This window comes from Thalassophryne amazonica, chromosome 17 (genome assembly GCF_902500255.1).
Source record: "Thalassophryne amazonica chromosome 17, fThaAma1.1, whole genome shotgun sequence".
NCBI classification, from domain to species: domain Eukaryota; kingdom Metazoa; phylum Chordata; class Actinopteri; order Batrachoidiformes; family Batrachoididae; genus Thalassophryne; species Thalassophryne amazonica.
The window spans coordinates 10,209,414-10,270,361 of NC_047119.1; the positions used below are offsets into that span (position 1 = coordinate 10,209,414).

General features: G+C 40.1%; 1 protein-coding gene and 1 long non-coding RNA gene across 2 annotated transcripts; one reads left to right on the forward strand and one right to left on the reverse strand.

Moving 5' to 3' along the window:
• Positions 1–8,403: 8,403 nt before the first annotated feature.
• On the forward strand, positions 8,404–26,938 carry LOC117529320. Its single transcript, XR_004565992.1, has 3 exons — positions 8,404–8,487; positions 11,052–11,057; positions 26,929–26,938. It is a non-coding gene; the product is annotated as an uncharacterized LOC117529320 (long non-coding RNA).
• Positions 26,724–55,865, reverse strand: enc1 (ectodermal-neural cortex 1). The gene is made up of 3 exons (XM_034192068.1): positions 55,646–55,865; positions 42,029–43,844; positions 26,724–29,775 (listed from the first exon to the last, which is right to left on the reverse strand). The coding sequence occupies exon 2, from the start codon at positions 43,836–43,838 to the stop codon at positions 42,063–42,065; it is 1,776 nt and encodes a 591-aa protein (XP_034047959.1). The 5' UTR covers positions 43,839–43,844; positions 55,646–55,865; the 3' UTR covers positions 26,724–29,775; positions 42,029–42,062.
• Positions 55,866–60,948: the final 5,083 nt, after the last annotated feature.

The window sequence follows — 60,948 nt, forward strand, 5'->3', positions numbered from 1 at the left end:
AGCGCCCTTTTGTGTGATTAACGCTAACATTTTTGGGGCTTCCCTGCTGCGAGTGTGTGAGATGTGGTTTCTCATCCCCCCAACGGGAGGTCACTGGATCTTAATGAAATCTCTCTTACACTAAGGTCCATAAGTATTTGGATAGTGGCACAATTTTTGATCTTTTTTTTTTTCACTGTACACCACCCCAATAGAGTAGAAATACAACAAGTTACATAGACTTGTCGTGTAGACTTTTGGGTTTAATCCAAGGGGTTTAACAGAAACATCAAATTAACCATTTCGGAATTACAGCCACTTCTATACAAGCGCTTCCGTTTTCAGAGCAAATAAGTAATTGGAAAAATTAAGTATGAGGATTATTTTTAATGCAAATCATCACTTTTAGCCAGCTCAGGGGATGGATACATGTACATTTCCAAGTCACTCACTATTTCTTACACTTCATTTACATCAATCATTAAGAAATACAGTATGGCAGACTTGTCTGCAATAGATAGCTGTCAAAAACTGAGTGACCCTACAAAAAGGACACTTGTGAGGGAAGCCACCAAGATATCCAAACACTCTGAAGGAGTTGTTGGGATCTGTGGCTATGGGTGGAGAAACTGTACATAGTCATAGCATTACAGTGGAGCACAGAGAAAGATTTTCATCCACCAACATCAAATCTAGGCTCATGTCTCACATGTGCATCCAGGCAACCTATAGGTGAAATTTAATGTCCTCTTATTAGGAAAATCCTTCTTTGTGCCACTCCAGTGAGAGGCTAATACAACTGGTGATGCAACAGACCAAAGTTGCACATGCATGGTTTCTCCAGTCACAACCAGAGGGAGCCTATAAATACACCAGAGTTGTCATGATTTTCTTGGCTTCCCTCACCAGTCTCCTTCTCGCATGGTCATTGGGTTTTTCATACTATGTGGTAAATCTGTCTAGAGTAGGCAGTTCTCAAACTGTTTGTATTTCTTAATGAGTGATGTGAATGTAACCCAAGACGTATTCATCAATAGACATGTTAAATAGATGTGATAAAGAAAACTGGCTGTAAATGTGATGATTTATATTAAAAAATAACCCTTATATTTAGTCTGTCCAATTACTTGCGGAGGGTTGCAAAAACAAATGACCACAATTCCTAAATGATTAATGCAATATTTTTGTGAAGCCTCTTGAATTCAAGCTAACAGTTTACACTACAAGCACATCAAAATAAATAAAATTGTCTCTCTCCAAAATGTTTACGGATGCGACTGTGGGCACAGATAAACAACCTGCAATGGGGGAAGGCAGACGAAGGATAAAACGGTTCTAACAGCTGACATTACTTTGCTAATTACAAAGTCGCGGCGCGCCCTTCCTTTTCCCAACTTACTGCTGTCCCAGCATCACCTCTGCTCCATTGGCTAGCCCGGTGTTTAATTACCGAGGTCTTCTTAATTGATGAAAGAGAACAAAAATGCAATTTCAAACCGCAGTCTGACTTCAAAATACCCATAAAAATGCCTGAGAAATTGGAGTTGGGCACACCTCGTACCACACTCGCTCATTAGCTGCAGCTAGGCTACCTTGCATCAGCACACATTTGTTTATTAGCTTCATTGTTAACATGCTTCAGTGAACACAAGTTTTAGCTGTATTGTTTTGTGTGTGCTTTTTTTCTCCTCCTCAGCAGGTTTGGTTTGCAGATTATGATCTTTGCCGAGAGCTGTTTTTGTAAATATGGCTGCCTGAGTGAAAGGAGAGCCCACCTTTATCTAACAAACAGGTCAGTCTGCTGGCCCTGATGGGGAACAGAGTTTACATTATATGTTTAAATGACATAAAACATTCAAGGCAACTATTGCTGATCCTGACTACACAGTAAAATCAACAGTGTTAAATTAACACTGACAGTGAACATATGGCCCCACTCTGGCCAGAGTATGACCATATGTACACTGGCAGTATTAATTTAACACCGTCAGTGTTAGTTTTACATTGGTCATTTTACTGTGTAAGTCCCTTCAGCTGCTCCCTTGTTTTTTCACTTGGGGTCGCCACAGTAGATCCAAGGTGGATCTGCATGCTGATTTGGCACATGTTTTACGCTGGATGCCCTTCCTGACGCAACTCCACAGTACATGGCGAATGTGTCTGATTCACTTGTAATTCTGAAGGCGTCGAGAAGCTTCTTCACCCACATGAAGCTGGGGGGGAGGGGGGCGCTCTGAGTGAATAAAATGAAGCACTCATCTACAGTAGTGTTCAGAATAATAGTAGTGCTATGTGACTAAAATGATTAATCCAGGTTTTGAGTATATTTCTTATTGTTACATGGGAAACAAGGTACCAGTAGATTCAGTAGATTCTCACAAATCCAACAAGACCAAGCATTCATGATATGCACACTCTTAAGGCTATGAAATTGGGCTGTTAATAAAAAAAAGTAGAAAAGGGGGTGTTCACAATAATAGCAGTGTGGCATTCGATCAGTGAGTTCTTCAATTTTGTGGAACAAACAGGTGTGAATCAGGTGTCCCCTATTTAAGGATGAAGCCAGCACCTGTTGAACATGCTTTTCTCTTTGAAAGCCTGAGGAAAATGGGACGTTCAAGACATTGTTCAGAAGAACAGCGTAGTTTGATTAAAAAGTTGATTGGAGAGGGGAAAACCTATATGCAGGTGCAAAAAATTATAGGCTGTTCATCTAAAATGATCTCCAATGCTTTAAAATGGACAAAAAAACAGAGATGCGTGGAAGAAAACGGAAAACAATCATCAAAATGGATAGAAGAATAACCAGAATGGCAAAGGCTCACCCATTGATCAGCTCCAGGATGATCAAAGACAGTCTGGAGTTACCTGTAAGTGCTGTGACAGTTAGAAGATGCCTGTGTGAAGCTAATTTATTTGCAAGAATCCCCCACAAAGTCCCTCTGTTAAATAAAAGACATCAATCAATCAATCAATTTTTTTATATAGCGCCAAATCACAACAAACAGTTGCCCCAAGGCGCTTTATATTGTAAGGCAAGGCCATACAATAATTATGTAAAACCCCAACGGTCAAAACGACCCCCTGTGAGCAAGCACTTGGCTACAGTGGGAAGGAAAAACTCCTTTTTAACAGGAAGAAACCTCCAGCAGAACCAGGCTCAGGGAGGGGCAGTCTTCTGCTGGGACTGGTTGGAGCTGAGGGAGAGAACCAGGAAAAAGACATGCTGTGGAGGGGAGCAGAGATCGATCACTAATGATTAAATGCAGAGTGGTGCATACAGAGCAAAAAGAGAAAGAAACAGTGCATCATGGGAACCCCCCAGCAGTCTACGTCTATAGCAGCATAACTAAGGGATGGTTCAGGGTCACCTGATCCAGCCCTAACTATAAGCTTTAGCAAAAAGGAAAGTTTTAAGCCTAATCTTAAAAGTAGAGAGGGTGTCCTGTCTCCCTGATCTGAATTGGGAGCTGGTTCCACAGGAGAGGAGCCTGAAAGCTGAAGGCTCTGCCTCCCATTCTACTCTTACAAACCCTAGGAACTACAAGTAAGCCTGCAGTCTGAGAGCGAAGCGCTCTATTGGGGTGATATGGTACTACGAGGTCCCTAAGATAAGATGGGACCTGATTATTCAAAACCTTATAAGTAAGAAGAAGAATTTTAAATTCTATTCTAGAATTAACAGGAAGCCAATGAAGAGAGGCCAATATGGGTGAGATATGCTCTCTCCTTCTAGTCCTAGTCAGTACTCTAGCTGCAGCATTTTGAATTAACTGAAGGCTTTTTAGGGAACTTTTAGGACAACCTGATAATAATGAATTACAATAGTCCAGCCTAGAGGAAATAATGCATGAATTAGTTTTTCAGCATCACTCTGAGACAAGACCTTTCTGATTTTAGAGATATTGCGTAAATGCAAAAAAGCAGTCCTACATATTTGTTTAATATGCGCTTTGAATGACATATCCTGATCAAAAATGACTCCAAGATTTCTCACAGTATTACTAGAGGTCAGGGTAATGCCATCCAGAGTAAGGATCTGGTTAGACACCATGTTTCTAAGATTTGTGGGGCCAAGTACAATAACTTCAGTTTTATCTGAGTTTAAAAGGAGGAAATTAGTGGTCATCCATGTCTTTATGTCTGTAAGACAATCCTGCAGTTTAGCTAATTGGTGTGTGTCCTCTGGCTTCATGGATAGATAAAGCTGGGTATCATCTGCGAAACAATGAAAATTTAAGCAATACCGTCTAATAATACTGCCTAAGGGAAGCATGTATAAAGTGAATAAAATTGGTCCTAGCACAGAACCTTGTGGAACTCCATAATTAACTTTAGTCTGTGAAGAAGATTCCCCATTTACATGAACAAATTGTAATCTATTAGACAAATATGATTCAAACCACCGCAGCGCAGTGCCTTTAATACCTATGGCATGCTCTAATCTCTGTAATAAAATTTTATGGTCAACAGTATCAAAAGCAGCACTGAGGTCTAACAGAACAAGCACAGAGATGAGTCCACTGTCCGAGGCCATAAGAAGATCATTTGTAACCTTCACTAATGCTGTTTCTGTACTATGATGAATTCTAAAACCTGACTGAAACTCTTCAAATAGACCATTCCTCTGCAGATGATCAGTTAGCTGTTTTACAACTACCCTTTCAAGAATTTTTGAGAGAAAAGGAAGGTTGGAGATTGGCCTATAATTAGCTAAGATAGCTGGGTCAAGTGATGGCTTTTTAAGTAATGGTTTAATTACTGCCACCTTAAAAGCCTGTGGTACATAGCCAACTAACAAAGATAGATTGATCATATTTAAGATCGAAGCATTAAATAATGGTAGGGCTTCCTTGAGCAGGCTGGTAGGAATGGGGTCTAATAAACATGTTGATGGTTTGGATGAAGTAACTAGCTACAGTGCTGAAAAGAAACCTGTGGTTGTTCTTATTTTCTTCAATTAGTGATGAGTAGAAAGATGTCCTAGCTTTACGGAGGGCTTTTTTATAGAGCAACAGACTCTTTTTCCAGGCTAAGTGAAGATCTTCTAAATTAGTGAGACGCCATTTCCTCTCCAACTTACGGGTTATCTGCTTTAAGCTACGAGTTTGTGAGTTATACCACGGAGTCAGACACTTCTGATTTAAAGCTCTCTTTTTCAGAGGAGCTACAGCATTCAAAGTTGTCTTCAATGAGGATGTAAAACTATTGACGAGATACTCTATCTCCCTTACAGAGTTTAGGTAGCTACTCTGCACTGTGTTGGTATATGGCATTAGAGAACATAAAGAAGGAATCATATCCTTAAACCTAGTTAAATGTGCAGAAGAGGTTACAATTTGCCAAAGAACACATCAACTGGCCTAAAGAGAAATGGAGGAATATTTTGTGGACTGATGAGAGTAAAATTGTTCTTTTTGGGTCCAAGGGCCACAGACAGTTTGTGAGATGACCCCCAAACTCTGAATTCAAGCCACAGTTCACAGTGAAGACAGTGAAGCATGGTGGTGCAAGCATCATGATATGGGCATGTTTCTCCTACTATGGTGTTGGGCCTATATATCGCATACCAGGTATCATGGATCAGTTTGGATATGTCAAAATACTTGAAGAGGTCATGTTGCCTTATGCTGAAGAGGACATGCGCTTCAAATGGGTGTTTCAACAAGACAATGACCCCAAGCACACGCAAAAACAAGCAAAATCTTGGTTCTAAACCAACAAAATTAAAGCCTCATGAAAAACTGTGGTTATACAACTAAATACTAGTTTAGTGATTCACAGGATTGTTAAAAAAAAAGCAGTTTGAACATAATAGTTTTGAGTTTGTAGCGTCAACAGCAGATGCTACTGTTATTGTGAACACTGTTGCGTGTTGGGGGGTTTGGCTGGATGTTTTTGTGTTGTTTTCTTTTCTTTGCTCTCCAGGTGGTATGCAAACTGGTTTTTGTCTGTGGAGAAGGTGCTGGCAGAAGAGTCCTTCACCCTCATCAGCATTATTAGCTGCACCTGTGGAGGATGTTCACGTGCAGGCCTACTGACTCACAGCACCTGTGGATGATGCTCACGTGTAAACTTAAAGACTTTCAGCTGAAGCAGATAATGAGATGGCGTTCTGCATTTAAGCCATGAGTGGTTCAAGCAGAATTGCCGGGAACTCGACCTTGTGACGTTCGTTTGTGAGACGCTGAGGACCGCGCCAGGGTTTGACACATCGTGCCTGTGAAGGAGGAGGGGTGAGGGACACATGCTGTCAGCACACATCAGAGGTGATTATTGTCTGAATGATCGTTAATAGTAATTTGGCATTTTGTTATGCAGTATATTTGAACGTTGATGAGAATTGTGCAGTTTGCGTCTCACTGCCGTGGCGTATGGACTGATGATCCTCCAGCTGTTGTGAGAAGCTGCTCATTTACATAAAGTTTAAATTCAGACCTGAATGTGTTGCTGATAGTGTGTGCCTCTGAAAGATATTTGCTGTAGCTCTGTTGACTTACCTCACCTTTTCCATCCTACACAGAGTCAGTTTGTCGTGTCCACCTGGGGGGTGTTTGGCGGTGAATCTGAGTCCAGAAACGCCGAGGCTTCGATCCTTTTGGGCGCTGGAGAGCGCGCCGTCCTTCACTCCGCCAGACAAACCAAATATTTATGTTGTACACTAATTATTGCACTGGAGGGGAAATAAAATCGTTTTGTTTGTGGAACCGCTTTCTGGTTATTTAGCGCTGGGTTCGGTCAGACGTTGGTCCGCTCCTCAACCTGCGTCTGCACATAACAAACACCCCCTTTTCTACTTTTTTTGCTAATAGTCCTATTTCATAGCCTTAAGAGTGTGCATATCATGAATGCTTGGTCTTGTTGGATTTGTGAGAATCTACTGAATCTACTGGTCCCTTGTTTCCATGTAACAATAAGAAATATACTCAAAACCTGGATTAATCTTTTTAGTCACATAGCACTACTATTATTCTGAACACTACTGTATAGGATCTGGACATAGCACCACTCGGGGACAATAAAAATGAAATTATTTCATTGCAAAATCAATGTTGCTATATAATAAATAAATAATTGGAATGATTTATTGAAAATACAGGTAACATAAATGAAAATATTAGATTCTAAAAATAATTTTTCTCATTCTGGCAACATCAACGGCAGCACAGAAGGCCTCGCTGGCCCCGGTGTCCCATCTCTGCTGGCAGGGTTTGCTTGATGTGTATATATAAAGTATGTCTCCTTGTTTCAGTGGTTTCAGTTTGTTGGTTTATTTTTCCACTACACCAGGGGTGGGCAACGGGGGCCGAGACACTACAGGTTTTCCTTGCAACCAATCACCTCACCAGGTGGGTTGCTGATGAGCTTCTCCCCTGCACATAAACACCTGGTCATCAATGAAATCACCTGCTGAAACACCTGAACATTAATGAAATCACCTGTGAAGGTGAGTGGTAGCAAGGAAAACCTGTAATGTCTCGGCCCTTTATGGCACATGATTGCCCACCCATGCACTACACTCAAAACGTAACCATATTCAATGGCCGTTATGCTTACATACAACCAATAAGGCAACAGTGTCAACTGAAACTTGCCAGAACATTGGTGGCGAGGGTAACAATGCATGTACAATGATTTTCCAAGTTGTACAACAGCTTTAAAATCAGCCAGACCCCTGAGTCGCTTCACCCCACCCATCTTAAATCTGCTGACACTCAGTTCCATGTGGTCTGAGGGCACGTGGTAGCTCATTTTTGCTGTCGTTGTAATTGTATCAGCGCCACAACCTCCAAATAGTGGACATATTGACATATGCTCATGCATAATGGTAAATAACCCCATTTTTGACTGCATTATTGCAGCACTTTTCCTGCGCACAGAACACGATAGGGCTTGGACAGCAATAATATAGAAGACAAAAGTCCACACCAACCAGTTTGTGCAGGCAACAACTCAGATTTTTATAAAATAGTATGATCTTGTAATTAGCCAAATTAAAAGAACATATGAGGACACCGGCCACTGCATTTGGTGAACTTTGATGTACTTTCAAATGTGCAAGACATTCCAAAAATGTTTGCACACTCAACCATTTACCACTTTGTACTGTTGCCATTCCTTATGGTAACATTCAAAAGATGTTTTAATATTGAAGTTACCAAGTGATGAAACATTTCAAGTGTTAATTTGTCAAATTGTTCCTGCAAACACATCTTCCAATTCTCCATACATTCAGGTCCAGACTGTAGGCAGGCCAGTCCATTACCCATACCTTCCACTACAGCCATGCCTTTGCAATATGTGCAGAATGAAGTTTTGCATTGTCTTGTTGAAAAGTACATGGAAGTCACTGGAAAAAGATGCTGTTTTGAAGGCAGAATTTTGTCCTTTAATGTCCTGTACTTTTCTGCATTAATGTTGTCATCACAGAAGTATAAATTGCCTTCGCCAAGGGCACTGACACAATCCCACATCATGGGAGACCCTGGCTTTTGGACGTATTGATAAGTCTGGATGGTCCTTTTCTCTTTGGTCTTGAGCATGCGGCTTAATTTCTTCCAAAACAGATCTGGAAAGGTGACAAATCTGACCACAGTACTCACTTCCATTGTGTGATGTTCCAACCCAGGTGCTCTCCAAGCCCAGAGAAGTCAACTCTGCTTTTGAACAAGGTTAACATAAGGCTTCTTTTCTGCACAGTAATGATTTTAATTAATTTTGTGGTCATCATGTGGTTATATCAGCTATTGATGAATGACACTTCTTGATGCTGTATTGTCTGTGTAATTAGAGATCACAGGTGTTCAGCTTAGGCTTCCACCCTTACTCTTTGTGCACTGAAATTCATTCAAAATTCCTCGAATGATTTTATGTCCTGTAGAGGGAGAAATGTGCAAATCCCTTCCTATGTTTTGAGGAACATTATTTTTAACCATTTCAATCATTTTCTCATGCATTCGGTGACAAACAAGATTCTCTGCCCATCTTTGCTCCTCAAAGCCTATCGTGGATATTGTGTTCATGATAACAATCACCTGTTTTCAACACCATTAGTAACCCTAATTTTCAACCGTCCCAAGAATGGATGCATATTAACAAATGAAATGAAGATAACTACACAAGACATGAAATACTGTCTCCAATGAAATAAAAGTCAAAGTAAATGAGGATCACTGCTGGGAATATTTGAATTTTCCACATCATCCCAACCTTTTCTGATTTGGGGTTGTGCATTGTATTTGTCTGAAGGTCAGCACTGACATCACATACTCGTTCTCTCTGAAAAGGGCATCTGGAGGCAGTAACACCATGAGGGCATGTCTACAACTTCTAGTCTTTCTTTTGAATTTCCTTCCTTAATTAAAAGGCTGAAGTTAATTGATTGTTTTGGCTCTGGATTCACATCAAGGGAGACTGTTTACTGAGTAACAAATGTTATGCATGGTATGCTGCTTTAAAGTGACGTGAGTCTGCCCCGTCAACCCACCTAAACCACCACATCCTCCCACACCTTCCCCCTGTCCTTATCCAACCTCAGACCCCACCCTGATGAAAATCCATATAACAGAAGAAATTACAGGGCAAATGCCTTTGAGTCACTTAGATTAAAAGACTGGCAAGTCAATTTCAAAGAGAACAGCGTGTTGCCTGTAGTGACTCACCCCAAACTGTTATTACATCTATCTTGTGTAGCCGTGCAGCGTTTCATCTCTTTGTGGTTTTCAGCAATGAGATAAGCCCGAGATTTCTGAGGTACGCTAAGTGGCCTTAAAAGCATCCTCAAGTGTTTAATAAGTATGTACTAATGACCTCAGACGTCTTATCAACACCATCATGCCTGATAATATGGACACATATCCAAAGGGTGAGGTGATGTTTTGCAATTTGAAGCTGTCAGAAGAAACGAGAGTATGCTTTTAGAACGGCTGATGGATGCCGCTATTGAGCCGGCTGTTTAACACCACACATCAGTGTTTTCATCTCTTGTCTTGCACAAGCACCCTTCTCTCAATCCCATTCTTTACAAACCATTAAACTCTGTGTTTTGAAGCAGCATGATGTGTCTGGGATGCAGCAGTGGAGGATTAGGATGGATCTTGGATTTTCTGTGCAGAGACACCACAGTGTTTTAGCCCTGAACTTGATAAGTAGAGGCATCGTGGCACCGAGTGTGTTTTGATTTATTTTATCCTTCCTCATTCTTGGCTGTGTTGCCTTCACATCCCCTTTGCTAACTGAGACAAACTGTGGCAGTTTTCACTTTTGGGGAGCCAGTTATCTTAGAAGGGCAAATTACATTACATCTTTAAGCAAATTGTATTGTTAGAATGAAAACCCCCTCAACACTGTCCAAAGTCAAGTCAGATCTGGGAGAGCATGTGCTGGTGATGTCCGTCGTCACCACATCTACCACAAGACTGAACCGGGTCTTGGATGTCAACTTCCAGTCAGGTAAACATCTAACTGCCACGGCACGATAAGACATGAAGGTTTCAGAGTTCCTCAACAGTGAGGCATCCGGATATCGAACAGTGGCATCACATAGCCAAAAATATAGTTACCGTTCAATTTCAATTTTCAATTTATTTTCATTTATATAGCGCCAAATCACAACAGAGTTGCCTCAAAGCGCTTCACACAGGTAAGGTCTAACCTTACCAACCCCCAGAGCAACAGTGGTAAGGAAAAACTCCCTCTGAGGAAGAAACCTCAAGCAGACCAGACTCAAAAGGGTGACCCTCTGCTTGGGCCATGCTACAAACATAAATTACAGAAAAATTCACAGACGAATATACAAGAAATGCAATTGGCGCACAGGACAGGAGGATCGCCAACACAAATACGTACAACTCCCATCTCTCGATGGAGCTGCACCTTAAACAGAGAAAAAACAGAATCAGGCATCAGAAAGACAAGAAATACTGTATAATTTGCCAGCATTAAGTAACAAGAAAAACAGAAATACTAAGGTGATCGCCGGCCACGAGCCCTAAACTTCACTAAAAGACCCAGAATTTAAGTAAAGTTGAGGCCGCAGCCCACTCCAATTACTAATAAATGAATTAAAAGAGTAAAAAGTGTAAAACAAAACTGTACCAGTATGCTAGCCATATGAAAGGGAAAATAAGTGCGTCTTAAGTCTGGGCTTGAAAGTCTGCACAGAATCTGACTGTTTTATTGATGCAGGGAGATCATTCCACAGAACAGGGGTACAATAAGAGAAAGCTCTGTGACCCGCAGACTTCTTATTCACCCTAGGGACACAAAGTAGTCCTGCACCCTGAGAATGTAAAGCCCGGGGCGGTACGTAAGGTTTAATTAGGTCAGCTAGGTAGGGAGGTACCAGTCCATGAATAATTTTATAGGTTAGTAGCAGAACCTTAAAATCTGATCTCACTGGGACAGGAAGCCAGTGAAGGGATACCAAAATGGGTGTAATGTGGTTGTACTTTCTGCTTTGTGTCAAAAGTCTGGCTGCAGCATTTTGAACCAATTGGAGACCCCTAATGCTAGTCTGCGGTAAACCAGAAAATAGAACATTGCAGTAGTCCAGTCTAGAAGGGATAAATGCATGGATCAGGGTCTCAGCATCAGCCATAGACAGGATGGGATGAATCTTCGCTACATTTCGCAGGTGGAAGAAAGCAGTCCTAGTAATATTTCTAATGTGGAGGACAAAGAACAACGAAGGATCAAAAATTACCCCAACTTCCCTCACAATTCAGTACTTTAACGTTTCCCATAATCCCCCTGGTGGCCTCCTGCTCTTCCCAGAATGTACTGCGAAACCAGCAGCATTCTGCCACCTCACAGTGCATGTAAAGAATGGCTAGCAAGGATGTGGATGGCGTTGATCCAGCGAGTTCATGGCCGATTATGATGATGACACGTTTTTCCAAGTTGAGAGGTTATCTAGAGGAGGTGTAGCACCTGTGATGGATTTCTGCGGTGCTGATATTGTCTTGTTGTCCACACTTCACAAGGTGTGTTTACATTATACCCTGAACCGGAACTCTGCTGAAACCGACCTCTCGCGTGAGTCCGGACTACGAGATGGTGCAAGATTGACAAATGCGAAACAGCGAATGCAAGTTATAACTCGTCATTTCAGTAACTGTTTGAGACATAGTCATTCCAATGGTACCCAAGGATCCTCCGTAACAAAGGCATCTGTCATCGCCTCAGGTCACTGGTTAGCATTGAAGTCTCACAACCATACAGTAAAATGACAGGAAGTACAGAATCCTAAACACTTTGACCTTCATTTCCTGCAAAAATGTCGAAATCGTCAAACAACTCTGTCCAAGGGAGCTATCTAAAGACATAATTTATCTTTAATTTATCTTTTTGTCACATAGCACTTTCAAGTAAAAGAATGTTCTACATAATAAAGCATTAGGACACAACAAAAAACAATATTTGGAGCCAAGTTCATACCTTGGCTCCACAATACCTTGGCCTTTTGCAAGCCTCTATTTTGCACAGCAATTGGATTTTGCACATTTGAAAATTTGCACAATAACTGGATTTTTACACAACCCTATTTTGGACAATGACTCTGTCATGCTGCTCGTTACAGCTGCTTTTTATTATTGCTCTTCTTTATATTTCTCTAGTCCAGTTTATCTAACCCCTGGGACCCTTTGAAAGCTAATTTCATATCATGTCATGTGGAAGCATATATGGTAGGACAATAAAGAGTCCTTGGAGGGAAGCCAGAACAGGTGTAATGACCAAATGTCCTGGTTATAGAAAAGAATGTGAACCATCTGCAGACATTTCATACTCTTAAGACATAATCCAGAAACAAACATAACAGTAGTAATTTCAAGAAGACATAAAAGCATGATCCAAAAATATGTAATCCAGCATAAACAAGACAGTGCAATCTTTGCAGTATTGCAAAAATGAAGATAGGCCAACCAAAGGACCTTCTTAATGTGCAAATCAATAGACAATGATAAGAGAAAAAAATACCAAAAGAAAAGTAGTAATATTAGCAAATATTCATTTGTTTTGATCTCTCCTGTGTTTTTGCTTGGGGTCATCACAGTGGATCTGACATGAAGCCCCCTGTTGATTTGGTACAAGTTTTATATTGGATGCCTTTGCTGACACAAGTCCAGATGGTCCAGAAGTAAGGTCCTTCTCATTAGGAAGCAACTGTACTAACAGCTTGCACCACTGTGCTGTCAAACAGTATAAAATCACTTATTTTATTCAAGCAATTACAGTATATTCTATAACATTAGTAAAGTTAGAGGTTTGAAAATTTACAGCAGTGAAATTTTCCATGAAATGTAAATAGCCTACCAGTCCACCTCAGTCTGAGTGGTTTTCGCTCTCCAATCCCTAAAAAGTAGATCTCTGTTCAAAAAAGGTTGGGCACCCCTGTTTAAACCCTCCATTAGTACAATTAACCACACTGCAAGCCACGTGATGGTAGGTATTTCTCGTGAAATGCTCAGAAAGGATAAACACGATCAAATCCACAGCAGCTAGCAGAGACTCTGTAAATCAAAGCAACTATTTCTCTAATTATTCACAAATGTATGGCTTAAAATAACAACAACTGGTATGTTATTGAAAGATTTACCCCAGTAAAGTTACCATGAATGGAGAAACTAGCTATAGTGACCAAAACAATTTTTGTACCACTTTGTAAACATGTTTATTTTTGCTGTAAATTTGGGAATTTTAACATGGGGCTCTATAGGGAATGACTTGCTTTTGTAGCCAGCCTCAAGTGACGATTCAATAAACTGCAAGATTTGGCACTTCCACATTGGCTTCATTACTCAGATCTGGAGGCTGGGACTTGGAAAATACCATCAGTCAATGTTTTTGTACTGCTAATATGTAAACACTGCATTGCATTTGGAGGGGCACTGACCCTCCCTCACCTCTCCTTGGAGCCGCTATTGGAAAGAATGAATAACTTACTTGGAAGTTTTGAGACGACAACCTAAGATGTTTCTTCACTTGCCTGTAAAGTTCAGAGGAGATCCGACGCAGCGGAGAGGCAAGTAGTCGAGCCCAGTTTGGGATTTTTGTGGTGCTCCCAAGTGTCCAATTAACTCGGGCTGCTCTGTAAATCTCCTAATCTGTCTTAAAATCAGTGAGTGAAACAACAAAATTATCTTACAGCAACTCAGCAAACTATCCTTATTGGAAGAACTTCAGATATTAAGAACGGTGATAGAGGTTATGCAAGGAGGAGGTTAAAGCAACAGAAAGAGACAAGAGCGTGGGAAAAACTGAAATAATAGAGAATAGAGGAATGATTATGTATCTGAGCAGAACTCCACTGACTTAATTACCTCTCATCCATTTTCATTCCAGCTTTTCACAATAACGGAGGAGGACGGAACGCTGTGGAGGATAACCAGAGGCCTAATGAAGATGTGTTAGTCAGGGATAGAATGATTGGGAAGAGACAAATGACAAACATTAAGAACTCGGACAGAAAATTGAACGGCTGACAGAGACACCATTAAAACTTTTTCCTTTATAAAGCGGAGAACATTTGTGGAGTCCGGCATGGTTTCCCTCGGCTCTCTCCGCATGACACCGCAGGCGAAAGGACGCTCAGATAAGACAGCGTTTGTGTCTCCACGGTCCCTTCCTCCAGCGATGTGATATCTCCCAAGTTCCTCTTGTGGTCAACATAATCAAATTCAGCCTTCGGGCTTTTTGGGAGAACAGAAACATTTTCTTCAAAGTAGACATTTCGCAGGAGGTCACAGTGGGATGAACCTTGGTTTCAAACCATCTCAGTATTTAAAATTGTTTCATTCAAATGCTAAACGCAGAATTAATTGAGATACTATGTTCAAGCAGCTCGGGGAAGCCAGGGGCCCATGGAAAATGTCAAAAGAAATTTTAGTTATTAATTTTAAAGGGGGGGGGGGGGGGGGGGCTACTTTCCCTTTGGGAGATTTTTGCTGAAAATTCAATTCCAGGACTCGCTGACATGCTTGCGGCGGGTTTGTTTTCGGCTGCCTTCCTGAATACTGATGTAAAGGTCAAAGTGCCAACAGAGAGCAGCTCTCAATTTTAATGTCATGAAAAACGAGCACCCAGTAGATGGTTGGAACCATTTTGAAGTTACACCCTGATGTGAAGATTTTTTTTTTTTTTTTGGTAAGTCTTCAGCACACATCTGCCCTTTGTGACCTGACTTTACCCACAGTAGGTCAAGTCAGGTCTAGGATCATGGGCTTGTCCATCACTGCATGGATAGTCCACAACATCCACTCTTGCGAGGACTCTGTAATTCCAATGGTCATGGGTAAGTCCCAAAAAATATTTTTTATTTGTGAGGTTTTTTTAATTCAGAATTACTGATGATTATTTTAGAGATGTGAGAATGGTCCATTTGTCTGTCTGGACCCGAAACCGTGCCGTGGTGTCATGGATGCGGTGCAGCACAGCACCAGTGCACGCTTTCAGATTTGACTTCGAGCGAAGTGCCGCACAGCAGCACGAAGCTCACTCTTATGATAGACAAAGGAACAAACTGGAAATGGCACAAAAAAATCTGCCCAGTGGAGAAAAAGCCACAAACCGGACAACACTGTCGTAAAAAGCCACAAACCGATGGTAGACGAACATACGAGGTCTATTAGAAAAGTATCTGACCTTATTATTTTTTTCAAAAACCATATGTGACTACATCAGACATGCTTGAACCCTCGTGGGCATGCGAGAGTTTTTTCACGCCTGTCGGTTACGTCATTCGCCTGTGGGCAGTCTTTGAGTGAGGAGTGGCCCACCCTCTCGTCGTTTTTTTCATTGTTTAGGAATGGCTCAGACTGCTGCTTTGTTTGATCAAATTTTTTTCAAAACTGTAAGGCACAACTGAGTGGACACCATTCGATAAATTCAGCTGGTTTTCGATAAAAATTTTAACGGCTGATGAGAGATTTTGGTCTGGTAGTGTCGCCGTAAGGACGGCCCACGGCGCCTGACGGCGATCTGCGCTTCGAGGCGGCAGCGTCTCGCCGTTTCAAGTTGAAAACTTCCACATTTCAGGCTCTGTTGACCCAGTAAGTCGTCAGAGAACTTTCAGAAGAAGTCGGCATGAGGAGTTTATTCAGACATTCCATTGTTAACGGACATTTTGTAATGAAAGAACGTGCGGGCAGAGTCGCATGTTGGGTCAGACCCGACCGCGGGGGCTCGCGACAGGAAAAACACCTCCGTGTTGGAAACCTTAACCTTAAGTTGGAACATGCCCAAGCTGTTAAACAATTTCTCAGTTACTCACTTGTTGAAAGCCATCAAAAGCCGCCTGAATTTTACAAATGGTTTTCAACAAGGAGGTGTTTTTCCTGTTGCGGCGCACACAGATTCACCGAGTCATCACGGAAATGACTCGGCGAATTTGCGCGCACGTCTTTCATTGCAAAATGTCCTTAAACAGTGGAATGTCCGCATAAAGTCCTCATGCCGGCCTCTTCTGAATCTTCTCTGTTCTCTCACGACGTCCTGGGTGAATTAAGCCTTAAATTAGGATGTTTTCAGGTCGAAACAGGCCGACGACGGCGCCTGGAAGCGCTGCAGGACGTCCTGCTCTGTGGGAAGTCCTTACACCAACAGAAACACCCCATAATCTCTCATCAGCCGTTAAACTTTTCACCGAAAACCATCTTAATTTCTCGAATAGTGTCCACTCGGATATTCCTCACAGGTCCAGAAAAAAGTTTGATAAAGCAACGCGCGCCGTCTCGAGCAGCGTGTGAAACAAAGGAATTCAGCCGAGAGGGCGGGACCACATCTCACTCAAGGCCTGCCCACAGAGAAATGACGTCACCGACACACGTGAAAAAACTCACGCATGCGCACGAGGGTTCAAGCATGATTGGTGTAATCGCATGTCATTCAAATCCATATAGTTAAAAAAAAAATAAAAGGGTCGGTTTATTGTCTAATAGATCTCGTAGACATTATAAAGAGTAGACGCCACATTGGTTGCTGAGGTGCAAGAAATGCGGCCGCCATCTTGGACCGGTGTCCCGTCGAGATGAGGTGCACATGGGGAGATGATGTAACTCGCTCAACGTGCAACTGCGCATGCACATTTTGTTTTTGTTTGTTTGTTTGTTTTTTTCCGTTAAAGTTTTTTTTTTTAATTAATTGTATTCAGTGTATTTATAGCCCAGTAAATAAAACATTTTCTGTATTTTACCTTAGGAGCATAAATGTATGTATATGTAGGTATATTCTGCCTGTCAAAATAAGCTAACTCCAGGTTAAAAATAATTATCGTTTTATAGTGAGTAGACTTTATACATTACTACGTTCGGATGAACAATTTATACATTTACTTGCCCATCAAAATAAGCGAACTTCATCAAGTCATTTTTTCAGTGCACACATATGCAGTTACGCGAGGAACCTCATCTCCACAGAACACCGGTCATCATAGTGATTCCATCACAGGGCACAGTGAAGGTTTGATTTAATATTATTGTTTTGGTTTTTTTATCTTTCTATAATAAAGTTGCTTTGTTCTTTATTTTCTCTGTTCTGTAAAGTGATGACATGGTGAGATTCATGTCCATGACATATACAAATTACTCATATAAATGTTCACCATATTGCGAGTATTAATTAATTGCTATTTCTTGCCAAATTTTGTAACTCCGGTGAAGAATTCCCAACTTTTAAATCCCATAAGTCTTTTCATGGATAAATGTCCTGGAAACTGTTTATAACCATGGCACGTGAAGATTGCCCATGACTGCCCCGTTTGTGTGCCAAAACAAACGGAGCATAACTGTAGGCACCATAGTCTACCCATATTTGATTGATTGCTACACTGCTTTAATGACAGATTGTTAAAAAAATAAACTTAACTAGAAGCACTCAGAGAGTGCAAACCTCCGCCAAGGTCATGGGGTCACTGACGCCATAACATCTACACGCCGTGGAATCATTGAACCTAAAAAAGTCTAACAATGATGTTTTCTCAGTAGTAAAAAAAGTTTCATCTGCTGTGACTGGATAGCATGTATCCTTAGCACTTGGCATCACAGTTTATTGCAACTTGCACCTTTCCCAGAAGCTACTGTCATCTGAGCACTGATATTGATATTGCATGTGCTTATAGACAAAAACAAATAAGAGACCAAATTGAATTTATTATTCAACTAAACTGCAAATATATGAATTTTTTTTAACATTTATGAAACACTTCTCTAAACAAGGCCATAGGGTCACTGACCCTAAAGAGATTCCCTCCTTGGCACAGAGATGTATTTCTTTTTGTCTCTTTCTCTAAAATTGTATATAATAATCATTAGATTATTAATATATAAACAAAAATAAATTTAAGAAATATTACAATTTGAAAACAAATGCACCCGAACGTGATGACAGCTGCAACTGCTTAGCGCTAACTTTTAACATTGAAAATGCCATAGACATGCTAACGCGTTAGCATCGGGATCCGGATCACCACTAAAATTTAATCATTTGTTCCACTTGTCATTTCCAACCACTCCACAAAATTTCATCAAAATCCGTTCAAAACCTTTTGAGTTATCCTGCTGACAAACAGACAGACAAACAAACGCGACCGAAAACATAACTTCCTTGGCGGAGGTAGTAATAAACTATATGCATAATAGCAATTGGCTACAGAGTCGCACTGTGGTTGTGTCCCAATTCTGGGGACCTATAGTTTTAAGGCTGCGACCTACGAATGTGGCCTTCTGAGACCGCAGAGGCCAAGTCAACAACTCTGAAATGAGAAGGCCTAGCCCACGCCATGAAGCATTTTCCTATTGCTTTAACTTTCCGGCCACTACCCTGTTGCCTAGCAACCTGGATAACTGCACATGACAAGCTAGCATAATGGCCATAACTGTAATTTAATAATCAGGTCTCAATACTTATTAATACTTTATTACACTTGTACATGTGGGGCCCAAATTGGTCCTTTTGTTCTTTTTTGAAAATTTTATCTTAAAAAAAATACAGCACCATGACTTCTAGGTTTGTTGGACCTTGTATCCTTTTCGATAGCTAGCATAATGGCCATAACTGTAATTTAATAATCAGGTCTTAATACTTATTTATACTTTATTACAACTGAACATGAGGAGCCCAAATTGGTCCTTTTGTTCTTTTTTGAAAATTTTATCTTAAAAAAAATACAGCACCATGACTTATAGGTTTGTTGGACCTTGTATCCTTTTCGATAGCTAGCATAATGGCCATAACTGTAATTTAATAATCAGGTCTTAATACTTATTTATACTTTATTACAACTGAACATGAGGAGCCCAAATTGGTCCTTTTGTTCTTTTTTGAAAATTTTATCTTAAAAAAAAAAAAAAAATACAGCACGTCTTATGGGATTGTTTGCAAAGTGAAGGCTTGACCTTGTATCCTTTTCGGGGAATGAAGGGATCGGCCACATTCCAAGGAGCCTTTGAAATGGGAAAGCCCAGTCGTGCTAGGATGATGTACGTGGGTGATGAATGAAGAATTCATCTCACTGAGACACAACCTCCCAAAGAGTTATCAAATCCCATTTTAAATAGCATTAGCTAAGCTAATGTGGCTTCACTTTAGCACAGTGGAAGCGAATGCGCTGGTGGTGTTAATCCTTTTTTTACAGCCTGTGGTTTGACAGAATTAAATGTATGTGTGTATGTATACGATGTACATCATATATCATATACGTATGTGGGCAGAAGATGTTCACAAGACTGTCACCTTCTAACGAACTCACTCACTCACCTGCTCATCTAGATTTTTGCTAAGCCCTACGTAAGAAAAAAATAAGTTGAACAAACACAATATAGATCTATAAGGTTTTTGCTGACAAACTTAAATGAATTCATCAGTGATATCATCTCAGCTGGAGAGCAACTTCAGTCACATTCATTTACAACTTTATAACTCATCCTGCTGACATAACTGCAAAAAGTTGGAACTCATTTATGCATGTGTAAAGACACACATATCTTTTGCCCAACTACACTTTGACTGCACGGCGTGTAACCAAGATGCAGATTTAATGTCTTGGATGTCTTTGTGTGTGTGTGAGCCGGTGAGGCCTGCGGTTGCCAAGCGACTGTGACATGAAGGTAGTGCATTGTTTTTTAAATCACACTCGACCACACGTATGATTCCCTGCACAAAGTGCTGCACTTCATTCTGATCAGCCAGGCTGTGCGGAAGCTCACAGCACCCCGAGGATTCACAGTGTTGACATTTGGAGCCATCGGCGGTATGTTCCGGACTGGGAGAGGGGGCGATGAGACCCATTTCCTGGCGGACAGGAAACTGGACTTCCTGCCTTGATTAATGGGGGACTGTTGGCTCACTCGGGGGGGCGGGGGGCCTCCCACATTTCACCTCAAATGTCAACCTTTGTTTCTGCTCCTTCTCACACAGCAAGTACTCGCGAAAATATGTTGTGACTTGGGGGGGGAGTTGATTTTTAAGGGTTGCAAAAAAGAACGCATGTTTTTCCCAAAGCGTCACCCCCCGTGTGCACGGCTATGCAACACTTGGAAGTAATCGGGGTCAGAATCCAGTAAAATTGGTGTTTCTCAACCTCGTGTCACCCATCAGGAGTGAAGAACGTAAACAGCGACCTTCTGGAGCTGGAGGAATGTGGCGAGTACGAACTGCAGCCGCTCGCCAACGAGATGTTGGACTTGTTACAAAAAAAGGCAAATGCTCGAGTCCACAACTGGCTGCTGAGATGTGTGAGAGGGGGTGTAGAAAGTGCGAAGGAGAGGAGTGGGGGAGGAGAATGGAGACTCTGGCTTTTTAAGATTTCATGTTCTCCTCCAGCCCCCACAGTTTGCAGATAAAGGTTGCGGTTGCCAAGGTGACTTGACAGAGAAAGGGAAAGTATCTGGCTTTTTTTTTTTTTGCCTGTTCCTGTGCAGGAAGCTTATAAGCCAGAGGCACAGATAAGATGATTTCAGCGTCTCCTCCTCTTCTACGGAAAACAAAAGCAGCATGCACGATACGCCGCCGTAAATACTTCAGTTGTTTGCATACATAACAGTGAAGACAAAACCTGCACTGTTACAAGAAATGCACGGGCAAAGCGACTGTGTAACTACTGCACTGATGAAGCAACACTTCAGGAGTCAAGAGGAAAAAACTCTTTGTGTTTATTAGCCATGAATTTCACATTGTGAAAGAAAAAAAAAATCACATGTACAAAATAATGCCAAAAAGTACAAATAAATTGGGATGGGGGGTGATGCAAGTCGACATCATGTGCAGCAGATCTCCTGCTCGTATTTCCACACACACACGCACAAAAAAAAAACAACAGGGAGATGGGCAAGAATAGAAATGGGAAATGCCACTCGGCAATTAGGTGCAAATTGACGGGGCATTCATTACTTGCTGTTGCTAAGGTAACTTCTGTTCAATAGGGAGGAGAAAAAAATGTTCTTATCTGATTGGTTGGGCCAGAGGCTCAGTGACCAGTGAAAAGTGGTTACAAGTCATCGATACAAAGCCAAAAGAAGAGCCGAACCTGCCGGGGGGGAAACGAGGCAAGTTTTGGGTAACTTGAAAGCAGTGGTGGGCAGAGATAACCAAAAAATTAACTTTGATAACAGATAATCAGATAACTGAAAAGTTATCTTCGATAAAGATAAAACAATAAACCACCCAAAATGTATCGGAAGTTACAGATAACGGATAACATAAATTCCAATATCTCCGGCACATTTACAACTACTAGTAAGCCAAATTTAATAGCTTCTAATAGTATTAAAAATAACAACAGACCCAAACAATAAGACCACACTTTTTTCTTTCAACAGTCTGCCCCTGCTGGAAGCTCTTGTTTACTACAACGCTCCAAGCACAGAGGCACCCGAGACCCAAACAATGAGACCACCCTTTTTTCTTTCATCATTTGGCTCCTGCTGGAAGTTAATGTTTATTACAGCCCTCCCAACATAGAGGCACCCTGAGAGCAGCCGTAAAGCCAGCTCTCTATCAATGACAAAGTTCTGGTCATGCGGAGGTCTTGAAAAATAAAATCATATTGAGTTATGGTGTTGATTTACAAATAACATTAATACCGATAGAATAACTCCATTAATGTCAATTCTGTCATTTGTACAAAGTTAAAATATAACATATATCTTTTAATGTTGAATAATGCACTAATTCTGACGTATTGTAACAGACAGATTGCAAAGGATTCTGGGTAAACGTGCCTCTGCTAAACACTGATTGGTTCAGTCATTCATTATGTAAACCAACACGTTAATATGACGTCTGTCGTGTGTTGGTGTTTAAATGTGCTTTCGTAAAATATTCCATTTTTTTTATTTGTAAAAACAGGCATTTTTACGGGGCCCTGGAAGTGTCATCGCAAAATGTTTTGCATGTGCAATGTTTTGCACATTCTCTCTTTACAACATTCATTTGATGTTGTAAAACGTGCTTTACACTGTGCGAGATGACTTTTTCATGCAGGAATTTTTTGGACCAAGTTTCAGGTTAATCGTGCGTCCTGCTTCGTCTAGTGTTCATGGAGTATCAAGCTGCGGTCAACATCTGACGACCACCACCTGATCGCAGATCGTATGGTCGAATGAGAATCAAACCTGTTTGATATATTATTGTGGTCGGCCGTCGTGAGGTTATCCTGCTGCTGAAAGCTACAAGCAGCATCCAACCGTTCGCACTGTGCCTGTGCAAACACTGCAGAGCTGTCTTGTAATAATCATATTATTATTATTATTTTGCAGTTTTGTTTTTAAACTTCATTTGTAAAAAAAAAAAAAAAAAAAGCCATTTGCAAAGCAAAAAAGTTGATTTGACAATCATCTGACATAACCGGGGTCAAAATAAATAGAACACTGCCATCTACTGGTTCCCAGACACTGCCATGAACACTACTGGCCAGTAGATGCTAGATGGCAGTAGAGGCTTTCAAAACAAATTCTAGATAATCCCTGTCTGCTCACATTTAAAATGCGTGGAATTTAACAAATGCAATTAAAAAAATCAACATCTATAAATGCAGAGAATATATTCAAGAGAGTTTTAGGCACTAGAGTTTAATGCTGTTGTCCGTGGAGCCTGAACAGAGTGTCTGAAATGCATTTGTCCTGTCGTGATGTACTGAGATTACATCATCCTACCCAAAATGCACTGCGGGGCAGAGCATGTGATCACAAAACCTTAAAAATTAGCACATTACTTTAAAACTAAAACATATATCTGATATTTTTACTTTATGAAACTTCAGACATGACAGTAATTTTAAATAACTTGTCCAAAATTAGTTTGGTTAAAATTTGAACCATAAGTTAAAAATGTATGCCTCTGGATGACTTAGGTCATATTGCGAGCATATCGGTATGGTGTTAAAGGAAATGTTTTTCTTTTTCCTTTTGGGGCTGTTTTTCTTTTGTTTGCTTTTTATACAAGCAGTTCTCTTCTGTTTGCAAAGGTTATAACTATGTGTCTGTTACAAAACTTTTAACAGGTGGGTGCTGAATTAATTTTAAATTGCTTGTTGTTATCGGATAAAAATTAATTGGAAGATAATTGGTCCGATAATGGTTTTTAAAGTTATCTAAAAAGATAATCTGATACTGAAAACATTATCTTCGATAATTATCTGTTATCGGATTATCGGAAGTGTGCCCACCACTGCTTGAAAGGTATACTTTCATCGTCTGTAAATCAGAATCTGCGTTCTGAGGTGAAACACTTCACGCATAACCTCTAAGAGATCAATTTTAGCAGGATTATGGAAAAACCACTGCACAGATATTCTTGAAACTTTGTGAAACTGTGGGATATGGACGAAGAAGAAACCATCAACTTTTGGAGTGGATCTGATTAAGGGGGCGGATCCAGGATGTTTTTTTTTTTTTTTATATTTCAAGAGAGGGCTTTTTTCAACATTTTTGTTAACTTTAATACACACATTTTTATGAAAAAGTAGATATCGACACTCTATATTACGTACAGTATATGGCTGATTTCCCAATTAACCATCAACTTATGGTTGAGCATGCGGATCCAGGAATGATGTTTTTTTTTTTTTTAGCTTCCTTTCACATTGTAAGATAGGGCATTGTTGTGAATTTCTCAAGAGATCTTTATGCGGAAAAAATAAATAAAAATTGGATATTGCACTCTATATACGCCATTGCCTGCCTATATTTTTTATAAAGATCTGTCCATAAAACCCCCCTGTCCACATGCATCTGGTTAGGCTGCGGTTGGGTTTCCAGTTGAATTAAATTGCAAAACGGCAAACACATGGGATAATCACCAATCCCGCCAGATCTGATCTGTAAGTATACATGGTCATCTTGGAGCACGCCAGACATTATCTGGACTATCTCCAACAAAATTTTTAGACTGTTCAAAATTTTAACACCAATATAGTTCATCGGGACCCAACCAGGTCACAAGCAAGCTTGTGGCAACTTAACTGAACCATCTGCAATGTCCTGGGAACAATGCTGCAAGCTGACGCCATTAAAACTTGTACCAAACACTGATGTAGATCGGTTCCTGATCTGTTATCCTAAAAGGCAACGCAGCAAGCAACTAGCTAAAGTTTCTATCCCGTGAATAGGTGTCACCCATGGCAAGGTTACTGCCAGCTTCAGCTCCGCCCCTTTTTGCTGCTTTGTTTACCTTTTGCCTCCCAATTTATATCTGGAATCTAAATGGAAACTAACGGGAACATGTAGACGCTAGGCATTATTCCTTGAAAATTTCACAAAAAGTGGTTATCCTTCCCAAAAGTTGATGATTTCTCCCTTGGCTCTGACTCCACCCTTTCACCACATTTCAAGACAAATCAGTGTTGTAGTTTTTGCTTAATGCTTCAAACACAGACAAAGAGCCTGGGGGACCCTTACCAAAAAATAGTACTGATAAGTATATAAAAAATAAACTAGAAGTATACTTGAAACATACTTGCATATACTACTTTTTGGTAAGGGGGAGGTTATGATATTTGGGCTACAAAGTAGGATTTGGTCGCTCAGTCCCCAAAAGATCTGTCTCCAAGAATTTGCTTCATAAATCCACAAAGGACAGCTGTGAAACATGTCTATATACAGAATTCTACAAAACATCTCTTACACTGAAATTGAATGACTCAGTAATATTTAACTGTAAAAACATCAACATTCAGTTCAACAGGACAGACATACAGACAAAAACACTGATTACAACTGCCAAATATCGAAGAAGCAAGTTAAGACATTCTCTCTTTTTGGACTTGCAGCGTTTCTTCTTCTTTATGTGCATGGTTGACACTGTGGTGAAAAGCACTGTGGTGTCTGCCCTTTTATCAACGCACAGCTCGCTGGATTTAACTAATCGCCGCTCTCAATGTAACTGTGAAAAACACTGACGGTAGGAAGCCAAGTATGTGATGGCCCTCCAGCTGTCTCAAGGACAGCTGCACAGACTGTCACATTCTTCCGACGTTATCAGGAGTGGCTCTCTGATAGCTGCTGGGTCACAGTCTTGTTCCTGCAGCTTTTTTTGTACACTTCCTTCCTTATTATTTTAAGCATGATAGTGCAGCGGATAACTGGAAAAATCCTTCAAATGGTGGTGCAAGCACCAAATTTGGCACAGATGCCAAAGATTCCAAAAAGGTATAGTTTGGACTACCTATGACTGAATTCTATGGAGTTATGGGTAAAAACAGCAAAAAATAGTGTCAAAGGTCAATTTCAGTTTGTACAGGGGTCAAACGTTACTCCAATTTTGGCATAAAGTGATGCAAATTATTGGTTGAGCTAAAAGGATTAATAAATGGAATAGTTTTGACCGCGTTGAATGTTTGGTATCCAAACTAAAGGTCAAACAATATAACATCCATTGGATACAATGGCATATAACATATGTTACCCTGTAATATGATAACTATGCATGACAGATGGTGCAAACTATTCCTTTTTACGACTCTATTTGCTCAACCAAATGTTTCTTTCAAAGGTTTTTTTTTTTTTTTTTTTACCTCCACCAAGGAGGTTATGTTTTCGGTCGCGTTTGTTTGTCTGTCAGCAGGATAACTCAAAACGTTTTGAACGGATTTTGATGAAACTTTGTGGAGTGGTTGGAAATGACAAGAGGAACAAGTGATTAAATTTTAGTGGTGATCTGGATACCGATGCTAACGCGTTAACATGTCTATGGCATTTTCAATGTTAAAAGTTAGCATTAAGCAGTTGCAGCTGTCATCACGTTCGGGTGCATTTGTTTTCAAATTGTAATATTTCTTACATTTATTTTTGTTTATATATTAATAATCTAATGATTATTATATACAATTTTAGAGAAAGAGACAAAAAGAAATAGATCACTGTGCCAAGGAGGGAATCTCTTTAGGGTCAGTGACCCTATGGCCTTGTTTAGAGAATTGTTTCATAAATGCTAAAAAAAATTCATGTATTTGCAGTTTAGTTGAATAATAATTTGAATTTGGTCTCTTATTTGTTTTTGTCTATAAGCACATGCAATATCAGTATCAGTGCTCAGATGACAGTAGCTTCTGGGAAAGGTGCAAGTTGCAATAAACTGTGATGCCAAGTGCTAAGGATACATGCTATCCAGTCACAGCAGATGAAATTTTTTTTTTACTACTGAGCAAACATCATTAGACTTTTTTAGGTTCAATGATTCCACAGCGTGTAGATGTTATGGCATCAGTGACCCCATGGCTTTGGCGGAGGTTTGCACTCTCTGAGTGCTTCTAGTTTTTTTTTTTTTTTGCAATCAACAGTTTTGTTCAAAAGAATCAACTTTGGTGAACTCAACAAATTTTGGGTCGACAAATCCGAGCCAACCTGCTCCCCAAGCAAGTGGTGTCCAAAATGGCGACACAGTCATTTGTTTTGTCATCACCCAAAATGAAACGCAGTACGGCACGAAGGAGCATACACGCATAATCAATGTAATAAGTTTGGTTTGTCTCCACGTGGATTCTAATTGTCAACACTAATATTATGAGAGCTTTCCAGAATGCGGCTGTGAGATAGTCAAAGTTCTGGCGACACTTTTGATCAGTGCTCAAAGAATAAACAAATAAGTTGGAGTAAAGAGAACTTCTCCAAACTGTACGCATGAACCACTGTATGATATATTGCATTATGACGAAACAGAATATTAGCAGAATATTACTAAAATTTAACTGTTTTCCAAATGCTATCGCGTCATGTAATTGTTGACATATTATCTGGGTAGCAAGCTGTCATCTATCCAAATCACTACAATAACCTCCATCCTAGCTTGACTGGCTAGCATGTAGCTTAGAAACCTGCTGATCTTGTGAGCACATAAAATATTCGTATAAGATTAATCAGATAACCAGTTGCTCTGGAGACTGGTTTTTCTAAATATTTCCAAGACCAGAATCAAACCCTGTCGTTGGGCTTCCCCTCATTTGCTCTCACCCCTGCACAGTAAGAAGATTGATGCTTGCCTGCTACATGTTACACAAGTGGTAGATGCTATTATATTCCACCTCAAGGATTTATTGCTTATTCATTTCGGAGCTAATTTAGTGTAAATCTCGGGTAACAAATACAAGGTCAAATTATTTCATGAAATTTAACGAGGAGGTAGCCTGACTCTACCCACTGTAAAAAAAAAAAAAAACATATTTTCTTTTTCTTTTAATCTATTTTAATAGTTTGGGGAAACCCGCAACTTATACTCCAAAGCGAGTCATATGCCAAAAAAAATAAGGGCATAACGGTAGACAGTTTGGTACATTTTCAGTACACTGGAAACAAGAAACACAACAATAATGATATTTAACCTGTGTACCTTAGGCTAGTATGTGATTGAACAGCCGTTCCAGATTGTTACGCAATTTTTTTTCTTGAATTCTTAGGAAATTTAACTTTAAAAATAAATGTGACTGGTGTGACATGCAGTTCACTAAATATAGTAAAATATTTGAAGAGAAATAAGTTCAACGGGCTACTTTAGACATCAGTTATGCACTTCCTGCCAAGCTAGCAAGTATGGCCAAAGTAGTGACGAGCCCGGACAGCTAGCTAGCATACTCGCTCCCCAGATAACAAGTCCACAACTGTGAGATGGGAAAATATTTGTACCATCCAATATTGCAGAAAACATGAATTTGTTTTTACTGACAGGTTATACTTTAATTCAAACGGGTCCGTCTGTTACTGCTAGTCGTCACCATTTTAGACGTGGGCTCAGATGTTAACGGTAGCGGGATCGCATGTCGTGGATGACTGACGTGGGTTTGTGCGTCAATAACAGCAGGTGCTGCAAAAACTATAAAGAAAAGCAACTTTTATCTTACACTTTTATGACTTAATTATTTAATAAATTCAATTAAATGGCTCTTAAGGGTCATGCAGTTTTTCTAGTTTCAACCTGCAGTTGTAACAGATATTTGTAACGATAACTAGCTGCACTGCAATATTTATCCAGTATTAAATAAAGTCCCTACGTTATTACATTTCCAAGTATGGCTTTTTTTTTTTTGTTTGTTTTTTTTGCAAGGCCGCGCATATAAAACTCGCATCACAAAGCCAGAATGTGACTGCAGCACTATTCTGACAGATGTGCACTTCTGTCCATTTTAAAAGAACAAGTTGCTTAATGCAAAGAACCATCTGTGCAAAATGCAGCCTGGATGAGATCAAATAAAACACAACACCTGGCCATGCTGGACATAATCCATACATACATTCACAAATGAACACAGGCAGTGAAGAAATAAATAAAAGTAAACATTAACAGAGAGCAATCACTGTCATATAAATTAAGACTAAGGAAGTACACTGCAGCAAGTTAAAAAAAACAAACTGATATTCTCAGTTTCGGTGACAGGATTCCTGTGATGAGGGAGAAGGTTCATGCCAGGCTGACTGAATCATCACTATAAGTGAACATGCTCTACAAAGTTCAGCTAGGACTCAGCGAGCAAGCGGCTGCTTTGATCAAAATTACAAGCTCAAAGTCTTTTACAGCGTTTACTGTACAGCTGAATGTGGCAACGTCCCGAAAGAAGCGCCGCGTCCAAACAAGTGGACTTTTGCCTCCGTGTACAGTGGGTTCAGTAGGCTTTGACCGCAAAACAGCAAACATGGAAGGTCGCTGCCTGAGGATCTGCAACCCTGGAAATGCACAGATCACCATCCTCCCCGAGTTCAACTGCTGCTGGTCATCAACACCTCGTGACGACGGCAAACGTAAAGGTGGTTGTTGGGGGAAAGAGATCACACCATCAGGTGCATCTTTGAACAAAAAGCTACAAGAGGGTCAAATGGAGGAGAGTTACTCCTTCATCATACCTTTTATACAAATAAGTCAGGATTCTGCATCAAACATTGCGACATCCATGATGTTAGACAATGCAATCGCCATGAAAAGTTTTTTTTTTTTTTTTTTTACCTTTTCCAGGTTTTTTTTTTTTATTACAGAGGAAAAACAAAAATACAGCTTCTCACAATTAAGACAGGAATACAAAATAATAAATGTGAAAGCGTTGTGTGTGCAGTCTGGTCGTAAGCCTGACATGCCAGCGGTACGCTCGGGCTTGGTCCTCGTAAGACAAGCAGCGGCCGTTTGGTTTGTTTGCATGAACTGTGTCTCAGTTTCCTTCCCTAAAAGTTGTGAAGACGTCATTCCAGTAAAAAAAAAAAAAAATGTCGTTCCTCTTCCAGGATCTTTCCAACGTCTAAATGAGTGACGGTGTCACTCCTGGAGGAGGAGAAATGTGTGCTTCATCACAGTTACAGTCCAGTAGATGATGCAAGAGAGAGAAATCTGAAATAGAGAGAAGAGGAGCAGGTTAAACAGGGGAATATGGAAGGCAACGTACAGAGGTGACTTCAAGGAAAATCAAGGGATACAGGGTTGCGCAGCAGAACAATTCTATCATCCATCGCCGATAGCTGACCAACATCATGATGTGCCACGCCCCCTACCCTGCTATGCACACGCACAGACAGAATTCACATTCATGGTTGGGTCTGTCAACTATTCCAACAGATTCAATGTTAACAAAACTCCTCAGTACTCCAACGATTAAGCCACAAAATAGGTTAATGTACATTAAAACATCATGCTAGGCAGGTGGTCCAAGGCAGAGTTTCTACAACCCCTGGCAATAATTATGGAATCACCGGCCTCGGAGGATGTTCATTCAGTTGTTTAATTTTGTAGAAAATTAGCAGATTACAGACGTGACACAAAACTAAAGTCATTTCAAATGGCAACTTTCTGGCTTTAAGAAACACTATAAGAAATCAGGAAAAAAAATTTGTCAGTAACGGTTACTTTTTTAGACCAAGCAGAGGGAAAAAAAATATGGACTCACTCAATTCTGAGGAATAAATTATGGAATCACCCTGTAAATTTTCATCCCCAAAACGTAACACCTGCATCAAATCAGATCTGCTCATGAGTCTGCATCTAAAAAGGAGTGATCACACCTTGGAGAGCTGTTGCACCAAGTGGACTGACATGAATCATGGCTCCAACACGAGAGATGTCAATTGAAACAAAGGAGAGGATTATCAAATCAAATCAATTTTATTTATATAGCGCCAAATCACAACAAACAGTTGCCCCAAGGCGCCTTATATTGTAAGGCAAGGCCATACAATAATTACGGAAAAACCCCAACGGTCAAAACGACCCCCTGTGAGCAAGCACTTGGCAACAGTGGGAAGGAAAAACTCCCTTTTAACAGGAAGAAACCTCCAGCAGAACCAGGATCAGGGAGGGGCAGTCTTCTGCTGGGACTGGTTGGGGCTGAGGGAGAGAACCAGGAAAAAGACAATCCCAATGCCACCCCCTTTCCTTTTCCGCCCAGTCACATGACTGAGTTCACTCCCAGCTCCCAGGTTGCTTGATTTTGGCCCCCATCTGGTTTTCCTTTCTTGCCGAAACTTTGTCCTGGTTATCAAACCCACTGCCTGATCTGCTTGTTTCACTGCCTGGTCTTTCTGTGTACCGATCTCCTGTTTGCTCAACCTGTCACCCGCCTTTACGCCAGTCAGTCTGCTCCGTCTCCGGTGCCAGACTCCCGCCTCAGGCTCATCGTTCTCAGTGACTGAAGCCGTCACCAACTGTTCAGCCAACGCTATAATGAGAACCTGCCATCATCCTCTGAGTTTCATAAGCTAAGTAAAGTTGTCCCTGAGTGGCAGACCTCTCTATAAGTTCCTGTTTCATCCAATCCGCCATCCTGGCACACCGATGATTAGCCCTCTACAGACAATTCCCAGTCCATTCAAAGACTCGTCCGTTTCAAAAATACCTCATTTAAAGACTAATTCTGTGTTTCTAGCATTTATGGATTTGAGCCACAAATGAAACACCTTATGACAGAGAGTGAGGCAGCATCGTGAACATGCCTTTGTGGGTCTCTGGTAGACGTAAACACCGATAATAATAATACACCAAAACAACACTGAGGCACTTTGAGGTTTACGTGTTTCCATGAAGGCCGAGTTCACCAAGTTTTTCATGTTTGAGTGGATATTAAAAAAAAATCAATTTTATTTATATAGCGCCAAATCACAACAAACAGTTGCCCCAAGGCGCCTTATATTGTAAGGCAAGGCCATACAATAATTACGGAAAAACCCCAACGGTCAAAACGACCCCCTGTGAGCAAGCACTTGGCAACAGTGGGAAGGAAAAACTCCCTTTTAACAAGAAGAAACCTCCAGCAGAACCAGGCTCAGGGAGGGGCAGTCTTCTGCTGGGACTGGTTGGGGCTGAGGGAGAGAACCAGGAAAAAGACATGCTGTGGAGGGGAGCAGAGATCAATCACTAATGATTAAATGCAGAGTGGTGCATACAGAGCAAAAAGAGAAAGAAACACTCAGTGCATCATGGGAACCCCCCAGCAGTCTAAGTCTATAGCAGCATAACTAAGGGATGGTTCAGGGTCACCTGATCCAGCCCTAACTATAAGATTTAGCAAAAAGGAAAGTTTTAAGCCTAATCTTAAAAGTAGAGAGGGTGTCTGTCTCCCTGATCTGAATTGGGAGCTGGTTCCACAGGAGAGGAGCCTGAAAGCTGAAGGCTCTGCCTCCCATTCTACTCTTAAAAACCCTAGGAACTACAAGTAAGCCTGCAGTCTGAGAGCGAAGCGCTCTATTGGGGTGATATGGTACTAAGAGATCCCTAAGATAAGATGGGACCTGATTATTCAAAACCTTATAAGTAAGAAGAAGAATTTTAAATTCTATTCTAGAATTAACAGGAAGCCAATGAAGAGAGGCCAATATGGGTGAGATATGCTCTCTCCTTCTAGTCCCCGTTAGTACTCTAGCTGCAGCATTTTGAATTAACTGAAGGCTTTTCAGGGAACTTTTAGGACAACCTGATAATAATGAATTACAATAGTTCAGCCTAGAGGAAATAAATGCATGAATTAGTTTTTCAGCATCACTCTGAGACAAGACTTTTCTAATTTTAGAGATATTGCGCAAATGCAAAAAAGCAGTCCTACATATTTGTTTAATATGCGCATTGAATGACATATCCTGATCAAAAATGACTCCAAGATTTCTCACAGTATTACTAGAGGTCAGGGTAATGCCATCCAGAGTAAGGATCTGGTTAGACACCATGTTTCTAAGATTTGTGGGGCCAAGTACAATAACTTCAGTTTTATCTGAGTTTAAAAGCAGGAAATTAGAGGTCATCCATGTCTTTATGTCTGTAAGACAATCCTGCAGTTTAGCTAATTGGTGTGTGTCCTCTGGCTTCATGGATAGATAAAGCTGGGTATCATCTGCGTAACAATGAAAATTTAAGCAATGCCGTCTAATAATACTGCCTAAGGGAAACATGTATAAAGTGAATAAAATTGGTCCTAGCACAGAACCTTGTGCCTATCAAACTCTTAAAAGAGGGTAAATCATCATGCAATGTTGCAAAAGATGTTGGTTGTTCACAGTCAGCTATGTCTAAACTCTGGACCAAATACAAACAACATGGGAAGGTTGTTAAAGGCAAACATAATGGTAGACCAAGGAAGACATCAAAGCATCAAGACAGAAAACTTAAAGCAATATGTCTCAAAAATCAAAAAATGCACAACAAAACAAATGAGGAACGAATGGGAGGAAACTGGAGTCAACGTCTGTGACCGAACTGTAAGAAACCGCCTAAAGGAAATGGGATTTACATAGAGAAAAGCTAAATGAAAGCCATCATTAACACCTAAACAGAAAAAAACAAGGAAAAGCAATTGTGGACTGTGGATGACTGGATGAAAGTCATATTCAGTGATGAATCTCGAATCTGCATTGGGCAAGGTGATGATGCTGGAACTTTTGTTTGGTGCCGTTCCAATGAGATTTATAAAGATGACTGCCTGAAGAGAACATGTAAATTTCCACAGTCATTGATGATATGGGGCTGCATGTCAGGTAAAGGCACTGGGGAGATGTCATTACATCATCAATAAATGCACAAGTTTATGTTGATATTTTGGACACTTTTCTTATCCCATCAATTGAAAGGATGTTTGGGGATGATGAAATCATTTTTCAAGATGATAATGCATCTTGCCATAGAGCAAAAACTGTGAAAACATTCCTTGCAAAAAGACACATAGGGTCAATGTCATGGCCTGCAAATAGTGAAGAAAATGGTCCATGACAAGGCTCCAACCTGCAAAGCTGATCTGGCAACAGCAATCAGAGAAAGTTGGAGCCAGATTGATGAAGAGTACTGTTTGTCACTCATTAAGTCCATGCCTCAGAGACTGCAAGCTGTTATAAAAGCCAGAGGTGGTGCAACAAAATACTAGTGATGTGTTGGAGCGTTCTTTTGTTTTTCATGATTCCATAATTTTTTTTCCTCAGAATTGAGTGATTCCATATTTTTTCCCTCTGCTTGGTCTAAAAAAGTAACCGTTACTGACTGCCACAATTTTTTTTCCTGATTTCTTATAGTGTTTCTTAAAGCCAGAAAGTTGCCATTTGAAATAATTTTAGTTTTGTGTCATGTCTGTGATGTGCTTTTTTCTACATAATTAAACAACTGAATGAACATCCTCCGAGGCCGGTGATTCCATAATTTTTGCCAGGGGTTGTAGGAGTGATGCTATGCTGTCCAACTCAGTTTTCAATTTTCACACTGTGCGCACACACACAGACACACACACAAAAGAGTACTCCATGATATCAAGAAGACTTTTCTGCCTTGAGTTAAAAAGACATGCACTAAGCCACTGTGAGCCAGGCCTAGCCAGAAAGGAGGTGGACAGCAGAAGAAGCTATGCCAATGGGCATGGAACAGCCCTGTGGCTACAGCAGCAAATAACTCGGTTCCCAATTTCTTGCTGAGCACAGAGGAAAAATAAATCTGAAATGTCAAGAGTTCACCTGCCTGGAGTTATGCTGATATGCCCTGTGGGATTCAGAGTCAAAAACAATGATGCTTTGTGACTTTTGCTGAATGGCAAAGAGGACGCTGCTGCTCTGAACATGACTGTGTGAGCGTTACGTGGGAAAAAAAATAGCTGATGTGTGCTGTTGCTCAGCCTGTTCCAGTAAATTAATGGATGTCAAAATCCAATCCCTCATCCGCATGGTGACATGAATAAATTTTTATGAATGAATAGAATTTATTAGGCACACATATGATTAATAAAAATCACTCGTACACAAACAAACAAAACTCACAAAGTAGTTAAAAGAAAGAAAAGAAAAAGAAAAAAAAAAAGAATTTATTTATTTGGCACAAACATACTTAACAAAAAAACTTGTGAATCAAAAACGAAAAAAAAAAAAAAAAGGGCCGAAAGGGTGTAGGCAGAAGCAAAAGCTTATAAACATCCACCCCTTTACTCATTTACAATATATACAGCGCACACACACACACACAAACACACACACACACACACACTCATAAGTACCAAAAGGAAAAAAAAAGACAAGAAAAAAAACAAGCACAGACAATAAAGATTAATCAGTGAACCAAATGTCTCAACATAAGCAAACACACAGTGTGCAATCAAAGAAACCAGTAACAAACTCAGTTAACCTAACTCTTCATACTGTAACAAGAAATTAGATTATTTTTATAAAGTCTTTTCAAGCCAACTAAAGTACCAGATAATTTAATTCTATCAGAACAGTTATTTCAAATTTTTACACCTTTTACGAAAACACGATGACTTTTTACAGTAACACGAGTCCTTAACCTAACAAACACCAATGTTCCTCTCAAATTATACCTGGACTCCCTCATTTTCAACAGTTCCAGGGCATGTTGAGGCAAAATCTGGGTAACTGATCAAGTGGCGGATTGCCTGTTGGGGTAAAATACAGTGGAGACCTTGTGTCCCCTCTGGCAGCTACAGTAGCTATGAAGACCCAACAAGAACGCTGAACACAAGACACCTACAGGGCTCTGGTGAAACAAGAAGTCCTCAACGACAGATCAGGTGAAGGAAGCGATGGCTTGTAGCCCAACAGCTGTGAAGGTGAATGAAGGCTGCAGCAGGTCCTCAGACTATGATCGTCTGGGATTTCCCAGCCATCCGACCACAATATGGATCTGTCAAGGACTGTGTGTTTGTCATCCCCACGTTAAGCAAACCCACGCACAGATGTCTCTGGGTGTCGATATCCCATCCGGGAATCAATCAAGAGACGATCTTCCTCGCCACCGAGGGACTGCCACAACAGTAATTTAAAAATTTTAATTAATTTATGAGTGGACATCTTCAAGAGCAAGAATACGTACAAAGTCCAACCTCTACTGACATGTTTTACTGCAGACATTGTGATTTTCCAATTAAACAGCCAGACATCCAAACCTATAGGGAAACAACAATAAAAATCCAAACAGCTTCTACTCTGCACTTTCTCTGCCCGAAACCCAAGTTTTCATTTTATCGATTTGAAGGATACGGGGCCAATACCCAATAGATGTAAAGCAATCAATAGGTCAGTGATTGTATTGATTTGATGCCCCACTTTGAAGTGGACTGTGTTTTACAGCAGCGTGGATCATAACACAACTCCAAATAAATCAATCCTCACCGACCTAATATAGCATCAATAATACCACCTTAATATTCACATCTCAGATCTGGCTCGCGCTTCACAAAGGTTACGTTTTTACGGCACAGCTAATATATCTGCAAAGGGCCTGCTAATGTGTCCACCCCGGATTCCAGCTACACTTACGCTAATGGATTTGCTGTATCTGCCGACTCGTTCAGTCTCCTCATTACAACTTGGGTCTCGTCCACCTTCTTATTTATCTCTCATTCAGCGTCCATCGCTTACCACGCGACTAAAATTTACTCAAAATTTCATATATGACCTTTCCATTTTTTTTCATGCTTTTCTTTGAACTTTACACTGCAGATGGTTACAGATTTGGCACAGCTCAATGTGCTAATATCCATCTCAGACATCCTGTCTGTGCACCAGGGAGGAGACCACCTCCGAACATATGTGGGATGAGTGAGTAAACGGCCCCTGAAGAACAGTTTCCCACCCAGCAGAGATGTGGCTTTAAGAAACATATCGTGTTACTGCTAAAGTCAGGCCGTGCTGTGAGGCCGCAACAATCATCTGTTGTGATTTCATCGGAAACCAAGGAAACTGTGCACAGAATGAAGTAACGTCCTGATTGTTTTTATAATGAAACATCAAATCACACAAGTCTGCTTTGGAGCTACACACACACACACACACACACACACAACAGACAAAAGCAGCACTCGACCTCTCCAACCACAGTCACAGAAGCCTATAACTCCTTTAGAGTTGTTGTGTGTCTTGGTGGCTTCCCTCATCAGTCTCCTTATTGCACAGTCATTGTAGCTTTGCAAAGTGAGAAATAAATGTCTTTATAAATGTCTCTGGTTATTTGACCCACATTGCTTGTGAGTATTTCTTAAGTAAATATTGAAACTCCCAAAGTCATCATCAACATGTGATTATACTGTGCATCTGGAAAGTATTCACAGCACTTCACCTTTTCCATAATTTATGTTAAAGCTTTAATCCAAAATGGAGTAAAATCACCCCCCCCCCCCCAAAAAAAAAAAATGCTACTCACAACATCCCATAATGACAATGTGATTTTTTAAAGTTTTTTCAAATTTATTAAAAATTAAAAAAAAAAAAAGAAATCACATGTACTTAAGTATTCACACCTTTTGCTCAATACTTTGTTGATGCACCTTTGACAGCACTTACAGCCTCAAGTCTTCTTGAATATGATGCCACAAGCTTGGTGCACCTATCTTTGGGCAGTTTTGTCCATTCCTCTTTGCAGCACCTCTCAAGCTCCATCCGGTTGGATGGGGAGCGTCGGTGCACAGACATTTTCAGATCTCTCCAGAGATGTTCAGTCGGATTCAGGTCTGGGCTCTGGCTGGGCCACTCAATAACATTCACAGAGTTGTCCTGAAGCCACTCCTTTGATATCTTGGCTGTGTGCTTAGGGTCATTGTACTGCTGAAAGATGAACCGTCACCCCAGTCTGAGGTCAAGAGCGCTCTGGAGCAGGTTTTCATCCAGGATGTCTCTGTGCATTGCTGCAGTCATCTTTCCCTCAATCCTGACTAGTCTCCCAGTTCCTGCTTCTGAAAAACATCCCCACAGCATGATGCTACCACCACCACGCTTCACTGTAGGGATGGTACCTGGTTTCCTCCAAACATGACGCCTGGCATTAACACCAAAGAGTTCAATCTCTGTCTCATTAGACCAGAAAATTTTGTTTCTCATGGTCTGAGAGTTCTTCAGGTGGACTCCAATTAAGCTGTAGAAACATCTCAAGGATGATTAGTGGAAGCAGGATGCACCTGAACTCAATTTTTGAGCTTCTTGGTAAAAGCTGTGAATACTTATGTATGAATAAGAAGAACCTTATTAATCCAGAAAGAAACTGTTTATGTACATGTGATTTCTTATGTTTATTATCATTAATACGAGGTCTGTGAGAAAAGTATCGTACCTTTTTATTTTTTTCAAAAACTATATGGATTTGAATCACGTGCGATTACATCAGCCAACCTTGAACCCTTGTGCGCATGCGTGAGTTTTTTCAAGCCTGTCGGTTGCGTCATTCGCCTGTGGGCAGGCTTTGACTGAGCACTGGTCCACCCCTCCCGTCGGAATTCCTTTGTCTGAGAACTTGCTGAGAGACTGCTGCTTTGCTTCATCAAAAATTTTTCAGAAACTGTGAGACACATCCAAGTGGACACCATTCGAGAAATGCTGCTGGTTTTCTGTGAAAATTTTAACGGCTGATGAGAGATTAAGAAGTGTTACTATTGCTTTAAGGACAGCCCACGGCGCCGGACGGCGCGCCGCACCCGAGCCACCGTCGTCAGCCTGTTTCAAGCTGAAAACTTCCAAATTTAAGCCTCTGTTGATCCAGGACGTCGTGAGAGAGCAGAGAAGTTTCAGAAGAGGTCGGGATCAGCAGTTTATCCGGACATTCCACTGTTAAAGGAGATTTTGTAATGAAAGACGTGCGGACGGATTCGCACGTCGGCACGTAGCCGCTCATCGCGCGGCGGCACAGAGAAACACCTCCGTATTGGAAACCATTCGAAAGATTCAGGCGGCTTTCGATGGCTTTCAGTCGAGTGAGTATCTGAGAAATTGTTTAACAGCTGGGCATGTTCCAACTTGTCCTGTAAGGCTTCCAACGGGGGTGTTTTCCTGTGGCGCTGCGTCATGAGCGGCTGGGTGCCGACGCACGAATCCGTCCGCACGTCTTTCATTACAAAATCTCCTTTAACAGTGGAATGGGGTTGGCTGATGTAATCGCACGTGATTCAAATCCATATAGTTTTTGAAAAAAATAAAAAGGTCCAATACTTTTCTCACAGACCTCGTACATTTGCAAAAATCTGAAATGTTTTCGCCCGTTTGCTTGTTTTTTTGTCTGATATCCTGATAGGCAAGAACTGATTCAATTTTCAAGGTCAAAGTCAGGAAAATTCTTGAAAAAAAAAAAGAAAAATCCTTTAACATTGAACAAATTTTCAAAAATTCAGAACTCTGTCAAAAAAGACCAAATTTCTTTAATATCTGATGGATGGAATCCTTTATTGACTGACAACATGTGACCCGGGTCTGAACCAGATTACAGTGGCCATTTAAATTTAACATTGAAAACCCCATTTAATCTATATTTTACATTATATCTTAACAAAACATGCCCCAATCACTCTCATATTTGAAAGTGAGGTGCAGACTGGCACTCACTATCACCTGACAAAGTTTGATCTGGATCTGATCCAGATTGTAGATTTTGTGGACATTTGAATTTAGTATTGAAAAGCTCATTTGGTGTAAATTTTGCATTATAGCCCAGTCAAAATTGTCTTAATCACTCGCATTTTTCTGTTATGGATTTATGGATTCACAGCTAATTTAGCTTAAAAAAAAACACTTCTAAACAGGACTTTGGCCTTGAAAATTCTTTCCAAGGTAAAATATTGTGGGAAACTAGTGTTGGAGGTTTGCACTCTACAAGTGTGGTGCTTTAGTTCACATTGTCATTATGGGGTATTGTGTGTAGAATTTTGAGGAAAAAAATAGTTTTATCCATTTTGGAATAAGGCTGTAACATAAAATATGGAAAAAGTGAAGTGCTGTGAATACTTTCCGGATGCACCGTACATAACCACACATACAGAGTATAACCCTCAAGCGATTCTACCAGGAACTGACATTTTGAAAAAGTCTAAGTTTTGCAGCCCATATTAAGAACAGTACGAGGAAGAAATGTGATCTTAAAGGAAGATTTTCACACAACTTAGAACTTAGAAACAATGAGCCGAGTACTATTTCTTCTCCCACGGCTACAATCGCCTTCTGTGAGGTCTAGCATATTTCCATTCCCTTTCATTCCTAACAGTTAGGTTCTCTCCCCCCTTTCCTCCACTATTTGCCTCTTCAACGTGCTCAGTGAGGAGACTGTCAGTTGCCATGACAGGCCTAGGCACAAAAAATAATTCTTTATTAAATTTGTGCCAGGATTATATCCTTCGCCGAACACTACTTTGCATTGGCTAGGAGATGGTTCAAACCAGCCGTCTAGTATCACCTTCATTTCAGAGATGAGTCATTGTGAAAAAGGGGAAGAAGCTTTAAAAAAAAAAACCTGCAAGAATACAAGAGCATCATAGTGACACTTCTTGGTGTTATCAAAACGGAAGATTGTAGGATTCCGGACTGCTGGACAAATTGCTCGACTGCTCTGCCTTGAAAAGCTGAGGGGAGGCAGCCATGTCAACAAATACAAAAAACACCAAAAAAAAAGGAATGCATGGGTATGTGCACGTGTGTGTGTGTGTGGGGGGGGGGTATAAGTGTAGTGTTTGTGCGATGTGATTGCAACCTTGCAGTCTGCAGTGTGCACTAAGATCAGGTTTGCCAAATGACTAGCTGTGCTCCATATACGTCTGGCCTGTTTACTATCAACGACAGAGGTCACAAAGAGGCCAGCGAGACATACAGGAGTGGGGACCGGTCAACTGTAAATTTTCAGAGACCATCGCTGTCATAGATGCCATGCGTGTGCCTATTTGGCCAGTAGCGGAAGGGTCAAACGCTACAGCACCACAAATCTCCCTCCTTACATCCCCCCGCTGCTACTCATCGCTGTTGGGTCTACTCGTAGCTGTTGATGAATGGCTTCCGACACTGCGTGAGTCACTGGCTGCCTCTTTCTCGCGCGGTGTAGAGACCATAACCTCATCAAAGGGAGGCTACTAAGAGTGGATTAGCCTTACTGGGATGCTGCAGCACCAGCAGCCTGCTGGTGCTTGGCTTGTCTAATTGGCAGACCCCTTTAGCTCAATGTGAGACTTCCCCCACAGGAGCAGTAAAAGGATCCTATTCTCTTTTAATTACCCTCCATCCTATCTACATAGCCTCATAACTCACTTAAGTAATGCACACAAACCCCTATTAATCCCCTGAGCTCCCTCCCTTAGATTGGTCTTCTCCTGAGAAGACTCAACCCATCTTATTACATATCTCTTAATCAAAACGCTACAGTGATACATGATGAATATAGGAAATTAGAACTCTGACCACTATAGATTTTTTTGGAGGGGGGAGAAATACAGATATTAGGCAGTAAAAAAAAGATATGGATTTATTTGTTGATATATATTGATGTTCTGCAGTTTAAACATGAATTTTCTCAGAAATAACTATAATCATTATCTCTTACTATGGCATTCCCTGGAGGGTACCATTACTTTGCATGGATGCTGACACTCTATAATGGCTCTCAATGGTGGAATGATAACATCATTATCCACCCACTACTTTGGTCCACTCTGGAACAGAGTGCCTTTTTTATTTTTTAAATACTGTGGTATTATTGTTGGACAGTACTGTACCCCATTCAGGAGTGGCACCCCTCACGCCTCCTATCACACCTGCTTGTCTTGTCTATTTTTTATTCCAATTTAGATTATTCATTTTAAATTAAAACTAGATTATCAGTTGAAACAGCAAGGTTATAATATTTTGCTCTATGACTTCTGAAGGCAGCTTCAAGTCAGCGTTACGTATGTTGGTTGGTCAAACTAAATAATTCAAGATGGCAGAATACACTACAAGACAGCTCCATTTCTGTACTGTATATATCTAAATTTTTTTGTTGGCATTTTTCTTATTATTATTTGGAAAGGTTACCAAGAGATAAACATACATCTTATGGAGATGTTATCATGTTAACTAGCAATACGGGAACGTCACTGTGAAACATGTATATAAATATAGACATATCTATTTTGGCTTGGCCTAGCTGGTGGCATAATGACCACTTGTCTCTTGTCACCATGAAAGACCTACTCTGTTTGAAAATTACTGACAAGATTTTCTAGATTGTTTGCTTATTCTGTAAGATAAAGTATTCATTTCTGCAAAAATATCACTGATACGACATGTTTATGAAAAGGCTCATATTGGTTGGGCTCTTCAGAAAACATGAAAGGTTATAGCAAAGAAAACTCTTGGTTTAAATTAGAAAAATGACAGAAAAGTAACCTTACCTAATTGGAGGATGACGGGTAGAGGGCCTACGACTCAAGCAGGAAGGTGCTTCCAGGTACTGACGAAAGCAGTGGGAATGAGAGAGTATGGCACAGTAGTGATGCTGTTCCAAGCATCCAGTGTTGGGTCATAGCAGTCTAAAGTTTTACAACGCTGTGTGCCAAAGTATCCGCCCACCACATACAGTTTATTCCCTGATGCTACAGCTTGGCAGCTCATGCGCTTGGCTGTCACATCACCCACTTTAGTCCACTGGTAGCTCTCGCTGCTAAACTTGTACGCAGAGCATGCTGAGAACTCTGTATCTCCACCCATGACAAAGATCTGGTTCCCCAGCACAGCAGCGGCTGTATAACGCCATGGCTGTGGGCAGGATGCAGGCACTGTCCATCGGTTCTCCTGCGGATCATAGCACTGGACTTTTGGTAACTTGTCATGAGTGACGCTGGTTCCCCCAAAGGCAAAGAGCTTGAGCTTGACGCTGACTACTGCTGCATTGCTCACACCTTCTCTCAAAGGAGCCACCATGGTCCACTTGTTTGCCACAGGGTCAAACTGCTCCACCTGTTTGAGAGACAGGGATGGAGAAGCTGGGAGGCATCCAGTTGCTGCAGTATGACCTCCTACTACATAGAGGCAGTGTTTTAACTCTGCAGAGCCATGGCCAAACCGGGCAATGAGCATGGGCGCTGCCTTGGACCATTCCTCGTGGACAGTGTCGTAGACCCATACATCTTTGGATACACCATTCTCTGAGCCTCTCCCGCCAGTGATATACATCTTACAGCCAATGGCGCAAGCGCTGAACTCCTTCCTTGGACTGGGGATGTCAGCCTTTGGGATGATTTCTTTGGCTTTCTGATCCACCAAGTACAACTTGTCACACATAAATGTCTGGCCTCCCAGAAGGAACAGAGCATGGCTGGTTTTTCTCGGCCGGGCACACAGGCTGTTAACGACGCCATCATTTTGCAGGATCTTCAGCTTACAACGGATAGCTTCATCCACCAGCTCCTTGCTTTTGGCCTGGGCATTGATCAGCTCTTCCGTCGAGACATTCTCCATAAGAAAGATGGCAGGCAACAGAGCTAGACGGACTGTTCTCAGAAGCTCTGGAAGGTGGCAGTGTCTCCTCTCTAGGTCATAGTTGATCCAGTTCAGGGCAGCTTCATAAACCAGTCTCTCATCTTCTGTTTCCAGCTCCTCATGTGACAAAAGCTGCACCACCATATCTTTGGGTAACTGAAGGAAGTCCTCTGTCTTGCAAATAGCAGGGAAGTTGCTGAGGCACATACCCCAGGACAGCTCTGACAGCTTGGTACACTGGTGAGCATCAGACAGCAAAAGCATGCCAAGGCAGTTAGATGGATGAAGGTTTCTTTCTAGGAATTCAGCACAAGCATCCCGGATGTCTTGAAACTCCAGCATGTCTCCGGCCTCCAACAGTGACTCTGCATTTTCTTCGTTGATGACCACACGTGAAGAGTATGCATAGTCCAGGAGGAGCTCTAAAACCTCTGGGTGGATGGAGTCATGAAAGTCGACTTCACTTTCCTGGCTCTCCCTAAGGCCACCACTGAACATGGCCTCGAAGTAGCGGCTGCAGGCAGCCAGAACAGCGCGATGGCAGGGAAAGGAGCGGCTGCCGGCATGAAGCAAGACATCTGTGAAAAGCCTTTGCTGCCGCAGTGAGTTGAGGTGCATGAGGACGCTGTCGGCATAAGACGACTTGTGGAACAGGTAGATGTTCATAGAGCCCGTGCTGGCTCGTGACTTTCGGTTCTCATGGACACACACGGACATTTTCATTGAATCCTAAAAAAGAAAAACAGGGAGGAGTGGGGTGGGGGGGGAGTCTCTCTTGAGTGCGTTTTTCAGTCAATTTTACAGTCATGAAAATTCAGTAAGGTATGTCTTCTATAATACATTCCAATTCTAAGGTAGAACTCTACTAGTGTATACTAAGGTATATCTAAATATCTAAAAAAAAAAGAGTAGAATAGAAGAGGAGAATAGAGTAGAGAAGAGCCACTTAGGTGCCTGATCTTGAGAACCAGGGATGGTAGGTTTTGATGGTAGGTTTCAAATTGTAGAGGAGTATTTTAGCAGCATCACAGAAAAATGTTAGAATGACATAAAATTGGTTCGACTATTCTACAAACAAAGTGAAGATAACTGAGCGACATTCCCATTCAACATTAAGCAGTAGTTCCATTTCCCCTCAGAGTCCATTAAGAATTTCTTTGTCTACCTAGAAGATACCATGCTATTGATCAGTCGACAAGGGGGAGTCCATTTTCCCCCCTCATGCTGTATTTTTTTTCATATATTATTTTAGCATATCCGAACAGCAGATACAATGGATTTTTCAAAAAGAGATTCTTTAATCTTATGCCCAACAAAGTGGTCCATTCTCAAAATTATTGTGAGTGGCCATTTTTCATGTAGACAGAACTTATGCATTTGCAGCATGCAAAAGTAACCCAGAAGTGTTATATATCACACAGAGAAGACTTTTCTTAATATTAATAATGAAACTAAAGTACAGCTGTGCATTCTCTGAAATAGAGCTGCTGCATTAGCCTATATAGCTGTTTCAGTCCTAAAAGTTAGTAGGATGGTATTAATGAGTTTTTTTGAAAAAGAAACTGAAATCTGTCCACAGAGACAAAGAATTTTGCAAGTGATGAAGTGATTGCAAGCTGCTAAATAACATGAGACGCAGAGTTGTAAAGATTTAACTGGAAACAACAGCATTCACACAGATCATTTGGCTCTTCTACTTCAAGATCTAAGGTGTCTCAAAGTACTGTCAGAAGCAAGGATGTTATGTAACCCTGACACACAACACAGTGGCTGATCTGAAAGGGGCAATACCTGCAATGAAACACCAAAACGGCGAGTTAAATGTGTGTCTGAGTTGTGTCAACTTTGCCTTGAAATGTTTAATAGGGTCCATGCGTTGCTTTGCATTACTGCATAGCTAAATGCCATTACAGACCCAGGATAAACCAGTTCTTATGTGTTCCTGGTCAGACTGACCAAGATCCCAGAATGGGTTTAATGTGAGATGACCAACCACTACTATTGTATGAAAGCGAAGCTACATGGTCTAGAAATTCTTAGGTACCAAAACGATTCCTTTATATTCATGAAAATTCAGTAAGGTATATCTTCTATTATACATTCCAAATCTAAGGTGGAACTCTACTAGTGTATACTAAGGTGCAACTAAATATCTAAAAAAAAAAGAAAAAAAAAAAGTGTAGAGCCACTTAGGTGCCTGGTCTTGAGAACCTAAGGTTGGTTGAAAAGCTTTTTTATCCCATGGGAACTCTCACTACCCACCTAAGCGGCTCAAGAATATGGACAGCATGTATATAAGTGACATTTACACAATGAGGGTAGTAAACAACATATACAAGAAATATAGTTACTACATAATATTATAGGAGTTGGCTCCTGAAACCTGAACGTTCATACAGGAAAAGATTGTAGTGTACATCTACCTATTCTGTAGACTTGTTGTAAAATTAAATTATAGCTAGTAGGCTAAGCTATAAATCTGGTTATGTTATTATCGAAACAGAAGCTATGATATAATATGTTTTAGGTTTCTATCTAAAGTTCACCCTGCTAGCTAGGTTATGGATTGCTACAATAGGAAGACAAATTCCATACTCTACTTGCTTTCTAATGGAAACCCCAAACTTAGATACTATCTACTGATATCTATTAAAGAACCCTTTAAACTGAAGAACCATTAAAAATCAACACCATGTAAAATAAAAGTGCAAATCTCGAAGGTAGGCTAACTATAGCTAGATGAGCTACCGTTAATTTAACCGTTGACCATGTTGACTTTGGTTTTTCATTAATTTCTTTCACTTGTTACTCAAAACCCCATTTCAAAATTCATGCTTGTCCCTGCCTGAACAAAAGATGGTCGACTGAGACTTCCAGGACCTGTAACTCATTATTTGTGTCAATCAAACCTTCAGCATCAACATAACAATATTGAAATGTGTTTTTTTAAACATCCACATGAGCAAAGACATGACTCTGATCCAAGTTAATCCCCAAACCAAGCCACACTCTGTAATGTCTGTATTCTCAAGTATCCAGATACCCAGGATGTGCATTTGCTGCCAACGGGGATGACACAACCTGCAACATGTGTAAGCATAAATTATTTAAACTATTTGCCACACAATCCTGCTTAAGCCTTTGTCCCTCATGCTGAAACTGAGAAGCTGAAGTTAGATAGGTGACAGAGGCAGAGGGAATGGGAGCAAGTTTCTGACCAACCACGAAAATTTATACAAATGTTTCAAAAAGCTGGATTTGTTTTGGTTTATACTTCACTTTTGTGGACTTTTTCTGCCAAATGTATTTGATCCATGATTGAAAACGTTTAAAATATGACAGGTGAGGAGGGAAAACGGAAAAGTGACAAACAGCCTTTGTATATGGCAAGCCATGAATGCCAAAAATACATCACATTTAGTCACGCATCACAAAAATCAGTCGCAAAAAAAAAAAAAAGCCATTTGGTTTATATGTCTGTCTGCTGGTTTGTTTATATATGAAGGATAAAGGATTTATATACAGTAGTGCTTAAAAGTTTACATACTCTGGTGGAATTTTTGTTTTTTTTTGGCCATTTTTGAGAGAATATGAATGATAACACAAAAACTTTTTGAGAACTGTCTACTCCACACAGATTTACTATAGAGTGCCATACTGTTCTTCATAATGGATGATTTTCAAGTTGCCACTAGGGCAGCGCCTACGCGCATGCGTGATGACGTCACAACTCTTTCCGGTTAGGGAGACGCGGTTTGCTGCTATTGTTTCTGTATGACAACATTGCTTTTCATCCCACACATGGTCGAGTCACGTTCAGCTCATCGGATCTTTAGTTACTGATCCGTTCAAATATCATCAACGTTCATGCAAGACGTCTGACTTAGGAGGTTGAACGAAGTTGGACGACAGTCAAACGGAACAGGAACTACGCAAACAATGAGGAATCATCAAGACAGAAAGCAAAATGGAATACGGATGACTTGAGGTTGTTGTCGGGATTCACTCACATTTTTCAACAGTTTGAAAATTCTGACAAAGCGCCAGCTACAGGAACGAAGCTGGACGATGGTTAAACAATGTCAATGTAAGTTCAGATTTCTTGTTTCGTTTTGGCTTCGGTGTCCTTCATTAGTGCCATGTGACCGGAGCTTTACATCAACAGTAACACCACTGCAGCACTCCTTTTCATTCCTTGTGGGTTAACAACAACGACAACAAAATTACTTACCAATACAGCGTAGAATTCGCCTCCAGTGGCCATTTCACTCCCTGGAACTCTGACAGCTGAGCTGTTGTTTCTAATAATGCCTAACCAGAAGTCTCGGTTTCAAGATGCCGGCGCAACTTGAAAATTAACCACTGATGTCCAAGATATATTCAGTGGCAGCTTTATCATCAGAGAAAATAAACAGCTTCATCCACAACTACCACAAAAGACTCCAAGCTGTCATTAATGTTAAAGGGGGGCAATACACGGTACTAATGACAGGGGTATGTGAACGTTTGATCAGAGTCATTTGGGTAGTTTCTGTTGTCATTTTCAATTAAACAGAGTAAACACAATTGTTTGACAATAAATGGCTTCATACAACCTCTAACCTTGAGTGAATTTTTTTTTTATGTGTGGTCATTCATATTCTCTGAAAAATGGGGGGAAATAAATCTAAAATTCTGTCAGGGTATGTAAACTTATGAGCACAACTGTATGGAATGTGAGTTGAATCCACCTACTGGTAAAAACTGAATAGAGCAAAAAGACCTTTCGACAAGACCTGTCAGTGTATTGCTGATGTTTTATTTTTTTTGTTTGTTTTTTTCTACTCTAGTCTACATTCTACAATCCCAGGTTACCAAAACAATTCCTGGAGACAAAGTTCATTCCTTGTGCCATTTTTACATTTTCAACAAACACACTTTGGTGTGGTTAAACTGAACTCACCCATACACAAGTGCAACACAGCTGAATTGAGAGAAGAGCTGCAAAGCTAATGCTTATTGCATTTGCATATTAAAGAATAAAACCTGGATGACTGAGTCGGCCTGCAGAGCTTTAAAGCCCCGTGTTAATACGGCTGTAATTTAAATGTAAATTTGCCCACTGTTAAACACTGTTTCACCTGTCCTCAACACTCATTCAGTGAACGTACTTCATCAACAATCGTCAAACTTAATGAATCAAATGAGAATCTGCATAGTTGTATAGATTTTTAAAAAATATCCATTTCACACATATTCTCATCCACATTTTTACAGGCACATCATCAACGGCCCACTGGCAGACCGTTGGGTTATTTTTTTTTTTCTAACTGAGTTTGGAATGCATCTTATCCGCTTCTTTATTCCTACTGTGATAAAAACGCGCCTCTGTTCTGACTCAGTCATTTACGGCTTAATTACTAACGGAACCTTGCCTGTAGATTACTGTGCATTGCTACAGACGTTAAACCTCACAGCTTCAAATTCAGGTCACTGCAAACATCCTCGCAGCTTAAATCAAACTAAAACCTTATTTCAGTTGTTCACAGTAAACCATTTATGGCGCCAAATGTAACACGTTGTTGTGAAATTCCGCGTGCCTGTCAGGGAAGGTTGTTAAACTGCTCACAATTCAAAACATTCTCTGCTTCAAACAATTCCAATTATAATGTTGGATCAACAACTTCAAATTTAATTGTTTATTGTTATGCAGACTTTTTTTTTTTTTGCCTGTTTTTAATCAAAACTGAAGAACTGATTTGGAGATGTGACTAACTTGGAAGCACACCATACAAAAGAGCTTAATCTAGGCGGGTTTCCGTTACCCTCCAAATGCCCAAAAAGCATGTTTAAAAAAAAAAACTTAAATGGAAACACGATTTCCACTGTTATAGATCACATGATGTACACAAAGTCGTATGACATTCATTATGTGTGGATGGAGTAAGAGAGGAGAGACTGTTGAACTTTATAGGAGATGAAGTTAAAGCAGTTGATTTGTAATTATAGTTCTCATGAGAGCTCCGTTGGAATGGCAGTTATCACGAGAGGACAAAAATCCAGCAGTCGCATTCCATCACTCAATGAAAACACAATCATTGTGTGAAAGTGTTTGTCAACATTCTGAAAATATCACATAATATTTGTGCAAATTTGTCATGGAAACCCAGCAACTGTTCTGAAATAGGTGATATACTGATTTTCTTTTTGGATTATTATAAAATTTTTAAAAAAAAACCTTTAAAAACTGACAAAAATATACAATCACAACACCCCATAATGACAATGTTAAAAAAAGTTTTGCTAATTTATTAAAAATACAAAAACTGGGAAATCACATGTACATAAGTATTCACACCCTTTGCTCAATACTTTGTTGATGCACCTTTGGCAGCAATTACAACCACAAGTCTTCTTGAATATGATGCCACAAGCTTGGTGCACCTATCTTTGGGCAGTTTTGCCCATTCCTCTTTGCAGCACCTCTCAAGCTCCATCAGGTTGGATGGGGCCATTTTCAGACCTCTCCAGAGATGTTCAATCAGATTCAGGTCTGGGCTCTGCCTGGGCTACTCAAGGACATTCACTAAGTCATCCTGAAGCCACTCCTTTGATATCTTGGCTGTGTGCTTTGGGTCATTGTCCTGCTGAAAGATGAACCATTGCCCCAATCTGAGATCAAGAGCACTCTGGAGCAGGTTTTCATCCAGGATGTCTCTGTACATTGCTGCATTCATCTTTCCCTTAATCCTGACTAGTCTCCCAGTTCTTGCAGCTGTAAATCATCCCCACAGCATGATGCTGCCACCACCATGCTTCACTGTAGGGATGGTACCTGGTTTCCTCCAAACATGACGCCTGGCATTCACACCAAAGAGTTCAATATTTGCCTCATCAGACCAGAGAATTTTGTTTCTCATGGTCTGAGAGTCCTTCAGGTGCCTTTTGGAAAACACCAGATGGGCTGCCATGTGTCTTTTACTAAGGAGTGGCTTCCATTTGGCTACTCTACCATACAGCCCTGATTGGTGGATTGCTGCAGAGATGGTTTTCCTTCTGCAAGGTTCTCCTCGCTCCAGAGGAATATTAGAGCTTTGGCAGAGTAACCATCGGGTTCTTGGTCACCTCTCTGATTTAGGCCCTTCTTCCCCGATTGCTCAGTTTAGACGGGCGGCCGGCTCTAGGAAGAGTCCTGGTGGATCTGAACTTCTTCCATTTACGGATGATGGAGGCCACTGTTCATATTGAGACCTTCACAGCAGCAGAAATGTTTCTGTACCCTTCCCCAGATTTGTGCCTCGAGATAATCCTGACTCGCAGGTCAACGGACAATTCCTTTGACTTCATGCTTGGTTTGTGCTCTGACATGCACTGTCAACTGTGGGAGCTTATATGTAGACAGGTGTGTGTCTTTTCATATCATGTCCAATCAACAGGTGGACTCCAGTTAAGCTGGAGAAACATCTCAAGGATGATCAATGAAAACAAGATGCACCTGAGCGCAATTTTGAGCTTCATGGCAAAAGCTGTGAATACATGTGATTTCTTAGTTGTTTTTCTTTAATAAATTTGCAAAATTCTCAAAAAAATTCACATAATTTTATATTATATTTTTTTATATAATGTGGCCTTTATTGTAATTGTACAAATATACATATATACATTAAGGTTGCAACTGATCCAATCTGGTATCTGGATTGGCTTCTGCTACTGACGTAATTCAAGTATCAAAAAATACCAATCCAACCAGCAACGTTTTCCGATATGTGAGGAGCCACTGTCAATCCTGTCAACTGCTGCTGTTTCTTCTCTGCTTTGTTTGCTGCCGGGCATGAGGAGGGGAGGTTTTCTGAAACCGAGCAGTGTTCTTCCGCAGTGTACTAGCTGCGGGTAGCAGCAAATTTCCGCCCGGCACTGGGGTTCAAATTGTCTGTTCGTCAAGCGTGGATTTTCCAAAAAATGAATTGTTGCTGAAAATGTGTGCTGAAAAGTTAGCCACTTCAGCGTCCCGAGGAAAAGCCAGCTCAGATCACAGCTGAGGAGGACAGCGGAACAGAGATTCTGTCCGCTGAAAGGGAAAAAATTCCACTAAAGTCCTGCGCATGAGTGTTGCTGATGATACATTTAGAAATTTACAGTTGATTTTACAACTGAAAGGCTTGGTGTTTCCAACAAGTTCAAAGTTTGTGCAGCACGAAAACAGCGAGAGAGAGAAAGAGAGAGAGAGAGAGGGAGGGAGAAAGAAAGAGAGAGACAGAGGTAGAAAAAGAGAGGGAACAAGAGAGAAAGAGAGAGGGTGAACAAGAGAAAGAAAGAGAGAGAGCAAATTACAGAAAGAGGGAGAGGGAGAACTTCATTTAATTTTTACTCTTAATGCTTGCTTTGGCAATGTACACGTTTCCAATGTCAATAAAGCTTCACTGAAATTAAAAATTGAGAAGAAGAGACAGACAGACAAAGAGAGAGTGCTGTCTTTTCTTTTTAAGTCTATAAAAGAGTGATTCTTTAACTACGGGCACTATTGGCCTTGTAAATGTAATTTCCACCACACCATTGCCTTACAATATAAAGCGCCTTGGGGCAACTGTTTGTTGTGATTTGGCGCTATATACATGTGCTCTGATGTCACTGTTTATCTCCATAGAAACTACCCAAACAATCTTTCATACAAACTGTTTAAAGGGACATTACAGTGTTGTGGTGGAAATTACGGCAATAGTGTGGGACAACTACATTTTGTTTAAAAAATCACAACAGTTGTATGACATTGAATACCCCAATTATGTTTTGATTATTTTACTGATATTTTATTCAGAGATATTTTAAAACATTAGAAAAAACGTTTCTTTACCATTCATTTTTATCATTGAAGATCAAAAGTCTGGGTGTGGGACAAGCACAAAACGGCAATATCTGCATATAATGATGCTGAAAAAAGGTGAAAAAGTCATCATAGATTACTAGAACAAATTTCTTAACACACTTTCATTGTAAAGATAACTATAAAAGTGTGAAATTTCCCCTTTTTTCTGTTTTTCATACAATATGATCAAAGGACATAATAAGTGCCCGTAGTCTAAGAATCACCCAAAAATGCCTGAGCATTTCAGGCATTTGTGTTTATGTTAATCTCATGCATAACTCTGCATGCAAACTATTTTCCCCATCCACAGCCAACATATAAACTGAATAAAAAAAAAAAAAAAGAACCTTATCTGCAGAATGTTAACCGACAACAAACACAAACAGCTTCTCGTTCATCAGCCATTGCTTTCACAAAGGATTTCTGTGCTTTTCTCATCTGTAAAAGTACTGACACAATCGCATCAAAGTGGCCCGACAAGAAGTCAAGGATGACAGGAGTGTGACAGTGACGGCTGTGAGATCCGTCACAGAAAACAGATCCACGGGTGAGCACCGGAAAAGCATATACACGCCACACACTCGGAGCGCTCAGCGAAAAGGCATGCACAGCCTCTGGACCGAGGCCTACAGTCTGCTTCAAATCATTGCCAGGTGCTCACAGCCAACCGTGCACTGAGTAAGAGGGATGGGAGGGGAGAGACTTCAAAAGTAAACACTGCAATATATAGGCCAGTTATCCACATCTGCCACACGGAAAAACGAGCCGTTTGCAAAACAAGCTCAACCCATTTTCCTTCAAGTCTTCCGTTACTCCATCCATCCACTCTGTCTTTGTCACTAACATGGAACACTGCATTCTCATCACCCTTTTTCCCACCCGGCCCTCATCTTTTCTCATCACATGTGGAAATCGTGTCAACCTCCTTTCCTGTGTTAAACATCCGTCCTACTTTTGCTGGATCTCTGATTCTCTCATTTCTGTCACATCAAACTTCTTCTCCTGCACTCCCGTCACTGTCCACGTCCATGATTGCTCAGTTTACAACAACGCGGTCAGAATGATTAGTCAGGTAATGAATTAATTGATTGATTAAAACATATTGGTCAACTGTATTCATCAACAAGTGATTTATTTATTTAGAAAAATAAAGCCAACTATTCTCATAGTTTTGCACAAGAAGTGCACAGTGCCCTTCCAAAAATGGTGGTGAGCTTCGGGAGAGCAGAATGTTCCAAAATTATTTGTCCGTACATTATGCAAACCAGGACAAATTCAGATTTTTTTTAATTCATTTATTTTTCTTTTTTGCATTCCCAGCGAGTCTGATGCCACAGCTGCCTAGCAACCTTACAAATTTCTTTATCCTAAATGGGTTAGGATTAGGATAAGCCCCCCTCCCCCTTTTTAATGCATAAAAAGTTTAGAAATTTGAACAATATTTCCATTTCCAGACAACAACTTTAGAACTTCGACGAGTCTTGACCAATTATCACAATTCGGATATGGCCCAGGTCCAATTCTGGAATATTTCCAAGAAATCCAAGAATGGGTAATATTCCGCAATTGGACGTGAATTAAATCCTCACTAAAATCTTAATCTAATCCTAACCCTAAACAATTTAACATAAAATAATTTGCAAGGTTCAGAGGTTTAGACTGTCATACTGACACAGGCAAAAATGGTGGTCAGAAAAATTTCCCCCTAGTTTGCAAACTGCGCAGAACATTCCAGATCATGCCGAGCAACCTGGCAAATTATTTTACTTTAAATGGTTTAGGGTTAGGATTAGGGATTTTTTTCTTCCAAAATATACAGATTTGGAAATTTGAACAATACTTTAGCTTTCCCAGAATCTTGTACAGGAGCACAATTCCTACATGGTCCAGACCAAATTCCTCAAAATTTACCTCTACCAATGACGTTGGGCAGAGGTTATATTTTCGCCCCTGTTTGTTTGTCTGTTTATGAATAGCCTTTAACCCACAATTTTTCATGTATCATTTTGAACTTTTTACAGAGGATTCATATCCTGAAGGGCAAGAACTGATGCAATTTTCAGGGTCATGGGTCAAAGGCCAAACTCAGGAAAAATCCCTATTTTAATATTGAACATATGTTCAAAATTTTATACCTCTGTCAAAACAAAATCTAATTTCTTTCATATTTTAGATTATGTAGGAAGGTAACCTTTATTAAATGACAAAGTTTGATCTGGATGTGATCCAAATTACAGATTTTGTGGCCATTTAAATTTAACATTGAAAACCCCATTTAATGTATATTTTACATTATATCTCAATCAAACTTGCCCCAATCACTCTCATATTTGAAAGTGGGGTGCAGAATGACACTCACTATCACCTCACAAAATTTGATCTGGATCTGATCCAAATTACAGATTTTGTGGCCATTTAAATTTAACATTGAAAACCCCATTTAATGTATTTTTGCATTATAGCTCAAAATTTGATCTGGATCTGATCCAGATTGTAGATTTTGTGGACATTTGAATTTAATATTGAAAAGCCCATTTGGTGTATATTTTATATCATATCTCAATCAAAAGTGCCTCAATCACTCTCATTTTTCTGTTATGGATTTACCAACACCACCAACATTAGATGGAGGTTCCAATTTTATGCCTGTTTGTCTTCCAGTTATCAGTTGGAAACCAAGTGCCAAAAAACAATGACAAATTGTGCACAACAGAGATAACCAATGTTCTGTGAAAATTACCCAAAAAAGAATTCAGAAACTGAAAAAATTGGGGGGAAAAAACTAACACTACAAAAACACAGCTTAACATCATCTTGCTAACAAAATGTGAGTAAGAACAGCATATTATGCCTCTGGTGTGTATAAATAATTTATTACATGAACATATCAGAATTGAAATATTGTGTTACTAGAGTGGGGTGACTTCACTATGAACCATGGCATCTAATTTAGCTTATAAAAAGTCACTTCTAACAGGACTTTGACCTTGAAATTTTTTCCAACTTAAAATTTGGAATCGGAAACTAGTATTGGTTTTCGCTCTTCAAAACTGTGGAAACATAACCACATTCAGAAGATTAGTCAAAAAACAATAGGCATCAAAACAATACATGCCATCATTTTGTGCAACTCTCTAAAATATAAAGGGACATAAAACAGGGACAAACCGATAAAAATGTAGTTTTTGCCACCTGCCACATGGACGTGTCCGGACTTGTTGCTGGGAATGATCTTCATCACATGCATGATGGACATTAGGAGCAGGTGTGGCTGAAGTTTCATGTAGCCTGCAGTGAGTTTGTTAGCTTCTTTGAGTTGCACAGCCTCGGTTTGATGTCCGCGGCTACATTACATAAGCTAAATACGATTTTTAATCGGTTAATATGTTGTCAATTAGCCTTAGTTTCAGTCCTGTCAGATAAGAACACCTGAAGCCGCCCTTTAAACTGTTTAAAAACACGAAGGCACACCCGACAGACGACCCGGAGGAGGATATTTCACTAAGTAAAAAGATTAAATCATCATTACCACTAACATAATTACGCCTGTTAGCGGTAATCTTTTGTCCATTAGCCCGCCTGCGTGTTTTCCGTCTTTAGCCCGGCGGTCGGCTTAGGAAAGAAACGTCAATGAATGTATAATAAACTACAGTAATAACACAGTGGAGATGTTATTTTGTTTGTTTACCTCTTCGGGTGAAAGCAGGAGTTCAATTTTGTCCGCTCTCTCCCTCGAACATGCCACTTGTGACAGCCACGATGCAAACCTCCTCTTCGGTTATTTCCGAAAAGAGCCGAGCGAGGCCGAAGTCGCTCTCGGGTTCCGATCTGTTCGAACCAGAACACGCAGGACGTTGAACCGAACAGAAGAGACGATGCGTGGTGATGACGATCAGCTCCTCTGCTGTTGTGTCTGTCCGAGCCGCGGATCTCCTCCTGTGAGTCGCTCTCCTCCTCCTCCTCACTCGCTGGGTGTGTTTTAGGAAGGAAGGGGGAGGACCGTCACCTCCTGCAGGAGAGAGAGAGAGAGAGAGAGAGAAGGAGGATGCCAAGACCCCCGTGGACTTTTAATTAAGGTTGATTATGTGTGAATGCTTATTCAGATGCAGTTTTAGTGTCGTAGTATTTAGTTAAAAGCCAATAATCTTCAGTTACCCCACCCACCCACCCCACCCCTCTTAGGGCCCTCCTGGGGTCCTCATACCAGGCTTTGGGAAATTAGTTTATCTCTCTGTGGGTCACTGGTTGTGGAGCCACAGGTGTCCCAAAGAACCGAGATTTGACCTAAAACTGTGAGCATGAATAAATCCAATAAATTGAAAATGTCCCATCAAGACTTTATTTTATTGTCACCCATGAGGCAGATTTCAGCATTAATTTTTAAAACACATTAAAAGGATATCCTTCATAATCAAGTGTAAAAATGCGCCCCCTGTACCGTAGTTTTCAGACCTATGACATTTTTGTTGTTTTGCAGCAGTGAATGCCCATAATCACAGTCAAAAATGAAAGAGATCTACACACCACAATATAAATGTACAAGTCTGTCTGTAACAGTGTTTTTGACTATGTATGACTTCATCACATGACTTCATTATGAACATACGATCAATCACAAAGACTTTGCTGATCAATATACTGTATGCTTTATTTCATTCATTTAGACTTCTTGATTGTTGAGATGAACAAAGAAAGCTGTTTTTCTGACCATGTTTTCCTTGACTTTTGACCTTTGGCCAAACTACTCCAAAATCAAATCACCTCTAGATATCCACACAGGTAATATTCTCATCACGTTTGATCCATCTAGTCTTCTTGGTTGTTGAGATATACAAAAAAAGTGTTTTTGTCACTGTTGTCCTTTGACCTTTGGCCAAACTGCTCCAAAATCTAATCAACTCTTAATATTCATCAAAGTAATATACAAGGTCTGTAGTGAGCACCTTACATGGCAGCACCTTGACATCGGGGTGTGTGTGTGAATGGGCGAATGTGAGGCATCATTGTAAAGCACTTGTGATTCACATGTAAAAGTGTGATATAAATGCAGTCCATGTACACACACACATGCTCAAATTTAATCTAGGGGGCTTGCCAACAGCAACGCCCAATCACGAAGGGCTGCTAAATGTTATATTTTCCATACAACCAGCAGGGGGCAACAATTATCCATATTAAAATGGTAAAAGGACTGCATTTCTATTGTATCAAACAGCAGTGTCAGTGTACGGCCATGCAAAGCACTTATCTGCACACTGGGAGCAATTTAGAGATTAAGAACGTTGCCCAAGGGACCTTAATGAGAATGCACAGTATTACAAAAATAGTAGTGTCCGCTTTGAAAATGGCATTATTATTATTATTATTATTATTATTATTATTATTATTATTATTATTATTATTATGCACATCATGGCAAAGATATGTATTAACATAATACTGAAATTTTCCAGAATTTTCTTTGGAGGGTGCTGGCATCAGCTGACTAAATTTTAATGTTTTTTCACTCATGCAAAGTAATACCTCCTGAGTTATTATTATATATTACAGTGTTGGATACTGCTTATTACCAGAGACAAGTCATATTAAAAGAACCGTGTTACAATATATGTAAAAATCATTCAGCTGCTAAGGAAGTTTTGAAGCAGTTTATCTTGGTTGATGCTGACTAATACATGTATGTATCTTGTCCTAATATGATATTCTTTATGTCAAATGTGATAACCAATTAATAACTTGAAGCTTTGGCTTCAGCCTGCACCTGTTCAATTTTAACTGGTTATTTTTATCATGGTATTCTGAATAAATCTGACAGAATAATATAATTTTATCAGTGAATAAAATACACCTCCATATAACAATAAAAATGACAAAACTTATCTTCAAATTAAAAGGGAAAAAAAGAACAAGAAAAATAAGTGATTTCTTTGAAGGTGAACTGACCACTGCATGACAACGCAAAGACTGTAAAAACATAATTAAATTCAGCCCAGTTTTCTTCTAACAATGTAGTTTTATCACCTAAAAATGTATGTATAATTTCTAAAGGTGAAAAGTGCTCACACATTGATGATATTTTTTAATAAATACTAGATATGTTACTATTTTATTAAACATTTTTTGCACAGTATTACTTTGCATCAGTTAGGTCCCATAAAAAAATATTAGTTTATCATCGTTGATCAGAAAAAAGTGATGAGGGTGGGTGTTTTTTAATCTATTTATATTTTTTCTTAGAAAGAGGTACATACAACATCATTTCAACCCTGAAAAATGACACATACAGCACCTGCAAACCAACTGAGCCACTGAAAATATCAACCATTTTTAAAATAAATCTTTTTTTATGGGGCCTAATGTGTTGGCGGCGGGTGCTATATATTTTTGTGAGTTATTACGTTATTTGATCAGACAAAATTCCTCATCCACAATTTAAATTTTACACAAGTGTGTGCCATGGTTTAGAAGATGTTGGGGGGGTGCACCCCATGGCACCCCCTCGAATACGCCCCTGCAAAAGACACCCACAAAAAGCATAAATCAGGAAATACGTGTCCATTTTAACATCATGAAAGGTGTCCCCGACACGTTTGAGCGTTGATTTGAAAAGTTTCAATCATACATTTTAAAGAAATCCGGTAAAGAATGTAGTCTTGAGTGGCAGCAAAGCCACAGTCCCACTGTAAAACCTGCAGCCTTACTGCAGGCCCTTTGGTTTGTATGGTCGGGTAGCTGTCCCGTGGCGGTCCAGTTTAATCTGGGGACATATTGCATGTGTCACATTGAGTCACGTCTGTGGTACCGTGTGACGGCGTTTTTGTGGTTAAGCTCCTTACTGGGCTCCCGGGGCCGCAGAGTTATTATTCTTATTTGTTTTTAGCACACATGTGGTGATTACAGAGCTGGTGCTCTTTATCAAGACACAATGACAAACTTGTTGCACTTCGCCTCAGAGGAGCGACATTACAATAGTTACATTATTGTAGAAGCAGCCACAAGAGTACGTATTCTGTTTTTTTCTGTTGTTGTTGTTTGTTTTTTCGTCCTTTCACATATAGATCTGTAACCTATTAAACATTCATCTTTCCTGATTATATTGTTGTCTATATCAGGTTAAATTTTTCTCACAGTCACATTCTGCCATTCACCTTCTCAGTGTGCTGTTACTGGGATAATGTTTAACAGCTTCTCTGATTTATTCACAGACCTCTATTGGAAATGAATGACAGTTTGGGCGAGCAGCTTCTCCATTAAATATTTCATGGAACAACACTGCCACCTAGTGGCCGGGTTACATAACTGAACCTAATGAAGGGACCAATACAATACAAAAAGTTGATAAAAAAAAAAAAAAAAAGGATTGGTCTATTTTTACATTTATTTTAATTCATGAATTTTTGAATCTGTATTATTATTATTATTATTATTATTATTATTATTACTACTACTACTACGTCGGCCAAGAACATAATAACATCATCAGCGTTTATATGTGTATTTGTCTTTCTGTCTTTTAGCAGGATTACATCAAAACCGCTGCACGGATTTTGTCGAAATTTTCAAAACAGATAGATATTAGGCCACAGAAGACTCGATTAAATTTTGTGGGTGATCTGGATCAAGATTTCACTTTAAGAATAAGTATAAGAAGAACTTTATTAATCCCAAAGGAAATTGTATAAATAGACTTTGAAGGATTACATAAAAACTACTTCATGGATTCTCACCAAATTTACACCACAGATAGATGTCAGGACATGAAAGACTCCACTGAACTTTGGAGGTGACCCAGATCCTGATTGACAGATGTCAGAAATCTCTGATTGCTCTTGTTAATTGTGTCTGTTTTGTGTTTCAAGAATGGTTTGATATAAGTGGATAGAGAAGTATTTGACTTTTCTAAATTTTATTTTAATTAATGTATTTTGAGTCTGGAATATTATTATTATAGTACGTTTTAGTAAGTTTGTGGCTGTTTTGTATTTCAAAATGGTTTGTTTAACTCTGTCTTACACCCTTGACAGACTGCCAGTCTGTTGCATGGCCACATGTAGTCCAAGACATATTCAGTGACATGGAAATGTTCATTTATCATCCCCAGAATCATCTAAAGAAAACTGGTGGCAAAAGCCATAATTTATATTCAAAATAGTACTTTATTTAGTTTGTACAATTACGTATAGGCCCTGAAAAATGAGGCATTATGTGTTTAAAAAGCTATAACCCAAAAAATTATTTAAGTGATATTTTTCATCTTTTATTAAATTTCTTGAATTAAAGCTGATAATTTGCTGTGCAGTACAATCACATCTTGATTTTTTTCTGAGTGGGTGTGTGTGTGTGAGTGGGGGAAAATAACTCAGAAACACCTGGATGGATTTCCTTCAAACTTGATGAGGACATTACTTGGATAGATATCTAGAGATCACTAAAGTTTGTAGTAGCATATATATATATATACACACACACACACACTGTATCTCAACAACCAAGAAGCCTGGATGGATGATCTAAAGCATATACTGATCAGCAGAATATTTGTGATTGATCAGTATGAAGACTTTATAATTAAGTCACGCAGTCAAAAACACCATTGCAGACACGTGCATATTGTACATTACTCTGGTGTGTGGAGTGTGTATGGCATGAATCAGCCCTCTGATGCCATTCATTCAATTTCAAATCCATTTTGGTGATGTACAGAGGCAACATTACAAAACAAATTGTGTCACTGTCCAAACATGTATGAATCTTGCTGTAGATCATCAGGATGGGGCCTTTAAAATGTCATTTTAACAGGTTCACTGTTAAATCTTGTTGGAGTGTTGGAGTTGTTTGTGACTTAACTCTCAGAAAGTGTCATTTTTACCCTGACCATGAGTTGAGTGACAAAAAGAAGTTGTTGAAACATGTACTGAGTTTTCTGGGGTGTGTTATGACAGTGCTGTCTCTTCATAACCAACCTGAGGCCTTTTTCCTCTAATGGCAAAG

Bases quoted from the DNA above. Each gene is read 5' to 3' on its own strand.
- enc1 (XM_034192068.1), bottom strand. From the start codon at position 43,838: ATGAAAATGTCCGTGTGTGTCCATGAGAACCGAAAGTCACGAGCCAGC.